The sequence below is a fragment of the Arachis hypogaea genome, chromosome 11 (genome assembly GCF_003086295.3).
Source record: "Arachis hypogaea cultivar Tifrunner chromosome 11, arahy.Tifrunner.gnm2.J5K5, whole genome shotgun sequence".
In the NCBI taxonomy this organism is placed as follows: domain Eukaryota; kingdom Viridiplantae; phylum Streptophyta; class Magnoliopsida; order Fabales; family Fabaceae; genus Arachis; species Arachis hypogaea.
The window spans coordinates 14,210,020-14,282,108 of NC_092046.1; the positions used below are offsets into that span (position 1 = coordinate 14,210,020).

Consider the following 72,089-nt stretch of genomic DNA (forward strand, 5'->3'; position numbering starts at 1 on the left):
TGCCTGTTGTGTATTCTGGCTAGCCTACAACATTTATAATGAAGACACATAAGTCCTTTAACATTTATAATAAAGACACATAAATCCTTTAACTTTTATAACGAAAACACATAAATCCTTTAAATTTTGTATTGAAGACACATAAATCCTTCATCATTCTTAAAAAGGACAACTAAATTCTCACGTGCTTTGTTACCTCATGCTCTGGAGCAGATTGGGATAATAGAATTTCTACTAGTGCTTGACTACTTGAGTTCTGGTGCTTTAGTTTCCTGGTTTTAGGCTTCCAGTTAGGATTAGATGGTGCTCCCTTGCACGTCTTGTAGGGAAAGTTCCTTATAAATAATTCCCCATCAAAAGTGGTTGTTTATTTATAAAACATGCTCCCAAGACACCTCCATCAACGCCACCAGATTTTGAGTTTCAAAATATTTCCAGTCAAACACATTAATTTATATTAGCATTATGAATGATTTTGTGTATATGTTTCAAGAACTTAAAGAGTGGCTGATGTTAATAAACTAATGATTTTGCAAGATACTCCTTTTGGGATTAAATCAAATGCGTAAATAAACTAATGTTAATACACAAATGCTAACTAAGATTGACTAATGCTGACTAACTTTGGATAATACTAACTAATGCTAACTAATGTTAACTAATCTTAACTAATGTTAACTAATGCAAACTAATTTTAACTGATGTGATAAAACTTAAAGATTGCAATTTAGTAAAAAAAAGTTAGAAACAGAACAACCCTCAATTTCTGCATAATTTTATAAACCAAAAGCCTCATAATAGAAACATAATGAAATAGATTTCAAAACATAAGCATAAACAAATATATTACTAACCTTTTGTTGATCTGACATAAAGTTCCATCCGTGCACACTTGCATTCCTAAGATTTTCTTGTAAGAGAGTTAAAAACCATTTCCGTGACTCCTTTGTTTCTGATCCGACAACAGCATAAGCAATGGTATAGAAATGATTATTGGAATCTTGGGCAATCGCTGAAAGTAACTGTCCACCAAAGTACCCTTTAAGAAAGCATCCATCCAAATATATTAGAGGTCTACACCCACTTTTGAAGCCTTTTTTGCATGCATCCAGGCATATATATATATATATATATATATATCTTATCAAACATTGGTGGGGATTGTGGAATTGGTATCACTTCTAAGAGTGCAATAGATCCAGGGTTGCTGCGTAAGAGTTCGAATAGATAATCCCTCAGCTTTCCAAATTGCTCATTCTCGCTTCTGACAATTCTGTCTCTTACCTCCTTTAGTGCCCTGTAAACCATCTTATCATGAGGATGTATCCCAAACTCATCTTTCAGAAAATCACTAGCCTCCTTCCTAGTCATCTGAAGATGGATAGCTAGCCTTTTTTCAATTTTGTTGCTCAGCCAGTGTTGGTCAGCAGCATTACTCTCCATGTCCCTTGCACATGTATGCTCAGATTTAAAAGTTTTAACCTGGAAGCACCTAAGAGAATTATTGTAGGATACATGTACAACCCATGGACATTCTTCTCCTTAGCCCACCTGAACCCTTTCTTTATCATTTTTAATCCATTGAAGCTGCCTACCCTCAGATATGAACAAGTCCTTCACTACTTCTTTAAAATTATCAAGAGTTGCAAACTTGATGCCTACTTCAAAGTGGCCTTCTCCAAATCCATACTCATCATTGAACTCGAGCCAGTGTTGCTTCTCAGCTTCTTCATCAGAGGAAACAGGGGTATGCAAATCCTCTGAATGGTATTCATAGTCATACTCTGAATCAGTGCAGCTTGAGTGTTGGTCAGGCCCATTACTAAGCCCACCAGTTTTCAAAGAAGGCCCAGCTCGTTGGTCTACACTGGGCCCAACACCTGGTTGTACATTGGGTCTTTTTCCACCAATATTCGATCTATTCTTCCTTTGTGCATCCTGCCTCTTTAGTGGATCCTTCTTCTTCTTCTCTTTCATTTTCCTCTTTGGTACAGCCACTTTTTTTCCTTGTAAGTCATACTTCTCTTCTTTTTGGTACGTTTCTCCTCTCCACTGCTATTCTCATCATCACTATCATCATTATACCCCGGAGGTGGAGGCTTGTAAGGTTCATCTTACGTGCTCTCATAGCCGTCATCAGAGGAGGATGTCATCAGATTATCACCGATGTCATCTACATCTATGCACTCAACATTCCCAGTTCCTGCATTCCCGCCTCCTGCTTCTTCTACATACTCAGGTTCATTGACAACATGATCAAAGTAAACATGGAACTCATCTTTTTCTTCATTCCTAATCAAATTGTCACACAATTCACGAATTCCATTATCCCCTGTTAAACGATGAAACCCAGATTCTATATCACTGGCTGTACTATCAAACTAGTATATTGCCTTGTAGCCAGGATATCCTAAACCCTCATATAACTTCACCAAATCACCAAAGTTGATAAACTCTATGTCCATCTCTGGAAATTTTTCTACTTTTTCATTCACATAAACAAGTCCCCCATCACCATTCCTCACAAACTTTCCTCCATGGTGAAAAACAGGAATTACATATCTATCAGTCATCTGTAATTTTCAAACAAAAACAAAATTAACCCACAATACATAGAACCCTCGGAAACTTTCAAATGAAGACACAATAACTTTTTTCAAATAGATTGAAACAGAAAGCAACCATAGCAGAATGCATTTGCATGCATCACACCATACACTAAATGGAACCCTAATGCGAATGTGATCATGAACGTTGTGGACTTGCTTACCTTGATTGATGATTGAACTTCTTCAGCATACGAACTAAGTCTCTCCTACTCCACCTTCTTCGATGACGCTTCAGTTTTGTTTCAGAGGGAAGGGGTTAGGGCAGTGTATGGTAATTTCTGTGTTGCCAAAGGGTTTTTATTAAGAATGGGCTACCTTCTGAAAACGACGCCGTTTTTATCAGTAAGGACCTATTTGTCCTTCGAACTTTTTTCCCCTTCCAGCGTGGCACCGTAACGGACACCTGGACACTGTTTCAGCCACGTCAGCCAGTTCTGTTTGATGTGTGAGAGGCAAATAGACGGAAGGACTAAATTGTCCTCCGTTTGTTAAAGTCAGGGACTTTTTTGTATTTAAATTTTGTCAGGAATGTATTTATCAAAAACTTAAAAAATCAGGGATCTATTTGTCTTTTTTCCTTTATTTTATCTATTCGAAACTAACCGATGTAATGGTCATTTATTTCATGAATTTGAGACCATTTTCTATATTTGTTTAGTGAACAAGTTGTATATGTAACTAACGAGACATGAAAAATAGTACAACTAATAAGCACCCATGTCACAAGAGGCCAAGAGGGTGAAAAGCTTGTTGAGTGCTTGGTCGAACTTCCTACCATTTGTGATATGTGAAAATAACATGTTCAACCCTGACTACAAAAAGCAATGAGAGATGTTTCTTGAGAAGTTTGTTGACTGTGGTATTAGAGCAAATAGACACAATGAGTCAAGAGTGAAAATAAAGATTATGAAGAACCAATACTTTGCTATTGTTGAAATGAGAGGTGCCAGTAGTGATTTTGGTTGAGATGATAAGAACAAAATAGTTGTGACTGCGAAACAAGATTTCAATGATAGAAGCATGTAACTTTGAAATTTTTACTAGGCAAAATTACTTATGAATTTGTTATTGCAATTTTTTTTTATCATTTCATGCCTAATTTATGTTTATTGGTTGTTAATAAATGAAAGGGCAATTTACTTAAATAAATAGAATAGAGAAAATGTTTACCCAAATGTGCAAAACTGGTTCTTGTTACCTGCATGTGCAAAAAGCCATTTCTATGTAATCCGTGGCAACCCACTACGGTTTCAAAACGTGCATAAACCGTGGCAGGTCCCAACGGATTATGGCCAAAAGATATAGAGTATAAACCGTGGTAGGTCACCATGGTTTACTAAGGAGAGATGGCGTGCATAAACCGTGGAGAGTCACCACGGTTTATGAAGAAACTTGTTTGCACATAAAACCTTGTGGGTCACCACGGTTTATGTGTGGTAAATAATGGCCAGAAAACCTTGTTAATTTTATATCCAAGAGACACAACTTATTTTTTATTTTTTTATTATTCTTGTTAATTTTTTATAATTATATTTTTTATTATTATATTTTTCATCTCAAATTTTTTTAATAAAAAAATGAGAATAAATTAGATTTTCATAATTTGTTCTAGTTTATCACCAAGCAGAATTACAAGAACACAAAATTTTGTATCTCTGTCCAGTGTCTTGTCCTATCCTATTTTCAGTATCTTATCCTATTTTGTTGTTGAAAACAAAGGCAGCCTAATAAATACACACTACATAGTACATTTTATAAAGAAAAAAAATCATCTATTTCTATTGAATATTTATAATAAAATTTTTTCATTCTCTTTATGTATTATTGACTAATATATACTATAAAATTTTTACATGTATTATCAATTATTTTTTCATTATGTTTACCCCTATTTTTCATTTTACACTATATTTAAATATTTATTATACTATAAAAAATATTAATGAACATAATAAAATAATTACTTATTAATATTTTTTAGAGTACTCATTAATATTCTTATAAGATAATAAATATTTTTTATTTTAAATTTAACAAATACTAATGTATCAATATACACTTATATGTGAATTTATTAAATCTATATAAAAGATTTAATCAATAAGCATGTTAATGAATATTAATATACCAATATTAACAAGTAATTATTTTATTGTACTCATTAATATGTTATAGTGTAATGAATCTTTATTTTATAAATGAAAAAATAAAGATGAATATAATGAGAGAGGTCACCTTAAGCTTAAACAAACTTTTGAGTAGTTTTTATAAGTTGGTCTAAAATTTTGAAAACTTCATAAAAATTCAAAATAAAAAATAAAAACACAGATTCCAAACATTAATGTTAGTGTAATTTATTTTTAAAAATATTTTTTATTTTATAATAGAAAAAAATCAAAAAATTTCATGGTGTTTATTATTGGAGTCTAATTTTTTTCTAATTTATTTTACATAACAAATTTTAAATATTTTAAATTTATTAAATTTCATCATTTTAAATTAAATATTAATTTTTTATTTTTTAGTAAATAGACATCAATTTTTTAAGCATTATAAAAATCATTTTCTTAGTATTATTTGATTTTTTTTTCTATTGTACTCTTTCTATTATAAAAAGCTGTTGTTGATAAGACATAATTTAAGATTCTGCTCATAAATTTATTGTGCTAATAAATTCATTTTCTATTGGACATAAAATTAACAAGGTTTTCTGGCCATTATTTACCACACATAAACCGTGGTGACCCACAAGGTTTTATGTGCAAACAAATTTTTTCATAAACCGTGGTGACTCTCCACGGTTTATGCACGCCATCTCTCCTTAGTAAACCGTGGTGACCTACCACGGTTTACACTCTATATCTTTTGGCCATAATTCGCTAGGACCTGCCACGGTTTATGCACGTTTTGAAACCGTGGTGGATTGTCACGGATTACATAGAAATGGCTTTTTGCACATGCAGGTAATAAGAACCAGTTTTGCACATTTAGGTAAACGTTTTCTCTATTCTATTTATTTAAGTAAATTACCCTAAATGAAAGGCCTTTACAACATGATGTTTATGTTCTTTTGTTTCATAAAAATAGATGAGTGAAAAAATAAGTAACAACTGTCATTCATATATATATATATATATATTGGAAAACACCATTAAATAGATATCCCGAATAGCATATTCATTTTACTACTACACATTCATTTTGTATATGCTTTATTTTTTCTTTTATCTGTTTTGTGTATGTTTTTTTTTTTTTAAATAACAAAAATTAAATTCTAAATTTTATAGCCATACAAATTTTGATACTGTATCATAGAAATGTTTTTCTCAAAAACTTAAATAAATATAAAAAAATACATAAATAATTATATCTAACATATTGATTAATACTATTGAGAATAAAAATTAAAAATATGTATAAAAAGTTTACTGAAATGATGAACATGTGTCATGTTTTAAAACATCATAAAGGATTAAAGGCACTACAAAATTCTTATTCATTTGTGGAGGTTTTGTAGTGGGATTTGCATTCTCTAAAGTTTGAATTTTACTTTAGAGAATATAGTGTGATCTCTTACTATTTATTTTATAGGCGGGACCAAAAATAAATGAGAGAAAAACTATTCAAAGGTATAAGATCACACTTTATTCTCTAAAATACAAATTTAAAATTTAGAGAATCCGAATTCTTTGTAGTGGAGATTTTTTAAAATCTCCCCAACATCCTTTATTTGTAACGATTTATAAAATTTCCCAACATATTCTTGAAAAATGAAGACCCATTGTATCTGTATATAAGTTTCTTTTTGGTAGAGAGTGTTTGCACAAAATTAAAATTTCTGATAGAAAACTAATTTAGGAGGGAAGCCAACTCTAATTAACTAGTTAAAAAATAGGTTTATTACAAAAATACAAAAAATAAACTCTTCATTGTCTTAATTTCTCAAATTTTAAATTAAAAATTAAAAAAAGTTAACTTAATTAGCTTGTTATGTAGTTGGTCTCTTATTATTTTTTTTTAAAAACATAGATTCACTACAGAAGTCCCAACAAAAATACTGAAAGGTTATAAAATAAAAAAAGAAAGCAAAGGAGAGTGTGAGCTCGTTGAAAACGTAAAGATCCCAATGCCCGTGGGTCGTTACAACAGCCACTAATTATGTTATGCTAGATTGCAATATTGAATATTGCTGAATGGGAATGCCCTCCGGCCTCCACTAATTACCGTGAGAGAGAACCTCCATTTGTTATGATTTTATTTGTTAGGAACTCTCTCTTTATGTGTTAGTTCATATCTTTTAAATTAGTTTATTTAATCCCCGTATAGTTCAAGTTTATGATTAAATCATGAGTATTAGTTTTGAATTTTGTGTTGAAAGATGAGAATTTGTTATTTTAAAATTTAGTAGGTTTGAATGTTAGTTAACTCAATTGATCAATGTAATAAAAATATGAGTGTAATTTATTCAATTTTAATACAAAATAGTTAAGTATAAATTCGCTGTTACCTCTCTCACTTTATGACTCCATATATAATTTTTTTATGTAAATATGTTAAGCTATGTATTAATAAAAAATTCTTTAGGTCTATGAAATGGCCAGCCTATTTTATACATGATTAATGTCTTGTTTAGATATTTTCTTTAAATGGTAGACAATTAGTAGTGTAATAATATAATTTTAATATTAATTCAGATTATTTTTTAAAAAAATAATATTGGCAAGTTTTTGGAGCTTTAAAACCAATAGAATAGTTTTAATGAATTTTTTTTGTGAAAATTTTAAATTATCACAAACATTAATCAAGAATTATCACAAAATATTAGCATATATAGAACCTCCACAAAAAAGATAAAAAATTATCACTAAGTAGAATTGTGAGAATTGTAAAAAAAAACTCGTAACATCTCAAATTTTGGAAGTTATTGAAATCGTCACAATTTTTTTTAGAGAAGGGGTTTAAAATTGTCACAAATAAGATAAAAAGCTGCCACAAATTAGTAAAAATCTTTGAACTTGAAAAATTTTTTTGAGTGGCTAAAAGTTTTTTTTAACACAATATATATACTGACAATACCATTAAGGATTTGTTTGGGTAAAATTTTTAAAAAATATCATTTTTAAGTAATTTTTTTAAAAGATATTTTTAAAAAATAAAAGTAATTTTATATTTATATATAAGTATAATAATGAAAAAAATACTTTTTATTGTTTATTTATGAGGTTAAAAATATTTTTTAAGTAAAAAAATCTTTAAAAAAATATAAATTATAGTTTTTGAAAAAATATATTTTTTATTTTTTTAGTACTTTTGTTTTAACAATTTAAATTTTGTCAAATACACTACAAAATAAAAAATATTTTTAAAAATTTTTTTATAACAGTTTAATGATACTCAAATAAGCACTAAATTAAAATTTAGTTAAAAGGTTTTTTTCATTTAAAAAGTAATAAAATTTAATTTTTAATTCTTTAATAAAATTTGTTTATTATTTCTTTAAAAATATTTTTAAACATAATATTTATTAGTCAAATTTATTAAATTATAGAATATTTTAATATTATTTTATATTATTTTAAAAAAATTATATTAATAAATTGGTACAGCAAATATTTTAATTTTTTATTTTTAAAAATAATGTGAAAACTAAGAAAAATGAAGGAGAATATAAAACTATACAGTGTTGTTGAGAATGAAATTTGAACACTTTTAAAGGAAAATTCTAACTTCAATAGGTTAACTAAATTAATTACAAAGACACTTATATTATTACATATTTAGTATTTATTTAGTCACTACAAAATATTAACTATCCATTTGTATACACTTTGAAAGTTATCGCCTATCATTATCTACTAAACTGGTACCCATAAGAAAGGAGGCTAAGTGTCTAAAATAAATGAATATACTTGAATTATTGTTCCAAATTGATTGCGTTACTTCTCAAAATTAAGATCTGGACAAAGAGGATCCTTATTATGTAGTAGATAATATACTTACTCTTATTTTCTTCATGTACAAGTATAACCTTAAAAAAAGGTTGATTTTAAAGCGGTATTATGTTTATATATAACAACGTAACGTACTTAATTATTGAATTTTTCCGTTAATTTTATCCCTTTTCTTAGGCAAAGCAAATGCAAAGTAAGATTCCAACTTGCTAACAAAGGAAATATGTCAGTAGAACACGTAAAAATACACGATATACAGATTCCTTATTTGTTTGTTTGTTTATTATTATTATTATTATTATTATTATTATTATTATTATTATTATTATTAAAATAAAATTTTTTTACTCTTCTAATACATTGCAAACTTAAATAGTTTAGGATCTTATTAATTTTTATTTTCATCTCTTATTTTTATTTTTAATATTTTTTATTTGTTTTCAAAATTTTAATAATAAAGATAGAAATTAATTAAAACAAAAATAAAGACTCCATAAACTCTTGTATTTTCTATCTAAAAAACGTAGGATAAATAACTTATTTTACAACTAAATTCAACAGAATTTTTTCTTATTTTTTTATACGTTTTTTTTCTTCAACAGATTTTTATTGTACCAATAAATTAGTAGATTGATTTATTTAAACTTGTTTATCAAAATAATTTGTTCATATAGCATCACTGTTCTTAAAAAATATCCTTAGAATATACTTATTAGTAAATAAATATGTTTTTTAAGAGAAGTCATGCATATACGATATATTTGTAAAGAATACACGCTGAAGGTACGATTTTAGATATCATACGTCTTATATTGTTCTAGTAAAAAATATAATTGTTCCTTTTAAAAAAATTATAGGTTTTGCTACAAAAAAAAAAAAAAAAAACTAAGGACTTAATTTTTTAAAAATAAAAATAGAACACTGAACAATGGTAATTTTATTCCACTTACTTAAATTAATACAAAATAATGTTATTTATTATTTTCTTAACTCATATGTATAACTATAACTGGGAAATTATTTTGGAGCAAAAAAGTAGTAGTATTAACATAATATTGAATCAGTATTATGCATTGCAAATTGATCCTCACAAGAGTTCCAACAGGCCCAAATCACACATTGTGATGCCTCAGTATTAAATTTCTATGGTAAAGGCATCACCCCTATCTGTTTTGAATCAGCAAATTAGTTATTTTTTAAAATAGCACCGTTAGGGAGACAATAAAATATATATATATATATATATATATATATATATATATATATATATATATATATATATATATAATGGACCGTTTATTAGATCCGATTAATATTAATAAAGAGAATTAACCCATTAATAACCCTAATTCTATTATAGCTGTTTAAATTAATACATCACCCAATTTTTCATATTTTCACTTTTTTCCCAAATCACCCAACCCTTATTTTTTGCCGTCCCCCCCCCCCCAACACCCAAACCCTCCCAATCTTTGCACACACCCGTTACGGCGCAGAAGCCTGAGAACCTCTCAAGTTGCAACCGAGGAAGGTCACCCCTGAACGCAATACTCCTCATCGTTGGCATCAAGGACGGCGGCCTCTCTCTGCTGAACATCCGGCCGTCTCTGCAACCGAGCCGCCGGGCGCGACGCCGCCGACTAGGAACGCAACCAAGGAGCCCTCACCAATGAACCGAGCAGCAACAGAGTTCTCCTCGCGCGAGCGCTTTCCTCTCCATAGCAGCGGTGCAGCCGACCCGGGAAAACTGCCGTCTGATGGTCAACAGTTCACCGGAAACACAATGAACATCATCTCTGAAAGAATCCTAACCATCCAATGTAAGTGGGTTTAGTTGTTCATGTTTCAATTGGTAATCGCTCTTGCATGTTTGAATGTAGATAGATTTTGTTGATTAAATCCTTGATTACCCATGGTGAATAAGCCGTGGTTGCTTATTTTACTTGCAGCTTTACATAAAGTAAATTTCTTTCAGACTCTAAAAGGGAAGTCGGATTAACTCATTCCACCAACTTCCATACTTGCCTTATGGTTGTTTAATTGTTAGGTTGCAAAACTATGATTTTTCACTGCCTTGTCTCTGTTTACTTGCTCTTGTCTAGCTAGTTTCATCTCTCAATTTTTTATTGAAAATAACAAATGATTTATTATACTAACTACTATCAAATAGGTTATTAAATTACTTATTAAATTGGGATACTTTGTTTTGATAGACCGTGCATGATATGTGGTTGTGTTTGGTGTGTTTGTAATTGATGGCTATGCTCTTCCTCATGGGTTGTTAATAATTTCATTTGTAGAACTTGGATGGTCGCTTTGATAGGAGATTGGATGGTTGGATTTCGTATTTGCTGCTATGTCTTCATGAGTTAGTTTTTTCTATCTCATTTATAGATGGTTACAAAAGGGAAATTGTGAAGTTTGATCTTCATGAGTGATCGTCTTTGAATTTTTTATGTCACTATATATATTATGAGATCATTTTTTATTGTTAAATGCTCCTGGAATTGATTTTGAGAGCATCTTGAATTGTTGGTGGAATTGAGGGTAGAATGAGAGTCGAGTGTTAGAAACGAGGGGATTTTATTTTATTTCTTTTCCCTTAATTAATTAGTACTTGCATATATCGTTGTTGCATTGGTATTAGATGTATGCTTTTTTTTTTTTGTATTTGCTACTAACTCGATGTACACATGATGAGATCAATTACATGTCGGATGGTTAGTTTTCCAGGCAATTGGATGGTCATTTTTCATAACGGAATTGCTATTTTGATTTGATTGTAGTGACAGCACCTTTTTAAAAGGTAATGCTAAAAGAGTCTCTATTTTCTACGTAAACTAGTGTATATATGGTGCTGAAAAGCAGGTTATTTTAATTCATTGTTGTTTGGTGATAATATGTTGTTGTGCTGTGTGATTCTTATTTATCTTGTTCATTGTTGTATTTATAATTGGTTGATTTGGTCTCTAAATCCAATTAAATTCTTGCTTAAGATTTCCTTTCTCTACATGGGGCTGCTATTTTTTTATTAGCAGCTGGAATGAATATAATTTTTATGTCTCATGTTGTTTTAATTTTTCTTACTTAATTATAAATTGAAAAGAATATTCACTTGAATTGCAGAGAACCTATTGAGTGAGTATTTATTCACGGCGATCCAATCATACATTCTCCTACAGTCCAAGCTATAAATCAGATGGGTAAAAAGAAAGTGAGATCACTATTCACGGCTCCGAGCACGAGGACGTTAAAATAGAGCACGAGGACGTTGAAATAACGTACAGAAGGATTGCCAAAAGGGAGAAAGTTCAAAGGAAGAAAAACTTAGCATACTTAAGATAACGTATTTGGTAAGATTTGAATATTTACCTTATTTACTAGTTAGAGTCTTTGAAATTTATTTATGACACATTGGGATGATATTTTTGTGGTGGATCCCTTTTTTTTAGAACTTATGTGAATCTGTTGGTGTAAAAGAATTCAGGCATAACACTGACGAGTGAGTCGAAAATGATTATCTATTTTTCTTATGAAAGTAACCATCTAGATACATGGTGAACCGAACATCTAGTATACTATTTCTTAGTACATGGATATCTTTTTTGTATTTCAAGCTGACATTACTTGAATCTGATAAGTGTTGACTTCATTATCACTGTTCTTGAACCAATATATTATAATTTGTTTTGAGTACCTGCTACAGTTTACAAGGGTTGAATACCCAAAAACAACCATCCACGTATACAGTTACAGTAAACATCTGATTTCATACATAAATGAACATCCAACACACCGAATGAAATTAATCAAGCTCCTTATACAACAAAGCATCGGAACTTATCTAGATTAAATTGGTTCATTGAAATTAATCAAGTCTAGTTTCTTGCAATAATTACGAATACACCGGATACCTATATCTTTAGAGAATAAAGCCACCCGTTGCTAACAACAAAAGCATCACACTTGGCATTTGCGTCTTTAAAAAATATCATCTTTATCTACAATTGCTGACAAATGAATAACTATTGAAATCCTATATCCATGAAGAAAAATATTAAAGGTACTCGAAACCATTTCCAACAGATTCTAACTGCTGCCGAATGAGCTTAACAAAGACATGCAGCTACCAGCTTGTTGGCGCTCATGCCGGCAAACCGGAGCACCAAATTCCATATTTTGAGAGGCCTCCAGAGGAACCACCTGCTAAACAACACAAAAAGATGACAACAATTAACTACTTGCATAGTAATATACTAAATAATCATGCAAGGTCGGATTAATTTAATCATGTACCGGAGCGACATTTAATTTATTCTCTATCTAGTTTATTCATCATATAAATATAGTTAATCTAAATATGCAGGATAAATATTTAGTCAACCATGAATTCATATCTCCTGAATATTTAACAATTATTTTACAAAGAGTCTAAATAACCACATCTCCATTAGCTATATTTTATATTATATACTTCACTAATACGGTTCCAGTGGAGCTTTGGAATCATTATCACACACAAATTCTGCACATATCAAATGTACATGACATTGAATTATCACATGCGAATTCTTCATCCATATAATCATAAAAAAAAATTAATAAAACCATAGAAGTGGTTGCATGTGGAGTGCTTCTGTTGCATCTACTGAAGTATTTAACATAAAAAAGAGCCCCCTACTTTCACTAAGTGGAATGAAAAAAATTATAAACAAATAACCATCCGCTATGCATGCCTTCACATAAATTGCTTACCTTGTTGGATTCCTCACCCTCTTTTACGCAATGGTTGGGATCATTGTTATGTGAATTTGATGAATTTTCGTTACTGACGGCCAATAGAACACCACATACCGGTTGAATGAAATTTAACTCCATTTATGCTCTTCCGAGGCGTGATGGACGTCTCAAGCCTGACTCCACTTGTAATCCCTCTAACTTGCGAATGCCGATGTCGCAAGGAAGACGCAAGCCGGCTGCGACGGAATGCCTAAAGATAACAAAATTTAAGATAAATGCTGGCCAAATATAGGAATTAAATAAAAAATTTCACTCAGGCATTTCATCGAGCATATGGTGTGCACAATATGTAAACAGGGATTTTCCACTTAATTTAAGCAGCAATCAATCCAGAAAAATCAGCCATCAAACATTTTGGAATCCAAAAAGTATCAATCCATTAATATAAGCCTAATCTAAACACTAAAAGCAGAATTAAAAATTAGTTAACATAAATAAACGAAAGAACACGGAAAGGAGGAAGCATGGAACCTGCGTTGGTGAAAGGGGAAGAATGAAAAGAGAGGAGTAGCAGAGGCGGTGTTGCAGCGGCACAGAGCTCAGCCGCTGCTAGGTTGCACTGGGGTTTCTCGCAGGTGGACTTGATGCGGTGCCGTCAAAATGCGCCGGACGACCAGAATGCGCTGCTGGGAGTTCACCGGTGCGGACTTCCGGTGACAAGACACGAGCCAGGGAGAAGATGCGTTATCACCGTCGGTAGGAGAGGCTGCGTTTTTGGTCTGTCCTTGCCCTTCGAAAGAGATGTTCGTGGTTTTGGGTTTCATATAACTGAATCCTAATTTTTCAAAAAATTCAAATTATCAAATCTTTATAATTAATACTTGTACCCATAATTTAATTTTAATTTCAATTAAATCCTATTATATGCATTGTACAATAAAACTATTGTCTCCTCGTACTTTTCCTTTTCAAAATATTGCATCCAGGTTCAGTTGTCAGCTAAAATTGGTTTGTGATTTAAGAATTAATCTTTGTTTTTATTCATTAATTACTTAAAATATAAAGGATATTATACATATGAACCTTTCTATGATCAATAAAATAGATTTTCGTCCAGAGTATAAAAAATACTTACATACATATTATACATATAAAATAATAATAATATTTAAAAACATTTTATCAAAATAAAAATAAAAAGTTATTTCTTATTTTTTTTCTTCTACCTTAATTTTCTTGGTAACTAGTGATATATTTGCGTCTATTTAATTCAGAGTAAATAGCCAAATTGGTCCCCGAAAGATAGCCCATTCTTTAAACGAGTCCCTGTAAGAAAAAGATAATAAAATTTGTCCTCGAAAAATTTAAAATTGGTAACGTTAGTCCTTCCGTCAGTTGGATGATGACGTGTCACGTTAAGTGCCACGTGGCATATGATGACGTGGAGGGCTAATGCCACGTGTTACAATATGATTGGTTGACATGTCAGATCGGTGACACGTGACATGCCACGTGTCAGGTCAGTGACACGTGGCATGCCACGTGGCACTTGACATGTAAAAAAGTTATTTATAATCAAAATAGTCCTTGAAAGTTCAGACGTAAGTCATTTTCATCCCTAAAATTTTAAAAATTAATCAAATTAGTCCTTATATAATTTTTTTATTTTTTCTTGATAATATTAAATTTAAAATATCTTTTGATACTACTAATTTTAATAGAAATGTAATTGACAATAAAAAAAATTAGTAATTATATCTTTTCTTCTTAAAAATTTGTTCAATAAAATTATCTCTTTCCTCTAATTCTTGTCAAAATCTCTAAAACATTTTTCTTACATTATTACATTTCAATAAAACATATATTCCAACAAAATGTAATAATGTAAGAAAAATGTTTTATAATAGAAAAGAATAGAGAGATTTTGACAAGAATTAAAGGAGAGATATAATTTTATTGAACAAATTTTTAAGAAGAAAAGATACAATTACTAATTTTTTGATTGTCAATTACATTTCTATTAAAATTAGTAGTATCAAAAAATATTTTAAATTTAATATTATCAAGAAAAAATTAAAAAAATTATATAAGGACTAATTTGATTAATTTTTAAAATTTTAGGGATGAAAATGACTTACGTCTGAACTTTCAAGGACTATTTTGATTATAAATAACTTTTTTACATGTCAAGTGCTACGTGTCACCGATCTGACATGTCAACCAATCATATTGTGACACGTGGCATTAGCCCTCTACGTCATCATCCAACTGACGGAAGGACTAACGTTACCAATTTTAAATTTTTCGGGGACAAATTTTATTATCTTTTTCTTACGGAGACTCGTTTGAAGAATGAGTTATCTTTCGGGGACCAATTTGGCTATTTACTCATTTAATTCATGCTCTTGATAGAGTATGTTCTATATTTAGTATTTATTTTATCTATTTAAAATTATAATCGATGTAATGGTCATTTATTTCATGAAGTTGAGATTTTTTTTATATTTGTTTTTTTAAGATATATAATTGTATTGCTTTATAAAAAAAAATACACTGTTTATTATAAGAATAAAGACAAAAAAAAGAGGATCTCCCATTTTGATAAACACTAAATACTAATAAAAAAGAATACAATATTTTGTAACTTGAATTATGATGAGTTTGAAAAACTCCAAATTAAATTGACGATGATCAAACATTATTAATATAATTAATTACAAAAATTATTAATTTAAATTTTAATTCATATTTGCTAATTAATAATTTTTGTTGTTTGCAGATTTGGTTTTGGGCTGAAAGAAAAATTAATAAGCCCAATGTGAAGTTAAAATTCAGCTTTGGTACAAAAATATTTTTTAATCATTATAGCTGAATCAATGTTTGGTTAGATAGGCCAGATTTTGTTGAACAAGTCCAAATTAATATTTGCTACTAGACCAACAAGGTTTGGTCTGAATTGAAAAGAAAGGGGGAAGAAGCCTTACATGTTTAGTTCGGTTACCCATTCACTTGGGTTATGGAATTCAAATTTTGATTTACTTGGATTTAATGCAAGCATTGGAAACATGAAAGAAAAAGTGAAATTGATTTGATTGGCATCATTACTATCACCGCCACCTAGCCAAAGGGAAGTGGAAAATTTAATTCATTTCATTCTCTCTCTTAGTTTTATTGAAAGCATTTCAATTTTCTCTCTCTTCTCTCTCAAAGTTTCGGTCACATCCATCAGGAAAATGGAAGCTAAGGCAAGTTATCAGAAGAAAAAAGAAGAAGCTAGAAGCAAGCATGGAGCCATAGTGATGATGGCATCAAGAAAAAGAAAATCAAAAGTATGGTGTGGCTAAGATCTTTGCCACTTATAGTAAGAAGTGGTGAAAAGGGCTCAAGCTCTCCATACCCGAAAATGGAAGAAGATCCACTTCGGTCAGAGGAAGAAGATCCCTTGGAAACATGGCTCGTCTCTACTTTTGCTCAACCACTACAGGAGGTAGCTACTGTAGCTACGTGGAGGATGAGGCAGAAGATAAGAGCAGGAGGAGCTGTCAAGCATCAAGGACTCATCCAGGGCTAGGAATCCTTCTTGGAGAGCAAGTTAAGATGGAAGGCCCGGATTGATGAAGCTTGGTGAGAAGGGAAGACCCAGAGGTAATTTCATGTTGGTTTAAGCATTCAGTTTCCTCTCCTCTCTCTCTGGCCGAACCGGTTTTTGCATGAAGAAGAAGAAGTTGGCTCGGTTCAACAGTTTCAACCTTGGAGGCTTTCCCTTCTATAAATAAGGGAGAACAGCCAGGGCTTGAGGCAAGGAGTTAAGAGTGCAAAGTACAGAGTTCTCATAGCTACCCAAGCTAACAGAAGTTCTTCTTCTTCAATGTATTTCATGTTATATTTTTCTATTTAGTTTTGTCTGTCTTGAGTCTCATGGAAAAAGGCAAACAGTGAGGTTTGTAAGAAAAAGCCATACAGCGAAAAAAGGCAGAGTATACAAAATTAAAAGAAAAAGTCATAGATGTCCTAGAGGTCCTTTGTACATCTGTGTTGTGTTTCATAATTCTGTGGGAATCCCCTTGCAAGTTGGGTTAGCACTTAGCAGTTGAAAGTTTGGTAGGTGACCAAGTCAAGTTCAGGATTGGGGATAGATTCTGGACTTGTCCCAGATAGGAAGGGTAGTTCCTAGGGAGAATTGGTGTATGTAATCATGAAGATTATAGTGAAATTCCATCATTGTTATGATGGAGACTCGATGTAGGCTGCACTGCACTTAGCAGCTAAACCAGGATACTTCTGGGTGTGATTTTCTCTCTCTACTCTACTCAAATTCTGATTTTTTTCGAAGGAGACAAAATTGAAAAATATCTCCTCATTGGTTATGAGACAAAAAGAAAAAGTCTCTTGACCAGTGACGAGACAAAAAGCAGAAATATCTCCTTAAGCGCTTTAAAAGGGCAGCAAGTTTTACTCAGCAAAAAGGGGCTAAGTTTCAACCCCCCTTCTCTTAGCCACTGATAACCATCAATTGGTATCAGAGCTTGGTCTCAAAGATATCAAGCTTTTCAGCTTGGAAAAAAGATCCAGATGGTAGAGAACAGTGGCTCAAACCTGATGTCCTACAATCTGACAGAAGGACAGTCGAGCAACAGACCTCCTCTTTTCAATGGGAAGAACTACACCTATTGGAAGGAAAGAATGAAGATTTTTGTGCAAGCAGTAGATTACAGACTCTGGAAGATTATCCTGGAAGGTCCTCAATTTTCAACCACCACAAGTGCTGAAGGAGTAGTCTCTTTTAAACCCGAAGCCAGTTGGACCGAAGAAGATAGAAAGAAGGTGGAGCTCAATGCCAAGGCTATCAACTTGCTCAACTGTGCAATCAGCTTCGAGGAATACCGACGGGTATCATGATGCACAACGGCAAAGAAAATCTGGGACAAACTTCAAGTCACTCATGAAGGAACCACCATAGTAAAAAAGACCAGGATAGATATGTTGAACAGAGAATATGAAATATTCTCAATGAAGGAAGAATAATCAATAGATGAAATATTTGAAAGATTCAACACCATCATTGTTGGCTTGGATGCTATGGGGATTAAGTATCCTGAATCTGTGCTTGTGAGGAGAGTCTTGATATGTCTCACAAAAGAGTGGGAAACAAAGGCATTGATAATATCTGAGAGTAGTAGTCTTGATTCTATGACATATGATGACTTGAGAGGAAATTTACTTGCTTTTGAAAACACTTATTTGAAAAAAGATTATAAAAGAAAAGGAATAGCTCTCACATCTGTTTCTAACCCTCTGGATGATGAATCCAGTGACAACTCCTCTGAAAATAAATTTGTTTTGTTTGCCAAAAAATTCAGGAAAATGGTGAAACTCAAGGAAAGAAGCAAGGGAAGCAGCTCAAGGAAACAAAAGAAAGATTTCAGCAAAGTGATCTGTTACAACTGCAAAGAGTATGGACATTTCAAATCAGATTGCCCTAAGTTGAAGAAGGAGGAGAAGCCGAAGAAGGAAAAAAGCAAAGGACTGAGGCTTCTTGGGAGGACTTGGAAAACGACTCAGAAGATGATGAAGAATCAGAAACCAAGTCTCAACCATGCCTCATGGCAGATCACGTTGAACAGGTAGTATTCCATAACTTTGACACTGAAGATCTTCATCTCATGATAGACTACCTTTCTAAAAAGATTAGATGCTTCCTAACTGAAAACCAAGATCTTGAATCACAAATTACTATTCTTAAAGCTGAAAATGGTTTTCTCAAAGATAAGTTAAGGGAGGCTAAAACTGCTGTTGAGCTTGTTGAAGAAAACAAGCAGTTAAAAGCCCAACTTAAGAGTTGTGAATTCCACCATTCTGTAACTGCCAATCTAAAATACTTTGAAGAAAATGACTGGCTGCATAAAGAGATAAGAAGGCTTAAGAAAGACTTAGCCAAGTTTACTCAAAGTTCTAAAAATTTAAATAAACTATTGGCTAGTCAAAAACCTCTTTATGATAAAACTGGATTGGGATTTTATAAAACTGAAAATTTTGTTGAGAAACCTTCTTTTGCTAACATGGCCTCATCTTCAAATGATACAAGATTTCAAAACCCAACAAGCTTTAGAAAAATAGCAACTCCAAGGTTCTGTAGATTGTGCAATAGGAATGGTCATTTTCCCATTCAATGCTTTTTTATTGAGAGATTGATTGGAAACAAAGTTTGTAAAGTTGTTTGTGATTACAATGGCTTGGGACAAAGGAGATGGTTTAACGTTAAAGGATCCAAAAAGATTTGGATACCTAAGGTCACTTGAGCTTATTTTGTAGGTGTGCCTAGCATCCAAGCGAAAGGACAATATGTGGTACATGGATAGTGGATGCTCTAGGCATATGACCAGAAAGGAAACCTTCTTCATTAAGCTTAATGAATATGATGGAGGGTTTGTCACTTTCGGTGATAATGGAAAAGGAAAGTTAGTGGCAATAGGCAAAGTTGGTAAAAGCTTTTCTTTTTTATAAATGATGTTTTTCTTGTTGATGGTTTAAAACACAATTTGCTAAGTGTAAGCCAATTATGTGATCTTGGATATGAAGTCATCTTTAGGAAATTGGTTTGTTTAGTTATGTATGAAAAAACTGAGAATATTTTGTTTGAAGCTAAAAGATGTAACAATGTGTATGGATTGACTCTTGAGGATTTAAAAGATCAAAAAGTAAAATGCTTGACCTCTATTGAATCTGAAAAATGGCTATGGCATAAGAAATTGGGTCATGCAAGTATGTACCAAATTTCTAAGCTTGTTAAGAAAAACTTAGTGAGAGGAATTCCAAATATTAAATTTGATAAGGATATTACTTGTGATGCTTGTCAATTAGGCAAATAAGTAAAATCCTCTTTTAAACCAAAAGATGAAATTTCTACCAAGAGGCCATTGGAAATGTTACACATTGATCTTTTTGGTCCAACTAGAACACAAAATTTAGGAGGTAAACATTATGGATTGGTAGTGGTGGATGATTACTCTAGATTCGGTTGGGTACTTTTTCTTGCTCATAAGAATGATGCTTTCCATGCTTTCTCAACCCTTTGCAAAAGAATTCAAAATGAAAAAGATTTGAAAATTGCCCACTTAAGAAGTGATCATGGAAAGGAATTTGAAAATAAAGTTTTTGAAAAATTCTGTGATGATTTTGGAATTGCCTATAATTTTTCATGCCCTAGAACACCTCAACAAAATGGGGTAGTTGAAAGAAGGAATAGAAGCCTTCAAGAAATGGCTAGGGCTATGTTATGTGAAAATGAGGTTCCAAAATTTCTATGGGATGAAGCTGTGAATACAGCTTGTTATATTTTGAATAGGACTATCATTAGAAAAGGGTTAAAGAAAACTCCTTATGAGTTATGGAAAGGAACCCCTCCTAATCTTAAGTATTTCCACATTTTTTGTTGCAAATATTTTGTGCTTAATAATAAAGAAAATCTTGGTAAATTTGATCCAAAAGCCTATGAGGGAATGTTTGTTGGATACTCCACCACTAGCAAAGCATATAGAATTTACCTCAAAGATCATAGGACCATAGAGGAATCCATACACGTTTCTTTTTGTGATACTAATTCAATTTTCAGTGCTCTTTTAGATGATGATTCAGGTAGTGAAGTAGAAACAAGCCATCAACCAAGTCAAGAAAGTCCCAATGCTGTCCCAAGTGAAGAACCTGTCCGTCTAGTTTTGTCTCATCAGGATGGAGGAGACATTTCAGTTTTGTCTCCTGAGCCAATCAGAGATTCCAGAACAGACCAGTCAGCTGAAGCTCATCAAAGCTCAACCTTACTCCGAAAACCAAGAGAGTGGAAGTCCATAAAGGGTTATCCTCATAATTTTATCATTGGTGATCCCTCTCAAGGTGTTACAACAAGATCCTCAACCAAAAAACAATCCGAACAAAGCAACTTTGCTTTCTTGTCTCAAATGGAGCCTAACAATGTGAAGCAAGCTCTTGAAGACCCCTCTTGGGTCAAGGCCATGCAAGAAGAGCTAGCTCAATTTGACAAGAATGAGGTTTGGACACTAGTACCTCATCCGAATGGTAAGAAGGTAGCGGGTACTAAGTGGGTTTTCAAAAATAAATTGGGTGAGGATGAAAAAGTTGTTCGTAACAAGGCTAGATTAGTGGCCCAAGGTTACGATCAAGAAGAGGGTATTGATTTTGATGAGTCTTTTGCTCCGGTAGCAAGAATGGAAGCAATTAGGTTGCTTCTTGCCTATGCTGCCCATAAAGATTTTAAAATGTTTCAAATGGATGTCAAATGTGCTTTCCTTAATGGCTTTATAGATAGAGAAGTATTTGTGGTACAACCCCCCGGTTTTGAAAATAAAGAATTTTCAAATCATGTTTTCAAACTTTCAAAGGCCATTTATGGCCTTAGGCAAGCTCCAAGAGCTTGGTATAAAAGGCTTAGTGCCTTCTTATTGGAAAATCACTTTCAAAGGGGTACCACCAATACTACTTTGCTTATTAAGGAATCTAATGATGATATTCTTCTTGTTCAAGTTTATGTGGATGATATAATATTTGGATCGGCCAATGAATCCTTGTGTAAAGAGTTTGGAAAACTCATGACTAGTGAGTTTGAAATGAGTTTAATGGGAAAACTAACATTCTTTCTTGGTCTCCAAATTAAACAAACTCCTAGTGGCACCTTTGTTCACCAAGGAAAATATGCTAAAGAATTAATCAAGAAATTTGTCCTAGAAAATTCCAAACCTATGGGTACACCGATGCATCCAAACACTAAGCTTGATAAAGATGATGATAGCAAAGATGTGGATGAAACACGGTATAGAGGAATGATAGGTTCATTCATGTATCTTACCTCCTCTAGACCAGATATTGTTCAAAGTGTGGGTGTATGTTCAACGTTTCAATCTCACCCAAAAGAATTCCACCTTTCAGCCGTCAAAAGAATCATTAGATATATTAAGGGAACATGTGATTATGGCTTATGGTATCCCAAATCTGATGACTTTTGTGCAGTAGGTTTCTATGATGCAGATTATGCTGGAGATCGGGTGGATAGAAGGAGCACATCCGGAATGTGTTGTTTCCTTGGAAGCTCACTCAATATGTGGTCAAGCAAGAAACAAGCCACAGTAGCTCTATCCACAGCCGAAGCCGAATATACATCTGCCTCTACATGTTGTTCACAACTAATTTGGTTGAAAACTCAATTAGAAGATTACAAATTAAAGATCAATAGTATGCCTTTGTTTTGTGATAATATGAGTGCTATTAACATCTCTAAAAATCCTGTTCTGCACTCAAGAACTAAGCACATTAAAATTAAATATCATTTTATTAGAGAACATGTGCAAAAGGGTACTATTGATATTCAATTTGTAAAATCTGAAGAACAACTTGCTGATATTTTCACTAAACCTTTGTGTGAGGATAGATTTTGTTCATTAAGGAACAGCTTGGGTATGATAGATTTAAATTCTGTTGATAATTTGTGATTTTTGATGAATCTGTTGGTTTTATCTCGTAGGAAACCAGGAGACAAAATTGAGGACGTGATGAATTGGCATTGATACAGGGGGAGACTGATTCGGATATTAATGATCATGGGCCCCACCTAATCCTCTTTGACCTCAGTCATAACCCTGGCCCGTTTTGAGTTCCTCAATTGTTAATCATATCTTTGTTGGGAAGTTATCATATCAAATCTTGTAGGAAGGAGTAGTTGTCAAATCATAATCTTTTCTCTCACCTATTCCCTTGATTCTAGGAGCTAACCTCTCTTTTTAATTTTAAACTTTCTTCCTTGTTGATAACCGCGTCATTTAATGGTCATTAACCACATAACCCTCTCTCTCCACTCAGTATTTAATGCTCTCATAACCTCCTACATCTCTCCAACCTATTCGGCCACCCCATCATCTTCCCTCTCCTCTCTTCATCTTCATAACATGGAAAAGAAAGTTGCACCCAAGAGAAGTAGCCGAACTCCTTTACCAAAAAATCCTCCATTCACTTCTACTCCTCAAACACACACTCATATTCACATACACTCAACATCTTCTTCATCCCCTTCACCTTCCTCCAAGCAAACCGAGACCATGAGAAGAAAGGTCATTTCTCAGAAAGCTTCATCCAGAAAGAAGATTGGGAAGGATAAAGAACCGGTTGTGGAAGAAGAAGAAGAGGAGTCTCAGTCTTCTTTACCTCACTCATCTCCAAAGAAATCAACTCCTCATGCTTCTGGGCGCAGTTCACAGCGTGCAAAGAGTTACGTGCTTCGTAACACCAGGGAACCACCGAATTTGGAATCACTTGATTTCAAAAATAAGTACAACAAAGGTCACTCACACTTTGATCTAGCCAAATTTAACTCATACGCTTCATATGAATTTCATAATGAAGTCCTGAAGAAGCGTCACTTGTGTGCATCCAACATAGTGCACTTGGAATCTCTTAGTGCTAAAGGCATCAACTTTGTCTCTCTCTTTGAAAATCTGAAATGGACTTCTCTGTTCAATATTCAGAAACCTGTGTATCCAGCCTTAGTTTGTGAGTTTTATGCAAACATGAGGTTTATTGATGGTGCAATACATTCCTATGTCAAGCGGGTTCATATGTCCCTGAACAGAGAAACAATCAGTGCTGCTTTGGGATATGTTGATGAAGGAGCCGCTGCTTATATGACGGGAAAATGGGATTTGCAGGTTCGAATCTCACTCCAGATTGCTTTGAATCAAACTTGCATAAATTTCTCTGCTTTAGATGGCACGATTCTGACCCACAAAGCTCTTGGTCCTGAAAGAGCACTTCTGCACAGAATCATCAATCACATTCTAATGCCTCAGAGTGGTTCATACCATAGAGTAACTATCTGTGATACTTTGGTACTTTTTGCTATTATTACTTCTTCTCCTATCTCTTTTGCATATCTTATGGTGAGACACATGTGGGAGTGTGTTAGAAGTGACAAAAAGGCTAATCTTCTTTATGGAATCTTTCTTACATGCATCTTTGGATATTTTAATATTGATCTCACTAATGAGGATGTAGAAAATAAAGTTTCCACAATCAAGGGAGGAAGAGTCTCGAGCTCTATGAAAGGCACCAAAGGAAAATGTTTCATGCTATTTGAATTGTCTGAAAGTGATCTTGAGAGCCACCCACATGAGCCAACAAAGATTGAGGATTCAATCAAGGATGTACTCACTGAGTTCTCAAATACGTCCAATCTAATGGTGCAATCTTATAAAACAGCTCGCAAGCAAGCATATGAAAATGAGAAAGCTTGGATTAAGTGCCAAGAAAGAGTTAACCTGCTGCTGCAGAATTTTGAAAAGGAAAAGGGTGCAGACGAAGATGATGAATATGGCTCTGAATTTAACCTATCTGATGATTGATCTAAGTTGACATTTTTTAACTCTGTTTCTGTTATGATATTTTGGTATTTTGTATGCTCTTGGATACTCTGGACCATTGTTATTTTGTTAAACTCTTGGATATTCTGGTTCTGATTCTGTTTGTTTGCATACCATTATCATGTGTTTTTTGCAGGTTCCCCATTGATGACAAAAGGGGGAAGAAAAGTTAAAAAAAAAATTGAAAAAAATAGGGGCTGAAATCGTTTTGATTCATGATCACTCCTGTGTATAAGTTGTATGTTCCAATGGTCATGCCTTATGACTTATGATCTGTTGTGTTGAAATATTTGCTGTATTATCATTATTGGAACTTAGTTATGTTTTGATAATTCCTTTGTGCTTTGATATGTTGAATGAATGTTGGATAATTTTTTACTCTGATATAATTCTGCTTGATTGATAATATTTTTCTTGCTATAAACTGATATTTTTTTATCTGATATGATTGCTGGAAAATGTTGTCTATTTAATCAAATGATTTGGCAGTAAAATTTTTGGGAATTATCTAATGTGTTTTTGGTTACTATGTACTCTGTACTCAAGCTTTTTGTTTGTTATTGAGCAGAAAATCATTTATATAATAACATATTAGTTTTGTCTATCACTTTACTTTACTTCTGCTCATAAATCAAGCTGTTCAACATTTTAAAATTCCATATGTTGAATACATGGTGGTTATTAGCTTGATTTTAAATGTTACAAGTATTGCTTCCTTTGGTAAAATAGCATATATTTAGGGGAAGTTATGTAACAGTTGAAAAGGGGGAGGAATTCTAATTTTCAAAGGGAGTACTTTTAATCCTTACTCTTTCCATTTCAATTTTTAATAATATTTGGCATCAACGGGGAGATTGATGAGTTTGGAAAACTTGAAATTAAATTGATGATGATCAAACATTATTAATATAATTAATTACAAAAATTATTAATTTGAATTTTAATTCATATTTGCTAATTAATAATTTTTGTTGCTTGCAGATTTGGTTTTGGGCTGAAAGAAAAATTAATAAGCCCAATGTGAAGTTAAAATTTAGCTTTGGTACAAAAATATTTTTTAATCATTATAGCTGAATCAATGCTTAGTTAGATGGGCCAGATTTTGTTAAACAAGCCCAAATTAATATTTGCTACTAGACCAACAAGGTTTGGTCCGAATTGAAAAGAAAGGGGGAAGAAGCCTTGCATGTTTAGTTCGGTTACCCATTCACTTTGGTTATGCAATTCAAATTTTGATTTACTTGGATTTAATGCAAGCATTGGAAATATGAAAGAAAAAGAGAAATTGATTTGATTGACATCATGCATTAATATCACTGCCACCTAGCCAAAGGGAAGTGAAAAACTTAATTCATTTCATTCTCTCTCTTAGTTTCATTGAAAGCATTTCAATTTTCTCCCTTTTCTCTCTCAAAGTTTCGGTCACATCCATAAGAAAAATGGAAGCTAAGGCAAGTTATCAGAAGAAAAAAAGAAGCTAGAAGGAAGCATAGAGCCATAGTGATGATGGTATCAAGAAAAAGAAAATCAAAAGTATGGTGTAGCTGATATCTTTGCCACTTATGGTAAGAAGTGGTGAAGAGGACTCAAGCTCTCCATACTCAAAAATGAAAGAAGATCCACTTCGGTCAGAGGAAGAAGATCCCTTAGAAGCATGGCTCGTCTCTACTTTTGTTCAACTACTACAGGAGGTAGCTACTATAGCTACGTGGAGGATGAGGCAGAAGATAAGAGCAGGAGGAGCTTTCAAGCATCAAGGACTCATCAAGGGTTAGGAATCCTTTTTGGAGAGCAAGTCAAGTTGGAAGGTCCGGATTGATGAAGCTTGGTGAGAAGGGAAGACCCAGAGGTAATTGCATGTTGGTTTAAGCATTCAGTTTCCTCTCCTCTCTCTGGCCGAAACAGTTTTTGCATGAAGAAGAAGAAGTTGGCTCGGTTCAACAGTTTCAACTTTGGAGGCTTCCCCTTCTATAAATAAGGGAGAACAGCCAGGGCTTGAGACAAGGAGTTAAGAGTGCAAAGCACAGAGTTCTCATAGCTACCCAAGCTAACAGAAGTTCTTCTCCTTCAATGTATTTCATGTTGTATTTTTCTGTTTAGTTTTGTCTGTCTTGAGTCTCATAGAAAAAGACAAACAGTGAGGTTTGTAAGAAAAAGCCATAGAGCGGAAAAAGGCAAAGTATACAAAATTAAAAGAAAAAGCCATAGATGTCCTAGAGGTCCTTTGTACATCTGTGTTGTGTTTCATGATTCTGTGGGAATCCCCTTGCAAGTTGGGTTAGCACTTAGCAGTTGAAAGTTTGGTAGGTGACCAAGTCAAGTTCAAGATTGGGGATAGATTCTAGACTTGTCCTAGATAGGAAGGGTAGTTCCTAGGGAGAATTGGTGTATGTAATCATGAAGATTATAGTGAAATTCCATCATTGTTGTGATGGAGATTGGATGTAGGCTGCACTGCACTTAGCAGTTGAATCAGGATACTTCTGGGTGTGATTTTCTCTCTCTACTCTACTCAAATTCTGATTTTGTTCGAAGGAGACAAAATTAAAAAATATCTCCTCATTAGTTACGAGACAAAAAGAAAAAGTCTCTTGACCAGTGACGAGACAAAAAGCAGAAATATCTCATGAAGCGCTTTAAAAAGGCAGCAAATTTTACTCAGCAAAAAAGGACTAAGATTAAACCCCCTTCCCTTAGTCACTGATAACCATCAAATTATTTGTTATTCTTATTTTTTTACTATTATTGTTACTGCCAACTTCTCACCTTTAAAGACCTTTAAATTTCTCATCTTCCTTTTTTATACTTGTTTAATAATCAAGTTGCACAGGGTTTGTATTTTATATTTTAACTTATTCGAATAATTTGTATGTAACTAAAAAGAAATGAAAAACAGGACACAACAGTAAAAGCAAACTAATAAGCACCCATATTACAAGAGGGTGAAAAGCTTGTTGAGTGCTTGGTTGAACTTCCTAGTTCCTACTATTTGTGGAGGTGTGAAAATACATGTTCAACCCTGGCTACATAAAACAATTACTCAATTAGAGAAGATGTTTCTTGAGAAGCTTGTTGACTGTGGTATTAGAACAAATCGACACAATGAGTCAAGAGTGAAAATAAATATTTTGAAGAACCAATACTTTGCTATTCTATGTTGAAATGAGAGGTGCCAGTGGCTTTAATTGGTTGAGATGATAAGAACAATATAGTTGTGATTGTAAAAGAAGTTTTCAATGATAGAAGCATGTAACTTTGAAATTTTTACTAGCAAAATTACTTATGAATTTTTTTTTTTATCATTTCATGCCTAATTTATGTTTTTTGGTTGGTAACAAATGCTAAAGGCCTTTACAACATCATGTTTATGTTCTTTTGTTTCATAAAAATAGACGAGTAAAAAAAAAAGTAATAAGTAATAACTGTCATTCATAATTTCGTATATATATTAGAAAACACCATTAAATAGATATTCCGCCAAATAACATTCATTTACTACTCCTACATATTCATTTTTGTATATGCTTTATTTTTTCTTTTTATTTATCTTTTGTAAGTTTTTTTTTCTTTTTGGAATAACAAAAATTATTGAATTTTAAATTTTATAATCATACAAATTCTGATACTATATTATAGAATTTTTTTTTGTCAAAAACTTAAATAGATAAAAAAAAACAATACATAAACAATTATATCTAATACTCATTGGTTATTAATACTATTGAGAATAAAAATTGAGAATGTATCTAAGTTGACGTAGACAAATAATGACCATGTGTCATGTTTCAAAACCTCACAGAGGAGCTGCGGCCAAACTTGAGAAATTTTTTTGAGTGGCTAAAATGTTTTTTAACGTAAAATATATAATAATAATAATAATAATAATAATAATAATAATAATAATAATAATAATAATAATAATAATAATAATACAACTAAGAATTTATTTGAGTGAGTTTTTAAAAAAAGATTTTAGTGATATTTTAAAAAAAATTTTAAAAAATAAAAGTAATTTATGTTTATATATTTTATGTAAAAATATATTTTTATCTAACAATTATGTTTGGTACGATAATGTAAAAATACTATTTGTTTATTTATGATGATAAAAACATATTTTAAAAAAAACTTTAAAAAATATAAATTGTAACTTTTGAAAAAAATATGTTTTTTATTAATTTTTCTAGTATTTTTATTAACTTTTAAAAAAAATTAACAATTTGATGACATCCAAACAAGTACTAAATTAAAATTTGGTAAAAAAAAAACTTTTTCATTAAAAAAAACTTAATTTTCAATTCTTTAATAAAATTTGTTTATTCCTTAAAAATCTTTATAAACATAATATTTATTAGTTAAATTCATTAAATTATAAAATATTTTAATATTATTTTAAAAAAATTATATTAATAAATTGATATGATAAATATTTAAAAAAATATTTCTTCATTTTTCAAAATTAGAGTGAAAACTAGAAAAAAAATGTAAAACTATATGACATTGTTGAGAATGAAATTTGAACCTACATACCTTTAAAGAAAAATTCTAACTCTAATAGATTAACTAAATTAATTACAAAGACACTTATATTGTTACGTGTTAATTATTAATTTTTACACACTTTGGAAGTTATGGGCTCTCATTGTTTACTTAACTGTTATTGATAAGGAGTGACGCCGTGGAATGAATGAATATGCTTGAATTGTTGTTCGAAATTGATTGTTTAACTTCTCAAGATCAAGATCTGGGTAAAGAGGATCCTTATTATTAGTAGATTATTTTCTGGCCGTATAAGTATAGCCTTAAACAATGTTGATTTTAAAGATGTATTATATTTATACATAACAATGTGAGCTTAATTGTTGAATTTGGTTCGTTATTTTGTTTAGTTCAAATAATGCCAAAATGTCTAATATTGTTATTTTTTAATTTTGTTAAAAATTTAATTTGTCCTATAATTATTCAACATTATGTTAGCAATTAGAGATAGACTAATAATGTGTTCCACTAAAGAGAAAGTATGAAAATGGGTTGTCATTTAATTTTCGTTAGTAGCGGCTTGTCCATTTAGAAAAAGGACAAGGTTATAACGGGCATTTACTCTCTAAATTAACCACTTTTCACTTGACGGTGGGGTAGAGCTTCACTAACATTGTAGATTTGTAGCATAACCTTGAAAATCTAAAGCAAGCTTGCTCAAAAAAATGTGTTATGCAACGACCTTATCCATTTTATTTACAGGTAGGTCTGTGGTTTCATCATGTTCTAATTATCTCTTTTCGATTGTCATCACATTCTTTAAGCTACCAATAAGACATATTGTTAAAGCAAATTAATTTTTCCCTCTTCGTTTTTGCTCAGCTTTTCTTTTGAGGATACGTTGGATTGCTTCGGTTTCGATTCCGAGTTCCAATTGCTACGCTTTCGATAATTCTAGTCATATTGTTGATTTTGTATCCTTCACTCCTAATGCACTGAAAAGCTTTTCCATTTCGATTAGATTTGCATTTTATTGGATATTGATAATGGTACATTGGTCATTTCAGGATTTTGATTTGGCTGTAATAATTAGTTATCTTGTTTTTGTGTTTGTGGATTGTTAATTTGAATGTCAATTTTGTCTATAAATTTAATTTAAATATGGTGCTAATGTCTAAGGAGATATAGATATTATAATATGGAGTACCAATTCTTGATGTTTTATCCATCTTTGGAGAATCAACGAGCGTTAACTTGTTATCTTATTATTGATCCAATTCATGATTTGTTGTTATTACTTAACCAATTTGATAGAGTAGCTGGATTGGATACCTGTTTGAGTATGATGTGCAGGTATGTAAACCACTAGAATTTTTTAGTTTTAATATCTTTTAGTTCTACACTGAGTTTGTCTACAATAGTATCGTTTGATCTATATAGCCGACTCCATCCAATGGGATAAGGCTTATTGTTATTTGTTGTATCATCGGTATTTGTTGGTGTTATCAAATATCAATAATATGATGAATGCTTTTGTTTCTTTGTTAAATTTTCTTTCTAGCCTAAGAATTCTAAATTACTCACTTTGCATTAGTGCAGCAAGATACTGACTTAGCGGTTCGATTCTGCAAAGACGTCGAAAGCAGATCACAAACGGTAGTCTCTATATTTATATGCTTTCAGTTTGAAGTACTTATCTCGTGTTCTCAAAGTTTTCTATTTTTTACTCTTACATACATCCTTAGTTCCTTTTCTTTCACTCATAAAAATGGATTTTGGAAGATTCTTATCCTCTTTTATGTCTTCCTCCTTTGAAGTTATCTAGTTTGTTTTAATTTATTTAAAAAAAAAAAAACATTAGTAGAAAAAAATATTCAAGATCCATCTCTTTAATTTTTTTAATAATAGGTTCAGGCATGCACATTATTGTTACCTTGATATGTTTCACATATAAGTTAATATATGTAAGACTCTTCAATTCTCAAACACTTATTTGGTAAAGCCTTCAATAGTCATGGATCCTTGCTTAATTTTGAATCCCAATATGGTTATAAACTGAGATAAGTATATATAATTGTGGCGAATAATCCTAATTTAGTACTTGAAATTCTTGTTTTATAATTTTTATTGTTAGCTGACGCCCAAGGCTATTTAGGGATATGTTGATTTTGGTCGATTTGACAACTACTTTGTTGCTGGTATAGGCCAATTTGATTTTGTTCAAGTAAGTTGTTACTACTTATTTTGTTTTTCGGGAAGAATAGGGCATACTCCTTAGATTTCTAGTTATTTATAGAAGGAAATTATTGAATTTTTACTCCCTACTTTGCTTTTTGTTCTCCTCTTTTCTTGTTCTAAATAATACAGTAAATAATATATGATTACACTGGTTAGATCCACTTAAACTAAATAATACAGTAAACTTTTGCTTTTTGTTCTCCTCTTTTCTTGTTCTTAATACCTTCTTTCTGCTTTCTTGAATCACTTTATTAATGTGTAGGAGTTCTATAGCGGTGACTTGATGGGTTGTGAGCAAAGTTATGATAAAATGGGACGAACCGCGCAGGTTGGATTTACTCTTGAACTCCTTTTTCTCTTTTGGTAAACTACATCAAAGACTCAATATAATGGAAATAGTTAAAGTGGTTTTCTCATGGAGAAAGGGGTTGTGAATATTTTTTATTGTGTGCATACGTACAAGTCTGCTTCTGTGTTTATTCATGGAACATGTATCTATATCATTGATATGCTACAGGCATTTTCTCTTATTCTCAATTGTTTGGAACAAACGAGTTCTGGATTCTAGGATAAATTGTTCTTTCTTATGTGGTCTATGTTTCTTCCTTATGTCACGTTTTTCAGGTCAACATCATCTGTGGGAGTTGTCCGAATGGACAATGCAAAGGTATGATTGTGAATCTTTGAGAACATTTCATTTGATTATTTGTACAATGCACAATCTTTGTGGATCATAAATGTGTTTTCAAAAGAACACGGTTTTTGAAAAACAAATGCTAAAGGCTTTTAATGATTCTATTTTTATTGTTGATCTTAGTTGTTATAAGATCTTCCCATCATTTGTTGAATAATATTCACTAATATCACAAAGGGATTTACATGCTTTGCATGATTTATCGTTATAGGATGTGGATGTTATTTTTGTTTATTTGTAACTTTATGTTATCTAGTTTGTGATGTTTTCTTTTATTATTATTGTTTTTTTTCTAAAGTTCAGAGTGAAATTCGAATTTGAGACCTTTAGATGATGATTGAGAGATTATGACATTTGAGTTATAGTTCGTTGGCATTATTATTGTTATTTTTATTGTTATTACTGGCAGATGCTTATTAGCTTTTTTTACTGGCAGGTCGTCCTGGGTGCATATGTAGTGTCACTTATGAATCAAAATGCAGGTTTTGATGATTTAACTCATTTCCAGCTGTCATTTTATTTTAAAATACCACTCCTGTGTTTCTTTCATTTTTTCATTTTATTTCTAAGGATAAACTACCAAAAATATACCTAAGAGATACTTACAAAATGTTGCAACGGAGCCACTTTGAGAGTATAACTCATATATTTGGATTTTGTCAAACTAATACTATCTTTGGATTGCTTTTTTATTGTTTTCATCTTTTGTGATTATTTTTATCAACACGTAATTCTTTTCGTGTGCAACTTTTTATATTTTTCGCACTCCTATACATATTCCAATTTGGCATTAATTTCTACACCATAGATTAGTATATGTATCATGATGAGGTTTAGAAGCTTGTTGAGTAAAGCACTAATTTGGCCATGATCTTTACTTATAGGAGATAACTAATGATTTTTATTACTAGTCTTGGTTTCCATTATTAGTGTTGTTTTCTGATGTTTGCAGTTGAAGTATGACCTTTAAATATGACAATCTTGATAATTGCCAGAGTTTCAGTTGAACTTGCTCTACCATGTGAAAAACCGGGCCCACAAGTATTTCAAGGCTTCACAGTTGGTTTTCATCCACGATCATGGGAAATTGTGAGTATATCTACATTATTAATCACAAATCTTGTAATCATATTAAGAGTTTGGATCCTCCAAATTGCATTGGAGCTTTACTCTGGTTGTGTGTGTATGTGTGGGCACGCGCGTGTTAGTGCGTTTGAATATGTGTTTAAATCCTTTGACTTCTAAGTTGACGAACGTGATTTGATGCTTAGAAGCTTGTGTATTTAAATTTGATCTTAAATTATAAGTTTTCGATTTGGTTGTAGTAGAAAGCAACTTTTGGATTATTTTGTTGTCAAATTAATTGAAGACCAAGTTGATGAAAAATTAAACCTCTCTTGAGATAACAAAAATAGTTGGTTTAGCATGGGTTACTTAGCTTATTATATCACTTATTGAATTTTTCTTTTTTGAAAATTTTAGGTTTATAATGGTATGACACAATTTGGATTTGAGAAATCCAACCGTGATTTTAGGTCAGGATTACGGATGCTGCCATTCAGTGTGATTTCATAGCCAAAGATTTTCTTTAATTGTTATATTAATGTTATGCTATGGTTTCCTTTCATAGCTTTCATGCAAAGCAATCCCAGGTAGTTCTTTTTATGACTGCAATAGCTTCACACTCATCCTTGGTTCAAAAGCCAAGTCTAAAGGTACTTCTATTAGTGTTACTAGTATTACCACAAGAACTATTATTATTGATTCGATCCGACTCATTATCCGAGATCCATTCTGAACCGGATGGATCATTGTCTTTGCTCATGGTGCTGGCTTCTGCATTACCATTATTTGATTGTTGCTAATTAGGTTCGTCCAGAGAAAGGCCTGGAAGTTAAATTTTCTGGATCTGCCAACCATGGGAAGCCTCCTACAACTCTGTCACCTACAATGTTGATTGTGGATTGGAGATGTATGCTAACAAATTTTTTAGGATCAAATTATGTTTTGTGGAGTATATGTTTTTAAAGGTTAAATTATTCTTTATAATTTTTCTAAATTTGTAATTAAGTTTTTATACTTTTAAAATTTTCAATTATATTCTTATAACAGTTTTAAATTTGTAATTAAATCATTTTTAACAGTAAACGTTATAAAAATATTTTTATTTATCTCACATTACTAGCGAATATATCTCAATATATTCTGTTAAGTTAAACGTTTTTAGAACAGTAAAGATGTGATTATAAATCTAAAATTCGTATAGAGACTCAATTAAAAATTTTTAAAGTATAAGGACTCAATTATAAATTTAATGTAACTATAGAGACTAACAAAATAATTTAATCTTTTTTAAACTTTCACTTATTTGCACCTTTTTTTTTTCAGGTGAAGTAGCCCGTGATACTCCATATGAAGTTAATATAACAATCCCAATTAAGGGTTATGAGCCTATTGAATTTGTGCTTACAAAATTCTGTGGTGAGTCATGATAACTTTTCTTAGATGTTATAAAATTTTTTGTAATGCAACTAGGTATTCTTTAAATATTATGATAACTTTTCTTCGATGTTATAAAATTTTTTATAGTGCAACTAGGTATCTTTTAAATATTATCTTTTATTTAGCTTTCAGAGAAAAGAGAAAATAAAAAACAAGTAACTCTCCTGATTTTTTTGAACAACTAGAACATAAAAGTGGGTATTTAAATTAATTAAATAATAATAAATTTTTAAAAAGGTTGACTAAAAGTTAAAAGTTAAAGGACAACTAGCATTTCTCAATCCTTTGTTATTCCTCTTGTTCTTTAAATTCATTCAATTATCAAGAAGCTCTCTTATCTTTGGATCTTACACTTTCCAATGGTATCATATTATATTTTTTCTTTAATTTTTGTTTGTTCATTGTCGTAGATTATACACAGGAAGAAAGTGAAGATGCCAGAAAAGGATGGGCAATATTTGGGGTGCTATCTTGCATGTATAATAATTGTCTTGTAATGTATATACATGTTAGTATTTTGTTATTATTTTCTATACTTGCATTCAATATATGGAAACTTGTTATTGTGCAGATTCTTTGTCTCTTCAACACTTTTTTGTTGTGGAGGGTTTATTTACAAGACAAAAGTGGAACGCCAGGTCAGGATTTTTCTTTCAGTTACAAGTTCTATCTCTTCTTAAGATACACAAAACTTAAAACTTATGTTGTATGTATTAACTTTTTGTAGCGTGGAATTGATGCATTGCCTGGCATGACAATCCTATCTGCATGCTTAGAGACAGTGAGTTCAAATCCTCTACTAATGTTTATTGATTTGTTAGAACTTTGACATGAAATTAATTAAAAATAGATAATGCTAATCTTGCACATTATTATGGTAGTGGTTAGGTCAATGATGATCATCACCAAATTAGTATTTTTTAGGTCTGAGTTCCTATTGTACATGACACCCTAGACATTTATAAAATAGAGCAATACCTTAAATCAGTTTCTAAGAAATTTTTAGTGAGACATTTTAGTCTTTAACAACTTTTAACCAGTAAATAATTCTTCAAATTTTTATTTTGTTAGACAAATCAATTCCCATATAAGATTGTTTGTTTTTATGAAGGAATTGACATGAAAATTTTAAAAAATTTTAAGGATTGTTCTATCTTTTATTAAATAACGATAGGGACTAATTTGTCAAATTTTGATATAAAAATTTGACGTGAAAATTGATATGCCTAATAAAATAAAAAGTTAGAGACTAATTTAGTCATTAAAATTTGTCCAAAATTAAAATATCCAACTAAATTTTTTAAAAACCGATTTGGGGTGTTACCATATAAAATATGGATTAGGTTAACTTTGATTTTCACCAAATTTGGTATCATTGCTTCAAAAGAAACGAAGTTTATACTGGATCTTGGGCACTTCAAAAGAAATTAATAGCAGTTTCCAAGTTTCTAGAAGGTGTTTCACTTATTCTATTTTCAGATCCATCTAACATATCTTGAATGTTTGATGGAAATAGATTAGCGGAGCAGGACAAAGATACATGCAGGCAGAAGAACAAAATAGTGCCTTTGGTGGCGAACCCTCCTGGGGCCCGCCTCCTAGTTCTTCTCAAGATGCATGGAAACCAATAGAAAGAAGATATGGGGCCATTTGAATATTGGATTGGTGTTATTCAATTTTTTTTTTTTTTTTTGTTGTATTTGAAAGTCCCCTCATTGATTTATCTAGCTTTTGGGATATTTTCCTACTAAAAGTTTCACTTGGACTAAGCTAGATTTTATGGAAAATTGAAGGTATCTCATTTCTAGTGGGCAAATAGAAAAAGAAAAAGAAAAAGAAAAAGAAAAAGAAAAACAAATAAATCAAAGAAGGTTGGGAAGCAAAAAGGAAGAACGAAAGAGAGTTATAGCATGAGTGTAGCTGCGATATTGCCATTAACGTATTCTCAGTGTGTTTATTTTATGGTAGAGTTCAAATTGCATCATTTATTCATGTAATTAGTTTGGTTTGTAGGATAAGACTTATCATTGTTACTAATAATTGATTGAGGCCTGCTACACATACAAGTCTTTTTGTCTTACGAGTCTTATAAGTTGGCACAAATCTAACAAAACACACGCATTACACTCCCACATTTAAGAGTAAATAAACGTACGTTATTCAACCACTTCTTGTTTCCAAAGCGCACTACTCACTATGCATTATAAACGACTCTTCTTCTTCCTCCTCCATGAAAACGAGTTTCTTGCCAAATTTAAAGATAATGGAACTTTAGAAATACACCCAAACGATTACAGAAATACACCTAAATGGTTACAGGAATTCACCCAAACGATTATAGAAATACACCCAAAGAATTACAAAAATACACCCAAAGGATTACAAAACTATACCTAAAGGATTTAAGAAGTACACCTTATGCATAATTCAGAACTCTTTCTCTTTCTCTTCCTTATCTTCTGTTGCTTCTTCTTCTTCAAAAACGATTTCAGAGCTTGATGTCAAAAAACAATGGAAATCGAGAATAACGAAAAAATAAAATAGAGAGAAAAGCATGTAAATGAAGAAGGAGAAAGAGAATGCAAGAAACAAAAGAAAAGAAGAAGAAGAGGAAGAGGAAGAAGAACGTGCAGAAAGAAGAAGAAGAAGTTGCAGTGAAAATGTGCAGTACGGTTCGAAACGCGTTAATATAAATGACTTATAAATACTTGTATAAGAAAATGGTTGTACGTGAAGAATTATTCTAATTGATTTACTGCACAAGCTAGTTATAATTCACACTGAATATGTTATGAAAAAAGACTTGCATGTCATTGATTCAGAATGTCCTGTTTTTTTTTTTTTTTTGGTGTGAAGGTGCTTGAAAATTTGAGTAACTACACTTGCAACTCCTTTGGATGTATATAATGAACAAATATTTTAAAATAAGTCAATCAAATTTGTAATAAATGATAAAACTTTATACCATCTTTTTATTGGTACCATGATAGTAGCTGAATCCCTATAATTTATGGAGCTCCCTTGGTTGAGGCACAATTCACCTTATTTGTGTTCTTGCGATGACTAAATCTAGGGTCTTAGCTCCCGTTTCAAGTAGGATTGCAACCATTGAGATACCTCTTCTTTTCCGTTGTGGATAGCAAATAGCATTTGCTAAACATGTTGACCAATTCAATAGTTGAACGCCTTTCTAATGATCAAATCATGTATAAGGTTTCACTTGAAGTCCCCTTACAAATGAAAAAATAGTTAATAATGAATTTAATGTGAGTGTTTATTTAATAATTCAAATTGAAATACGTTAATATGTATCTTCTACTTATCAAACTAGCAATCTCTAACATCATAGGAAATCTTTTGTATCTACGCTAAGCTGTGTCATACATCAGCTTGATGACCTCCATCATTGCTTGGTGTAGGGACAACATTATTATTAATAAGTAGAAAACTAAATATATATATAAAAATAACAAAGACAAAATTATTAAACACATTTAGATTACAATAACAAGAAATTTTGTAATTTTTTCAAATATAATAATATTTATCCATTGAGACTACAAATGCATGCAATGAATATAAAAGTGGAGGATCTGTGACTGGAAGTAGTGGGGTTGTATCGGTCTATGGAGTATGGAGGAGTGGACGAGGTAGAAGAGTCTACTCTGGTGGAGGTATAGGCATGACCTGGCGAAAATTGGCGGATTAAGAATTTGATGTAAGAGAAACGTTGTAAGTACAGTTCTTAACCAACAAAAATCCGCTTATCAATTTAGAAGGGTTGTCGCAAAATTAGAATTAAAATATTGGGAGTATGAATCTCAGGTCGTCTCCCAACGAGTTGCAGAAAGATGTGCTATTTTATCAATCAGATGTTTTCAAAAATGGTTTTGAGTTTGGTAAACAGGAAATTAAATCAGAGAATTTATGTAATTTAAATAAAAATCTTGACCGGGAGTAGATTAGTCGGAAGTCCTATTCTTGTTGGAATTCTCCCAAGATCAATTGATGATTGAAGGTTGTTCTGCTTAGTTATCCTTTACTAGGTAGAGGAAAGTCAAGCAAGTTGGAAAATAATTTCTATTCACAAGTCCTAATCCTCTCCCTTGGGAAGGACTAATGTCAGTGACTAGAGGGCGATCCAACAATAAACCCAATTACAATTTTTCTCTTGAGCGTTCCAACTCAAGGTTCTCCTTTTAATCATCTCCCAATCAAGTTATGGAACTACTCGCTCATTATGAATGTAAACTTCACAAAATAAGAAAGAGAAATAAAGAGAGACATGATAAATAATAATAAAAAAGATCAATTAAAAATAAAAATAGTTCTTATATTAATAAATTCTAAAAATAATCCAATAGTAATTATGAATAAATTAAGGACATGGAAGAGTAAGTGACAAATAAAGAAAACAAACTAGAATGATGAAGTCTTGGCGGAGGTAATAACTCTTCTCAATATCCCAATCCAAAAAGCAATAAAAACGAAATTCTAAGAACTATGAATGTGTAGAGAGAAAACCTAGAGGAGGAGTAAAGTTAGATCTAAAACTAAAAATTGTGCGGAATGAATCTCTCTGGTCTCTGCATGTTCTGGCTCTAATCTGCTTTTCTGGGCCGAAAATTGGGTCAAAACAGGGCCCAAAATCGCCCCCAGCGATTTCTGCAAATTCTGCAAATCGCGCACGTCACGCGATCGCGTCATCCAGCGTTTCGCCTTACCACGCATGCGCGTCGTCCACGCATTCGCGTCACTTGTGCAGTTTCCAATCCATGCGTTCGCATCAGGCACGCGAGCGCGTCACTGCAATTTCTCCATTTCGCGCGGTCGCGTGAGCCATGCGTCCGCGTCGCTTCTCGCTGGTCATCTCCTTAATTTCTTGTGTTCCTTCCATTTTTTGCAAGCTTCCTTTCCAATCTCCAAATCATTCATGCCCTGTAAAGCCTGAAACACTTAACACACGGATCACGGCATCGAATGGAATAAAGGAGAATTAAAATACATAATTAAAAGTCTCTAGGAAGCAAGTTTTCAACCATGGAGTAATTTTGGGAAGGAATTGTAAATACATGCTAATCATATGAATAAGTGGGTAAAGAATTAATAAAACCACACAATTAAACACAATATAAACCATAAAATAGTGGTTTATTAACTTCCCCACACTTAAACATTAGCATGTCCTCATGCTTAGTTGAAGGAGATAAAATAAATGAGTAGGAACATATAAAGCTCATGCAATGCAACGCAACCTATACATATGAATGCAACTATATGATTCTTGTTCACTTGGTTAAAAGTAAATAAGCTCTTCAAGACAATCACAAATCAAATTCCACTAACTCAATTTTTATACAGTAAGAACAGATAAAAATGTAAGAAGGTAGCTCATGAAAGCAGGGAACATAGAATTTAAGCATTGAACCCTCACTGGTGATGTATGTGCACTCTAATCTCTCTAGTGTATGGGGTAATCACTCTATCCTTCTCTAATAATACTTTCTAATTTTTGTTCTTCACCTAACCAATCAACAACATTTAATGTACCAATGCAAACATCATGAGGTCTTTTCAAGGTTGTAATGGAACCAAGGTAAGGGTAAAGGTACATATATGGCTAAGTAAGCTTATAAATTGAATCTTTAATTAACCCAAGCTTTCCCTAACACACATATATGTATTCTATATAACTTAAATTTCATACCTAGCTACCCAAAATTTTTCTTTCGCATTCCATACTCATGTATCAACTTTTATTTTAATTTTATCATATATGCATTGATCTTTGAATTTTAACTTGCCATTGGGGTAATTTTGTCCCCTTATTTATTTATTGAATGTTTTTTTTTAAACATAAAAATAAACATAGCTTATCAATGCACATAGATTTTTAATTTTCTTTTATAGTTTCACATGAGTAGGTACCAAATTCCCATTATATTATCATGACACATTCCCTTGTTATCTTTTGTTCCCACAATTTTCTCATACTTAATTAGTACACAGTTCTATCTTAAGCTAACCAAAGATTCAATTGGGATATATAATTATTTTTTCGCTTAAGGTTAGTAATGTGGTAAAATATAGAACAAATGGGATTTAAATGCTCAAAGTGGCTAACAAAGGTAACTTAAGGGGTAGGCTTAATTTGAATAAGTGAGCTAAATAAATAATGGCCTCAATCATATGCAAGCATATAAATATATTAAACATTGGACATATAGGATGAAACAAAATATAGATTACAATCATAGAGAAGTAAACACACAAGAATAAAATAATTATGGTCAAATAATGTAACCATGTATTCAGGCTCAAAGTCTTACGGGTTGTGTATTCTTAGCTTTTTAAACTATGTTCCAAATACATCTCCAAGCAAATTTAACATAAAAGTTTTGATTAAAATTAGTGAAATTTTGTTCTAAAAATAGGGTCTTAGAAGAAACTTATTATCTTTTCAATCAAGTAGAACATGCATGCAACTAACCTATTACTATGCAATTTATCCTATTCTACAAAAGAAAAACTAACTAAATATCCTATTTTATTGGTGTTAAGGAAGAAAAATTACCTCCAGAAGTCAGGTACTGACTGACCTCCCATACTTAAGGCTTTGCACAGTCCTCGGTGCCATCTGTCAAGAACAAAGGTGGACTGGTAGCAGCATCTCCACAGTCGGGACCGTCATGGCTCCCTGTGCTGGTGAGTGAAGTGGAGTCCGGGGTGTCTGGATCTTTGTATTTTTCCATAAGTAGCTCCTTAAGGTATGTGAATCGGCGCTTGTTACGGCGCTCTCTTAGCTTTGCTTTCTGTTCCTGCCGATCCAACCTTTCAAGTATCTGATGGAGCAATTGGTTTGTTGTAGGTGCTTGTGATGTTGAAGGAGAAATGTCTTCGGCCGGTTCAGTAGGTTGGCTTGTAGTGGCTACTGTAGGTCTGATATATTTCCCGTTAGGGACGTATTGATCATCCCGTGGAAGCATGGCTTTGGTGTCCCCAGCTCTGTAGGAGACTCCGGCTGCTGAGACGAGATCTGAAATCAGGGCGGGAAAAGGTAAGTTGCCCGCAATATGTACATGTCCCATGGCATTCCGGATGTGTCTTGGTAAGTTTAGAGGCTGGTCTGTAAGGATGCACCATAGTAAAACAGCCATGTCTGCAGTGAAGGAGGACTCGTGAGTGCTCGGAAAGACGTAATGGCACATAATCTGTGCCCATACGCGAGCCTCCAAGGTAAGTGCAGAAGCCGATATTCTCTTAGGGCGGGAACGATGGTATCCAAAAATCCATCTGCTGCCAGGTTGTGCAATAACTCAGAGAACAATGTCCCAGTCAAATTTGTACGTCTGGCGCTTGAGTGCGGCCTCTTGAAATGCGTCCAGTCCTTCTGGAGCAGGGAAAAGATCTAGAGCTCGTTGAATGGCCTCTTCTGTAATGGGGATTTGCTTCTAACGGACATAGACAGATTACAAGGTTGGCATGTGGAAATTAGAGTAGAACTCGACTACCCAGGAAAGATTAACCTGTCGTGGCTGTCTCTGTAGGAATCTCCATTGTCTTCGTTCAATTTGCGGCTCAACAAAGGTAGCAATATTGGGCGGGAGGATAAGAAGATATTCGTTGTTGTAACTCCTTTCTGCCAGGATGGGGAACATCTGCTCACAGTAGCGATTGGGAAATCGCGCAGTGTCCTTTACTGGGAAGGCTTTCTCTTTGTCATCGACCTTTATAATCCTCTTAATCTTTTTGTTCCTCTCCTTGCTGGTGGTTTGGGCGTAGCTTTCTCTTTTCCTTTCTTGGTGGCCATCCTGAAAGAGTAAAGAGAAGGGAACTTTGTAAAATTGAGGGTCAGAGCAAGAAAGAGAACAGGATATGTGGTAATCAATGCACATTAGAAACAAAGGATGTTGGCACATGGTCATGACTACATGTGAAAATCATCAATGAAATTATAGCAAGTGCATATGAAGACAGTCAAATGCAAGGTGTTTATTGGCATGCCGGCAAAGGCATGAGTAGCATAGATCAAGCATTCAATGTCCAAGTTAGATTACCAAGTCTGCCAAACTAACAATCTGTTTGTATTGACAATTATATTTAACTAATAAAATATAAAAAAAAGGGTTTTGTGAAAAGCAAGCATTTAGAGTAGTAGATTAAAAGAAATCTAAAATTAGTGCACAATGCCATACGAGCGTTTTCACAAACACATAGCATGCATGGTAGATAAGCTATTGAATACACTAATTTGAACATGCAAGCAACCCTTTAGAAAGTAATATATAATTGTCAAACAATTCCTTGAATAATCCACAAGCAAAATATAGAAGATAATGACCCAAATAAATTTCCAACACCAATTAGAAGAAAAAGAAAGAAAAAGAAAACATGGATAATGAAAGTAAAAAGAAAAAGTAAACAAGAAGAAAACATAAAAATAAGAAGAAAAATAGAAAAGTAAGAAGGGATGAAGAGAAGAAAAACCTTGATAATGGTGGTGAGAGAGAGAAAGTAGAAAGTGAGAAAGAAGGAAGAAGGAAGAAGGAAGGAAGGGGAGAGGGAAGAAGAAGGGAAAAGAAAAAAAAGTAGGATTTGGGAGAGAAAAATATAAGATATTTTGGCAGATTTGGATGAGTTGTGCGGCGCGAGCGACGCGGACGCGTGGGGTACGCGTTCGCGCGAGTGGCGCGAGGGCAGCCTTGCGCTTGCACAACTCTCTGTTCGAAACTCCTTTTGCCAAATTTTTGGGTGACGCGATCGCGTGGGTCATGCGATCGCGTGAGTGGCCATACTTTGAAAAGGACGCGAACGCGTGGGTGACGCGTTCGCGTGTTGGGGCTTGTGCTGCTAGCATGGTTCCAGCCCCACTCCAGCCTAACTTGCTGCCAAACACCCTTTTTTTTACGTCAATTTTCAGGGCACGCGTTCGCGTGGGTGACGCGGACGCGTGGGAGGCATTTTTCCCACATGACGCGGCAGGGACGCGGTCGCGTGGGTCAATTTATGCCAAAGGTACGCCTCTAGCCACGCTTTCGCGTGACTCTCTGTTCAACCTTATTTTCTTCCCAACGCACATATGACGCGAACGCGTCGGTGGCGCTATCGCATCGCGTGCGTTTTTTTATTTTTATTTTTATTTTTTTATTTTTTTATTATTATTTTTTTTATGATATGCAATATGTAAATACAGATGCAAACTATAAGCACTGGTACTGAGAAGAGTTATTGATAAAGAAAACTAAGAGATAAGAAGAAAGGAACGATCATACCATGGTGGGTTGTCTCCCACCCAGCACTTTGCTTTAACGTCCTTAAGTTGGACGCTCCACTAGCTCAGTCTTCTGCTGTTGGTGGATCCTCCAAGAGGAAGATCTCTAACTCCTTGTTTTTCGTCACCTTCTCACCATGATATAGTTTTAAGCGATGTCCATTAACTTTGATGAATTCAGATCTTGAAGGATGACTTAGGTGAAAAACTCTGTACGGTTCAGCCTTCTCTACTCTATATGGACCTTCCCATCTTGATCTCAAATTGCCTGGCATGAGCCTCAGTCTAGATTTGTAAAGGAGGACTAAGTTCTCAGGTTGGAATTCTCTCCTCTTGATGTGCTTATCATGCACAGCCTTCATCTTTTCCTTGTACAGCCTCGAGTTCTCATAAGCTTCTAGGTGAAGGCTTTCCAATTCTTGCAGTTGCAACTTCCTTTTAGCTCCGGCTTTTTCAAATCCCATGTTGCACTCCTGTACTTCCCAAAAGGCTTTGTGCTCTACTTCAACTGGGAGGTGACAGGCTTTTCCATAAACTAAGCGGAAGTGACTCATCCCAATGGGTGTCTTGTATGCTGTTCTGTATGCACAGAGTGCATCTTGTAGCCTGGTGCTCCAGTCTCTTCTATGAGGTTTGACTATCTTCTGCAATATATGCTTTATCTCTCTGTTTGACACCTTGGCTTGCCCATTAGTCTGAGGGTGGTAGGCTGTTACTACTTTATGAATTATCTCATGCTTCTTCAGTAATCCTGTTAGTCTCCTGTTACAAAAATGGGTGCCTTGATCGCTCACGATTGCTCGTGGTGATCCAAAGCGACAAATAATATGGTTTCTAACAAAGAAAACTACAGTGTTAGCATCATCAGTGCGGGTAGGAATTGCTTCCACCCATTTAGAAACGTAATCTACTGCTAACAATATATAAAAATAACCATTAGAATTTGGAAATGGACCCGTGAAGTCAATGCCCCAAACATAAAAAATTTCACAGAAAAGCATAATCTGTTGAGGCATCTCATCCCTCTTGGATATATTACCAAACCTTTGGCATGGGAACAAGATTTACAAAATTCAGCAGCATCTCTAAAAAGAGTAGGCCACCAGAATCCACAGTCTAAATTTTTTCTAGCTGTTCTTTGAGGGCCAAAATGTCCTCCACTCTCAGATGAGTGGCAAGCCTCTAAAATGGACTGGAATTCTGATTGAAGCACACACCGTCTAATAACCTAGTCAGCGCCACATCTCCATAAATATGGGTCATCCCATATATAGTATTTGGACTCGCTTTTCAGCTTGTCTCTTTGATGCTTAGTAAAGTTTGGAGGAAAATTGCGGCTGACTAGATAATTAGCTACAGGCGCATACCAAGGGATTACTTTAGATACTGCTTGCAGGTTATCAAATGGGAAATTATCATCTATAGGAGTGGAGTCATCCCTAATGTGCTCAAGGTGACTCAAGTGGTCTGCCACTAGATTCTGGTTACCACTCCTATGCTTAGTATCTAAATCAAATTCTTGTAGTAGCAGTATCCAACGTATAAACCTTGGTTTGGATTCCTTTTTAGCTAATAAATACTTTAGAGCTGCGTGGTCTGAGTACACTACTACTTTGGTACCAAGTAAATAGGCTCGGAATTTATCCAGAGCAAAAACAATAGCAAGAAGCTCTTTCTCAGTAGTAGTGTAATTAGACTGAGCGGCGTCTAAAGTCTTAGACGCATAAGCAATTACAAAAGGATCTTTACCTTCACGCTGAGCCAGCGCCGCTCCTACTGCATGGTTGGAGGCGTCGCACATGATTTCAAATGGCTGGCTCCAGTCTGGTCCTCTCACAATTGGGGCTTGAGTCAAGGCGGTCTTCAGCTTATCAAACGCTTGTTTGCAATCCTCACTGAACTCGAACTCAATATCTTTCTGTAGTAGTCTGGATAAGGGTAGTGCTACCTTACTGAAGTCCTTAATGAATCTCCGGTAAAAACCTGCATGGCCAAGGAACGAACGGACTTCCCTCACAGAGGAGGGGTAAGGTAAACTAGAAATAATATCCACCTTTGCTGGATCTACAGAAATGCCTGTATTAGACACAACATGTCCTAGTACAATCCCTTGTTTTACCATAAAGTGACATTTTTCAAAATTCAATACAAGGTTTGTACTGACACATCTATCTAATACTCTAGATAAACTATCTAAGCAAAGGCTAAAGGAATCACCATAAACGTTAAAATCATCCATAAAAACCTCCATACAGTCCTCAATAAGGTCAGAGAAAAGACTCATCATGCACCTTTGGAAAGTAGCTGGTGCATTGCACAAGCCAAAGGGCATTCTCTTATAAGCATAAGTCACAAAAGGACATGTAAAAGTGGTCTTTTCCTGATCTTCAGGAGCTATATGAATCTGGAAATAGCCTGTGTAACCATCTAAAAAGTAATAATGTGATTTACCTGACAGGCGATCCAGCATCTGATCAATGAATGGAAGGGGGTAGTGATCCTTACGAGTGGCCTGGTTGAGGCGCCTGTAATCAATGCAGACACTCCAGGCGTTCTGTACTCTGGTTGCTATGAGTTCTCCATGCTCATTCTTCACTGTAGTGACTCCAGACTTCTTGGGCACCACTTGTATTGGGCTTACCCATTCACTGTCTGAGATGGGGTAGATGATATCTACCTCGAGTAGTCTTGTCACTTCCTTTTTGACAACCTCTAAGATAGTGGGATTCAGTCTTCTCTGGGGTTGATGAACAGGCCTTGCTCCCTCTTCTAAAAATATTCTGTGCTCACAAACTTGAGGGTTGATGCCTTCTATATCTTCCAAGCTCTATCCAATTGCTTTCTTGTGCCTCCTTAGCACACTGAGCAGCTGTTCTTCTTGTTGGGAAGTGAGTTCCCTTGCAATGATGACTGGAAAATTCTGCTCATCCTCAAGGTAAGCATACTTGAGGTATGGAGGGAGGGGTTTTAATTCTAATTTCTGCTCATGGCCAGGCTCTGGATTGTCTGGAGCTGGTGATAATGGTGAAGTGTTCTCATTGTCCTCAGAAAGTGTCCCCACACTTGGACCTTGTCCTATGTACTTCTCTTCTAATTCCTCCTGGTGAACTTCAGCCACGGTTTCATCTATGATGTTACACTGGAAGATAGAATGATCTTCCAGAGGGTGCTTCATAGCTCCATTCAGATTGAAGCTTACTGCTCGGCCGTCTATTTCAAAAGAGTATGTTCCTGAAAAGGCATCCAATTTAAACTTTGAAGTCTTCAGGAATGGTCTTCCGAGCAGGATTGATGATGGCTTTTTTGAGTCATTTTAGGGCATCTCCATGATATAAAAGTCAATGGGAAATGTGAGCCCATTAATACCCACTAATACATCTTCAGCAATTCCAACCACTGTAATAATGCTTTTATCTGCTAACACAAAACGAGCTGCCGACCTTTTTAAGGGAGGGAGCCTCAAGGTATCATATATAGACAAAGGCATTATACTAACACATGCTCCTAAATCACACATGCAGTCAGAAAATATCACACCACCAATAGTACAATTAACCATATATGGACCTGGATCACTACACTTTTCAGGTATACCTCCCATTAAAGCAGATATAGAACGACCTAAAGGAATAGTTTCTAATTCATTGATTTTGTCTTTATGTATACATAAATTTTTTAGAAACTTTGCGTATTTAGGTACCTGCTGAATAACATCAAAAAGGGGAACAGTTACCTCAACCTTTTTGAATATTTCTACCATTTTGGGATCAGGTTCCATCTGCTTCCTGGGCTTCCTTACAATTTGTGGAAATGGAATAGGAATGGCGTTTTCTGTAGTGTCTGCGTCCTTTGGTGCTTCTTCCTGTGATTGAGCTTCTTCTTCTTCTTCAGCCATGTCCTGTATGTTCTCTTCCTCTTCAACATCTTCTACCTCCACCACCTCTTCAGCTGAGGCGTGTTCTGATGAGTTTGGCTCCTCCTGATTCTTCTCTTGCAGTGTGGTTCTGGACCTTAGGGTGATGGCATTGATGCCACCCCTTGGATTGGGCAATGGTTGAGAGGGAATTCTACTGGAGCTCAAAGACTGGTTATTGGAGTTATTTAGTGATCCAATCTGTGAGACAAGAGCTTGCAAGGTAGAGTTCAGACCATTTAGAGTAGAAGTAAGGTTGTTTTCCATGGCCTACTGTCTCCGATCAATAGATTGTAGTAACTCATCATTAGAGGATGAAGAGGGATAAGTGATCTGAGAGGTCTGCTGTTGGTTGTGCTGTGGTCCTTGGAATTGCCTTAGGTGAGGTGCTCTGTAAGGCTGGTTCTGGTTCTGCTGCCTGTTGTTGTTATTATTCCACCTCTGATTTCCCTGATTGTCTCTGCCTCTTCTGTTATTGTTGTCCCTCCAGCCATGGTTAGTATTATCTTTCCAGCTCTGGTTGGAGTTGTCTTGCCAACTCTGGTTATAGCCGCCACCTTGATTGTATCCTTGATTGGGGGGTCATAAAAGTTATGAGTGGCTGCCACAGTATTGTCTTCCTGCTAGAGCTGCGGACATTCATTAGTATAGTGACTATAATCAGCACAGATCCCGCATACTCTTTGTGGAACCAACTGTTGGCTTTGCTGTGGTGGAGAAGGTTGAGCTTGCTGAGCTTGTTGTTGATTCAACTGCATCTGTCTCAGTAAGTTGGTCATCTCACATATAAGTCAGAGCAGTAGTCTCTTTGCTAGAAGATACCTCTGCAACAGCTTTTGACCAGCTTTGTTTTTGCCTGTGATTCTGAGTAGATTCAGCTAAGTCGCTGATCAGTTGCCATGCCTCATCAGTGGTCTTGTACTTTTTCATAGACCCATTGCTAGCACTTTCCAATGTGGTCTTATCTTGAGGCCTCATGCCCTGGGTGACGTAGCCGAGCAACACTATCTTGTCAATCATATGGTGGGGGCATACTTCCAGAAGATTGTTGAAGCGCTCCCAGTATTCGTAGAGAGTCTCAGATTCGTCCTGAACAATCATGGAAATGTCTTTCCATAGTTTGTCAGTGACTTCAGCTGGAAAGAATTTTTCCAAAAATTCTCTTCTAAGCATATCCCAGTCAGAAACAGTTGCTGCGGATTGAGTGTAGTACCACTCTCTCGCCTTTCCCTCAAGAGAGAATGGGAAGGCTTTTAACAAAATGGAAGTTTCATCTGCACCATCACGCCTGGCAGTAGAACAGGCTGCTTGGAAATCCCTAAGGTGCTTGATAGGCTCTTGAGCATGTAATCCATGAAACTTAGGCATCAAATTGAGCAGTGCAGTCTTTATTTCAAAATCTGTAGCCATCGCTGGGTGATGCGCTTGAAACGGTTGCAGTGTGAAATCAGGGGCTCCAGCCTCCTGGATAGTAACTCTCTTAGGTGCTGCCATGTCACCTGCACGTAAATCAACTGAATCAGTAGAACGGGGGCTTGTTTCTTCCTTACGTGACGTTTCAGATTCGCCCTCGGGGAGGACTAACCGATGCTGAGCTTGTCTTATTCATGAAATAGTTCTTTCAATCTCAGGATCAAATACTGGCAAGCTTGGATCAGGAAGTGAACGCATCATTTAACAAAAGAAACATGCAGCTCATAGTAGTAAAATAAAATAAAATGCAAATAAATAAATTCTAATTAATAACTTTAGCAGTCTATTGCAACTCCCCGGCAACGGCGCCAAAAATTGACGTGGCGAAAATTGGCAGATTAAGATTTTGATGTAAGAGAAATGTTGCAAGTACAGTTCTTAACTAACAAAAATCCGCTTATCAATTTAGAAGGGTTGTCACAAACTTAGAATTAAAATACGGGGAGTATGAATCCCAGGTCGTCTCCCAACGAGTTGCAGAAAGATGTGCTATTTTATCAATCAGATGTTTTCAAAAATGGTTTTGAGTTTGGTAAACAGGAAATTAAATCAGAGAATTTATGTAATTTAAATAAAAACCTTGACCGGGAGTAGATTAGTCGGAAGTACTATCCTTGTTGGAATTCTCCCAAGATCAATTGATAATTGAAGGTTGTTCTGCTTAGTTATCCTTTACTAGGTAGAGGAAAGTCAAACAAGTTGGAAAACAATTTCTATTCACAAGTCCTAATCCTCTCCCTTGGGAAGGACTAATGTCAGTGACTAGAGGGCGATCCAACAATAAACCCAATTACAATTTTTCTCTTGAGCGTTCCAACTCAAGGTTCTCCTTTTAATCATCTCCCAATCAAGTTATGGAACTACTCGCTCATTATGAATGTAAACTTCACAAAATAAGAAAGAGAAATAAAGAGAGACATGATAAATAATAATCAAAAAGATCAATTAAAAATAAAAATAGTTCTTATATTAATAAATTCTAAAAATAATTCAATAGTAATTATGAATAAATTAAGGACATGGAAGAGTAAGTGACAAGTAAAGAAAACAAACTAGAATGATGAAGTCTTGGCGGAGGTAATAACTCTTCTCAATATCCCAATCCAAAAAGCAATAAAAACGAAATTCTAAGAACTATGAATGTGTAGAGAGAAAACCTAGAGGAGGAGTAAAGTTAGATCTAAAACTAAAAATTGTGCGGAATGAATCTCTCTGGTCTCTGCATGTTCCCTGGCTTTAATATGCTTTTCTGGGCTGAAAACTAGGTCAAAACAGGGCCCAAAATCGCCCCCAGCAATTTCTGCAAATTCTGCAGATCGCGCACGTCACGCGATCGCGTCATCCAGCGTTTCGCCTTGCCACGCGTGCGCGTCGTCCACGCATTCGCGTCACTTGTGCAGTTTCCAATCCATGCGTTCGCGTCAGGCACGCGAGCGCGTCACTGCAATTTCTCCATTTCGCGCGGTCGCGTGAGCCATGCGTCCGCGTCGCTTCTCGCTGGTCATCTCCTTAATTTCTTGTGTTCCTTCCATTTTTTGCAAAATTCCTTTCCAATCTCCAAATCATTCATGTCCTATAAAGCCTGAAACAATTAACACATGGATCACGGCATCGAATGGAATAAAGGAGAATTAAAATACATAATTAAAAGTCTCTAGGAAGCAAGTTTTCAACCATGGAGTAATTTTGGGAAGGAATTGTAAATAAATGCTAATCATATGAATAAGTGGGTAAAGAATTGATAAAACCACACAATTAAATACAATATAAACCATAAAATAGTGGTTTATCAAGGCAGCAGATTCACACCCACGTAGAGTGGATTAGGAATCATCAAAAATGGCTTCTATTGAAACAAAAATTAAGCAACATTTTAGTAAACTAAGTTTTAAACACGGCAACTAAAGCATAAGATAACATAATGTAAACTAAGTTTTAAACATGATGAAAACTCAAATGCGTGAAGTTGATAGTTGAGAGTCCTTAAATGATTTGACAGGTTTATCAGTTTTTAAGAGGATGATGTCCGGGTTAGTTACCAGATATGTCGGGTTGGCTATATAACCAACAAATGAGATCAGTCATAGAGCAGGCATACATCATATGCATTTGTTTGTCTTGATTGAGTTTGCATTTCTTGGATTTGCCTATTTGATTTACTTTGTCTAATTGCTATATGTTCTACCTATTGTATCTGCATTCTATCTGTGTTTTCTTTGTCAACTGAGAGGCCCTTTGTCTGGAGTAAGAGTGACGAGAACAATTCTAACGGTGTTTCAGAGGGTTAGAGGAAGCAGAATTTGAAGGGTTAAGTTAGAATTAGAGTTATAACTTGAGATCCTTAGATTATATACTCAAGAGAGGGTTTAGCTTATTCTTTAAGTTTAATTTGAGTATCGAAATTCTAGAATTGCCTCTGCTTTTTCCGGGACCTTATATGTTAATTATGTAGGCACCGTTTCCATGCTGAGAACCTCCGATTTTTATTCCATACATATTGTTGCTTTTCAGATGCAGGTCAGGAGGTACCTCGCTGAGCATTCTGAAGACTTTTGAGAGCGAAGAACTATCTTGAGACTTAATGTTTGTATTTGGTTTATGTTTATATATGTGTATATATTATATTTTGTCTTTTTTAGAGGTTGACTTGGAAAAATAGAATTTATATTTATTTATTGGTTTATTTTTGGGGTTGTATATATATATATATATATATATATATATATATATATATATATATATATATATATATATATATATATATATATCCGAAATTTAGACAAAAATGGAATTGTTACCCCCGGATCTTGGGTAGAGACGGGCAATATTTTAGTGGAGAAATTAACGCCTCAAATGGTACAAGAATCCTCGTATGCCCCGGAAGATAGATTATTACGAGCTATACTTGGAATTCAGGTATCCTCCTTAAAGGAAACTCGTCTAAAACTACCTATAGGCGGTAGAGGTCGAGTTGTTGATGTAAGATGGATTAAAAAAAAGAGGTTTCAATTATAATCCAGAAACTATTAGAATATATATATATATATATATATATATATATATATATATATATATATATATATTGCAAAAATGTGAAATCAAAGTAGGTGATAAAGTGGCCGAGAGACATGGAAATAAGGGTATCATTTCCAAAATTTTGCCTAGACAGGATATGCCTTATTTGCAAAATGGAAGACCCGTTGATATGGTCTTCAACCCATTAGGAGTTCCGTCAAGAATGAATGTAGGACAGATATTTGAATGCTCACTCAGATTAGCGGGAGATATGCTAGATAGACATTATCGAATAGCACCCTTTGATAAGAGATATGAGCAAGAGGCTTCGAGAAAACTAGTATTTTCTGAATTATATGAAGCCAGTAAACAAATGTCAAATTCGTGGATATTTGAACCCGAGCATCTGGGCAAAAGCAGAATATTTGATGGAAGAACAGGAAATCCTTTCGAACAGCCTGTTATAATAGGAAAGCCTTATATCTTGAAATTAATTCATCAAGTTGATGATAAAATACACAGATGTTCTTGTGGGCATTATGCACTTGCTACGCCCCTTAGAGGAAGGGCTAAACAAGGAGGACAGCGCGTAGGTGAGATGGAGGTTTGGGCTCTCGAGGGATTTGGTGTTTGCTCATATTTTGCAAGAGATGCTTACTTATAAATCTGATCATATTAAAGCTCGTCAAATAGTTCTCGCGACTACGATCATTGGACGAACAATACCAAAACCCGCAAACGCTCCAGAATCCTTTCGATTACTCGTTCGAGAACTACAATCTTTAGCTATGGAATTGAATCATTTCTTTGTATCTAAGAAGAACTTCAGGATTCATAGGAAGGAAGCTTAATTGGATGGAATCATTATTTTTACTCTATGATTGATCAATACAAATATCAACAACTCCGAATTGGATCGGTCTCTCCTCAACAAATAATTGGTTGGGAAAAAAAAATCTTACCTAATGGAGAGATAGTTGGGGAGGTAACAAAGCCCTATACTTTTCATTACAAAACTAATAAGCCTGAAAAATATGGATTATTTTGCGAAAAAAATTTTGGACCTGTAAAAAGTGGAATTTGTGCTTGTGGAAATTATCGAGTGATTGGAGAGAAAAAAAAAGACAACCAAAAATTTTGCAAATAATGTGGGGTAGAATTTGTTGATTCTCGGATACGTAGATATCAAATGGGCTAAACCCTAAACCCTAAACCCTAAACCCTAAACCCTAAACCTAGAAGCATTGACAAACTTTGCTGCTGAAAAGAGGTGATCAACGCACAAACTAGGTAAAAAAAACAAGAAAGAAAAATTAGTGGTTCGTGTTCTTACTAAAAGTGATGAACACATTATTAAATTTTTAGGTGATCCTAGATATGTACATTAATCTTTTTAATATTAGTTTTGATCAACGGTTGGAGCTTGATTCTTTCTCAATTTTCGTCGATAATTTGCCGGAGGATATATCAAAAAAAGAACTTTTCAATACATTCAAATGGACAGGTAGAATCATCGACATATATCTGTCGCGTAAGAATAAAAATGGCCAAATATATCTGTCTGCGTTTATACGATACACTACAAAGGGAGGAGCCTTGAAGGCTGTCGCAGGGATGAATGGCATGGTGTTGAGAAGGAGAAGATTGTTCGTCAGTGTAGCCAAATATAGAAGAGGAGCTGGGATGCAAAATACGAAAGGTAAAGCAGTCGAGGTGGTAGCCAGACATAATGCCGAAGGAAGCCAGCCAGAGACAAAGAGCGGGGGAGTAGCTGAAGAGAAAGTAGCTAGACAACAGCTAGATGCACCAGTCAAAGATCAACAGCGTAATGAATGGAACAAGAGGTTAGACGTACAGATAGCAAGTGAGAATGTTGTCTGGTTACAAAGAAGCATTGTTGGGGGGTACAAAATCGACAATTGATTTTCGGTCACTGAAGCAAAAGATCCATAGGGACTATCCAGGTGTAACACAAGTAAGGGAGTTGGGGCCATATAAAGTAATAATTACGTTCGACACGGTAGTTAGTGTTGAAGAAGCTTACACCTTCAAAATGAACGACTTATTAAAATTGTTTCATATGGTCCGGAGATGGGATGAGGCTGAGAAAGGTGAGTCTAGAAGAGTGTGGTTGGAGTGTTATAGAGTTCCTTTACATGCATGGTCAAAGAATACCTTCTACAGAATAGGGGAGCTATGGGGTGAAGTGGTGGAATGCGACAAGCTAACGGAAGCGGGTAACTCATTCAGTATGGGTAAAGTCCTAATTGATACGTGTATGTTCGATATGATCAATGAATGGATCCATGTTACAATAGGGGCAAGTGGATTCGACGTCATGGTAAGAGAAGTAGGCGGAGAGGTGTATAGGGAGGAATGTTTTCGACACAGCACGGAGGAGACAGGAGACTGGCACATGATAAACATAGAACACACACAGTAAATAGGTTCCGACGGCATATCAAATCCTAAAGTTGAACCGGGGGTTGTAGTTTGGGATCCGGCGCCGGTGCTGATGACGGTGAATCATAGGAACAAAGAACAAGATGAGGACAGGATGGTAATTTCAAGCCTAGATTTGAATGAATGGAACTTCAGAATTTCAAATTCGCTGAATGGAAAAGGCAGTTACGCGAAATTAATGGACAGAGAAGATTCTCAGGGATCCTATGAAATAAATAAAATTGCTGATTCGGAGGAAACGACCTCTTATATTTATGGAAAAGGATTTGGTTGCAATATTCATATTGGGACAAGGTATGGAATTGGGCTGGAACCGATAAGGCCCAACAAGCTGAAGATGCAGTGCACATGTTTGGACACGGACTGGGTTTGCCGTACTAGGCCTCCTGCCAGACTCCCTAAGTGGTTCGATTCTGACCCGGTCTCTTCAACGACCCGACAGGAACTGGAGATCCTGAACCAGGGTCTGTTGAACGCGTCGCCTCCAAGGGGGCAAGGAGTTGATGGGGTGAGACACGATGGGGAGCAGCCTGCGCGCCTCAAATCGCTGGAGAGGGGGACGCCCGCCAAGACAAACTGGCAAGGAAGGAAGCACGCGACAACGCCTGCGGAGTTCGGTTGCTGGAACAATGCAGGGAGTGGTTCGCGAAGCAGCGTCGATCATGGGTATGGACGCAGAGAGGGTGGACCAGAGGCTGTGGCTGGTGGGCTTGCCGAGGATTGGACCACCGTAGTGGCTGGCGGGGTTGAAGATCTGTTGGATTCCGAAGCTGAAGACCATATGAATAAGAAGGAGCGAGGAGATTTGACGAAGGATTCGACTTTCGGCACTCAACAGGAACATGTAAACAGGTCCCATTTTATTGCAGATGATTTGAAGAGGCCGCGAACTGCAGAAGCTTCGGGCCGGGCTACTGTTGACTATATGACCAGGAACTGCAATGTGCGAGTGGAGGGCAGAATGCAACTTCGAGACAAGGCGGGGTTGGAGGAGGGGGAGATCTCACCAATTGGATTGGCTCAGAGTGGCAAAGAACAAGAGACGGAAAGGGAAAAGGGCGCAGAATATAGGTCAGAGAAGGGGGATCAAGTGGATGATGGCAAGGAAATAGACCACGAGGAATAGAGGCCGAGTTGGGAAGAGGAGATGGCCGAGAACAAAGAGGTTTGGAAACTAGCTGTGGAGTCAGGAGCTCAGTACAGTGATGAGGAGAATATCATGGCTATATTGCAAGAGCAGAATGAAGCTATCGCTATGAAATGTCGGCAAGTTAAGCTAAAAGAAAAAGCTCGAAGAAGTCGGCCAAAAAACCGTAAACAGGTGTATAATAATTTGGTTACATGATTTTTAGTGCTTGGAATATACGGGGGTTGGGAGGTGCTGCATAAGTTAGTATGCTGAAGTCTTTCAAAAATAAGTTTAGGTTGCATATGCTGGGTCTCATAGAAACAAAAAAGGAATTAATAACTAAATTTGATGTTGTGCGAATCTGGGAAAGTGACAGAACATGTTGGGAGTCTGTAAGTTCTATTGGGATGTCTGGGGGGTTGCTGCTCATGTGGGATGAAGGGGCCTTTAAACTGTATAATTGCTATAAAGGTGATAGATGGATGTGCATTGAAGGAGTTGTGGTAAAAGAGAACTTTCACTGTGCTATTTGCTTAGTGTATGGACCGCATGATAGAGCTGAGAAGACCGCCGTGTGGGAAGAATTGAGCTATATTGCAGGATTATGTCAGATTTTGCAGGAAGAGACTTTAGATGAGGAGCTGCTGAGATTCAGGTTCACCAAGGAGGTTTGGAAAGGCCTAGTTCCGCCTCGTGTGGAGCTGTTTGCGTGGTTTGCTTTGGTAGGCCGGGTCAACACAAAGGACAGACTAAGTAGACTGGGAATCCTACAACAGAATGATGTGATGTGCGTGCTGTGCAAGAAAGATGTTGAAAATATACAACATTTATTTATTACATGTGAGTACTCTTGGCAGGTGTGGTGTGCGTGGATCTCGGCGTTTGGTCAGGCATGGATTGTCCCTGGTACGTTGAAAGAGCACTTTGAAAGTTGGAGATCCATGCCAATGAGAAAAGAAAGGCGCAAGAATTGGCTAGTTGGGTTCTTCTCAGTTATTTGGACTATCTGGTTACGCAGGAACGATGCCATATTTTAGAGTAAGACAACAGAGATTGGCGACTGTGTGGAGCAATCATTCTCATGTGCTAAAGAATGGTGTTGCAAATAATTCATGTTGTTGATGGCTACGCCGGAGATGACATAGGAGTTGCTATGTTTTTATCGCTCATGTAATTGCCTACTATGCTCCACTTTAGTGTTGAGCTCTTACTTTCAAAAAAAAAGTATTAATGTTGATTATTATGATAAGGATGAGAAATGAGTTGGATGCCTATTAATACTTGAGCAGTTCAGTTTCTCAATGAAAGAAGGTTTAATTTTTTATTAATAAAATTTAAAAAATTAAAGCTTAATGCGTATATAAATAGAGGCTTAATTCTCTAACAATAAACACAACAATATGAATATAAAACACTTCTTTCTCTTTCTCTCTTCATATACTTAAGCTACAACATATACAATATTAATATATGAATTATCTTTATTATAGTGGGATAATAATATAGTGAACACTAATACTAGAGTCTTCTATTTATACTTCGTTATTTTTATTTTATTACCCCTTTCTTATTTATTTATTTTATAATATGTTATCAGCACGTAACTCTGATCAAAATTTAGGAAGACTCAGGCAATAAATTTTTATTATGTCAAAGCTCTCTCATCTTAAATTTAATGTTCTTGATATATCTGGAAACAACTACTTATCATGGATATTAGATGCCAAAATTTATCTTGATTCAATGGATCTTGAAGATACCATTAAGGTTGAAAATAATGCATTCCAAAAGAATAAAGCCAAAGTCATGATCTTCCTTCGTCGTTATGTTGACGAAAGATTAAAAAATGAATATCTCACACTAAAAGATCCTGTAGATCTGTGGAAGAACTTTGAAGAAAGATATAATCATCAAAAGATAGTGATACTTCCTCAAATCCGATATGAGTTGACACACTTGCGTCTACTAGATTTTAAATCTATAAATAAATATAATTCAGCAATATTCCGAATTATCTCACGAATGAAATTATGTGGGGAAAAGATAACTGATAATAACATGTTAGAGAAAATTTTCTCGATCTTCCATGCCTCGAATGTGCTCCTGCAACAGCAGTATCAAGAAAAAGAATTTAAAAAATATTTTGAGCTAATTTCTTACCTTCTTGTTGCTGAACGTAACAATGAATTGTTTTTAAAAAATTATTAAGCGTGCCCAGCTGGCACTGCCCCATTTCCTGAAGCAAATGCGGCAAATCATAACTCTAGAAGAGGTAAATGGCAAGGTTTTGGTAACAAAAAAATTATGGAAGGAAGAAAAATTATGTTCACAAGAAAGAATCTCACCAGAAGTGGGATAAAGAAAGAAATAATGGGCAAAATAAATCAATAGAGGATAAATATATCCGTTGTAGTGAAAAGGGTCATTGGTCGCGTACCTGTCATATTCCGATACATTTAGTTGATCTTTATCAAGCATTGATGAACTGGATTTCCTGTCGGTGAAGAATTTTCACAAATATAATCGCGTTGTAAGTATAGCTTCTAAACCAACAGAAAATCCCTTTCGTACAAACGTTTTGGTTGTCACAAGTAACAAATCCCTAATTAAATTGATAACCGAAGTATTCAAACCTCGAGTCGTCTTCTCAAGGAATTGCAGGGAAGTATGTTCTTATTATTGGTTATGAGTCTTGTAAATTGGGGGTTTTGAAAGTAAGGAACAAGTAATTTAAATGACAAGAAAAATTAATAATTAATAAAACTCTTGGCAAGATATGAGAATTCGGAAGTCTTATCCTAGTTATCCTTATCGATGACGATGAGAATTGAGTTTTAATCCCACTTAGTTAACCCTTACTAAAACAAAGGAAAGTCACGTGGACTAATTAGTTTGATCTTCAAGTCCTAGTCAATCCCTAAGAAAGGACTAGAGTTAGTGGAATTCAAGTCAATTAGCAAAGATAACAATTATCAATCACGGTGAGTTTGATAACTCAAGAATCTCCAGTTAATCAATTAAAGCCAAGAATATAAAAAGCTAAATAAGAATCATAAATTTGAAATACCTCAATTGCATTAATAAAAGAAAATCAATCTAAACATAAAGAGTTCATAAGCCAAATTGATAACATAAGTCATATACGAATAAAAGCATTAGAATAAATAAAAATATAAAGAAATATTGAACCTGATAAAGAGTTGAAATCCTAAATCCTTTAAGAGGAATCCTAATCCTAAAACCTAAGAGAGAGGAGAGAACCTCTCTCTCTAAAAACTACATCTAAATTATGAAAAGTGAATTCTCGAAGACCTCCATATGAATGGATGCATTCCCCCACTTTATAACCTCTAATCTGTATTTTCTGGGCCGAAAACTGGGTCAGAAACAGCCCAGAAATCACCCCCAGCGTATTCTGGTACGTACAGGTTGCGGGAAAGTGACGCGGAAGCGTCGTCCACGCGTTTGCGTGGATTGCGTTTCTGCCAGGTCACGCGTTCGTGTCGCCTGGCGTCGGAGCAGCTATGGAAAATTATATATCTTTGCGAAGTCCCGAACGTTAGCTTTCCAACACAACTGAAACCATCTCATTTGGACCTCTGTAGCTCAAGTTATAAACGTTTGAGTGCGAAGAGGTCAGGCTGGACAGCTTAGCAATTTCTCCAACTTCTTGTATTCCTTCCATTTTTGCATGCTTCCTTTCCATCCTCTAAGTCATTCCTACCCTGTAATCTCTGAAAACACTTAACACACATATCATGGCATCGAATGGTAATAAGAGAGGATTAATATTAGCAAATATAAGATCAAAGGAGCATGTTTTCAATCATAGCACAAAATCAGGAAGAAAAACGTAAACTCATGCAAATCATATGAATAAGTGTATGAAAGATTGATAAAATCCACTTAATTAAGCACAAGATAAACCATAAAATAGTGGTTTATCAACCTCCCCACACTTAAACATTAGCATGTCCTCATGCTAAGCTCAAGAGAAGCTATAAAGAAGTGAAGAGGAATGATAGAGAGTATGCAATGCAACCTATCTATGTGAATGCAACTACATGCAAAATGTTTCTACCTACTTGGTTAAAAGCAAACAAGTTCTCCAAGACAAGTACAAACCAAATTCCACCAATTCAAATTATACAGTGAAAACAAGTAAACTTGTAAGAAGATAGCTCATGAAAGCAGGGAACATAGAATCAAGCACTGAACCCTTATTGGTAGTGTATATCACTCTAACTCTCAAGTGTCTAGGGTCAATCACTCTACTCTTTCCTAGTCATGCTTTCTAAACCTTGTTCTTCATCTAACCAATCAACAAATATTTAGCATACCAATGCAAATATCATGAGGTCTTTTCAGGGTTGTAATGAGACTGAGGTAAAGGTAAGGGTATATATAAGGCTAAGTGAGCTAGTAAAGTGAATCCTTGAGTAGTCCAAGATCTAACCTAACATATACATACTTTATATAATTTAAAATGCTTTGCCTAGCTACCCAAATTTTTCCACTTTTGTATTGCATGTTCATGTATCAAACTTATTTTTTTGAATTTTGTCCCATGTGCATTGATCCTTTTTATTTTGCATTTGGGGTAATTCATATATATATATATATATATATATATATATATATATATATATATATATATATATATATATATATATTTGTCTTTTTTTGTATCCCCTTATTTAATTACTTAAAATTTTTTTCAATGCACATGATAATTTAATTATTTTGATTTCACATGAGCATGCTTCCCAAATTTTTAAATAACTTATTCAATTTAATTTCCCTTTTTTTTTTCTATCATCCCATGTTCCCATAAAATTCTTCATACTTAAATTATACACAATATCTATCTTAAGCTAACCAATGATTCAACTTGGGATTTTTAATTTACTTTTCTGCTTAAGGCTAGTAATGTGGCTATAAAACAGAAGGGGATTAAAAAGCTCAAAGTGGCTAACAAGGGTGACATAAAAGGGTAGGCTTATTTGGGATAATTGAGTGAAAACAAGTAATGGCCTCAATCATATGCAAGCATGTAAATACACTAAATAATGGACATATAGAGTGGAACAAAGTCTAGATTGCAGTTATAGAGAAGGAAACACACAAGAATAAAAATTTATGGTTAAATAATGTAACCATATAAATAAGCTCAAAACCTCACAGGTTGTGTGTTCTAGCTTTAAACCATGTTCCAATTACAACTTCAAACAAATTTAACACAAAAGTTTTGATTTAAATTAGTGAAATACTATAAAAATTTCTTGAAAAAGAAAATATTACTTCAACCAAGTAGTAACTAAATGCATAAAATCAAACAAACATGCAATTAAATATGCAAATGCAACAATGAACAAACAAAGAAAATAGAGTATTGGTGTTGAAAAGAAGGTAACTAACCCCTGGAAGTCGGTATCGACCTCCCCACACTTAAAGATTGCACCGTCCTCGGTGCATGCTAAGATGTGCAAGTGGACGGGGGTTGTGGTTCCTCAGCTAGGGCTCTTTTTTTGTTCCTTTCCTTGCCGGTGGTTTGGTGGTAGCTTTCTCTTTACCCTTCTTGGTGGCCATCTTGGAAAGGGAAAAAGAAAGTAACTTATAAAGCTAAGGGTTAGAGCAAGGAAGAGAGCGGGAAAGGTGGTAATCAATGCACAATAAAGAAGAATGACGTTAACACATGGTCATGACTACATGTGAAAAGTTCATCAATGGAAATATAGCAAGTGCATGTAATGACAATTAAATGCAAGATGTTTATTGGCATGCTGGCAAAGGCATGAGTAGCATAGATCAAGCATTCAATGTCCAAGTTAGATTACCAAGTCTTTCAAACTAACAACATGTTTGTAATAATAATTATATTTAATTAATAAAATATAAAAAGGGTTTTGTGAAAAGCAAGCATTTAGAGTAGTAGAATAAAAGATATCGAAAAACAGTGCACAATGCCATACGGACGTTTTCACAAATACATAGCATGCATGGTAAATAAGCTATTGAAAGTATTAAATTGAACATGCAAGCAACCCTTTAAAAAGTAATATATAATTGTCAAACAATTCCTTTAATAATCCATAAGCAAAATATAGAAAATAATGACCCAAATAAATATCTAACACCAATGAAAATAATGCAATGAATGAAAGTATGCAAATAAATTAAATGAAATAGAATGGAAGTGAAGAGGGATGAGAAGTTAAAGAGATGAGGAAGAAGAAAGTAAGAAAAGGAAGAAGAAAGAAGAAAACATAGAAGAAATTAGGATTAGAAAAGAAAAGATAAGATAATTGGCGCTGATCTGGATAAGTTGTGCGGCGCAGCCCACGCACTCGCACGGATAGCGCTTCTATGAAGTGACGCGGACGCGTGGGTCACGCGTTCGCGTGGAGTGATTTGTGCCATTAGCGTGAGGGCAGCCTCGCGGTCGCGCAACTCTCTGTTTTAAATGCATTTGCCAAGAATCTGGGTGACGCGGTAGCGTGGTTGACGCGATCGCGTGAATGACCATACTTTGAAAAACGATGCAGACGCGTGGGGCACGCGTTCGCGTGGTGGGGCTTGTGTTTTTAGCGCGGTTCCAGCCCCACTCCATCACAACTTGCTGCCATACACCCTTTTTACGTCGATTTTTAGGGTACGCGTTCGCGTGGGTGACGCGGACGCGTGGAAGGCATTTTTCCCACATGACGCGGATGCGTGGATCAATCTGTGCTAAAGGCACGCCTCTAGCCACGCTGTCGCGTGACTCTCTGTAAAATCTGTTTTCTTCCTTGAGGCACATATGACGCGGACGTGTCGTCAACGTTGTCGCGTCGCGTGCGAAATTTTTTTTTCTTTAATAATGCAGTATGCAGAATGCAATGCTAATATGAGTGTTATGCATGATTCCAGGTCCAATCAAAACTCAAAAACAAACAAAACAGACTAGAATTAAAAGTGAAAAAGGAACAATCATACCATGGTGGGTTGTCTCCCACCTAGCACTTTTAGTTAAAGTCCTTAAGTTGGACATTGGCGAGCTCCTTCTCATGGTGGCTTATGCTTGAACTCATCTTGAAATTTCTACCAATGCTTGGACTTCTAATAAGCTCTATCAATACCAAGTAAATTCCTCAAGCTTTGATGGAGTTCTTCACAAGCTTTGAGCTCCCAAAATTGATCCTCATATATTCCTGGATCCCAAATCTTGTTTCTACACCCGTCTTCAAGTTGATTATCATGATTTCATCCGGGTGGTTCAGCCTTAGAATTCTCACTGAAGCATCCAAACAACTTCCCAGACCCATTTAATTGAGCTCTACACCAACCTTTGCGTTTAAACTTAAAGCTTCCAACCATAATGAACCTTGCAGGACAATTCTTACCACTGACCATCTTTCTCTTACTCTTAATGCCACAAAGAGCTCTAAGCTGACCATCTGTTTCAAGCAAAACATATTCAAGTGAGATAATTAAGCTTAGAGATGAGAGATTTACCCACTTGAATGAAGGGATGGATGGTGATGGCTTTGGGGGAGAGGTCTCCAGCAACCTTGGCAAGGTGATTTCCAGCTCCATTCCCTTGTGCTCTTTGACAACTTCCACCTCTTTGCAAACTTCTTCAATTTCAACCTCTTCCTCTTGGTAGCTTTCTTCCAATTCAATCTCTTCTTCATTACTTACCAAAGGCATGGGAGGTTGTGCTTCTTCTTCTTTAATTTCCATCTCTTGATCAACCTCTTCAAAGTCTTTAGCCATGATATGCCTTGGAGGTTGTACGCCCTCTTTGGCATCAAATTCAAATGTCTTGGAAGGAGGTTCTATGACTGGACTTTCCCATGGAGGTTCTGTATCTCCTAAGTCTTCAACCACTTCCTCCTCTTTAACTATTATGTCTTTCTCCACTTGTTCCAATACAAAGCCATGTTCCTCATTGTCCACCGAAGTTTCTAGTGTCTCCTTCATGCTACGCTCTTCTTTTGATTCTCCATATGTAGCCATGGGAGTACTTTGAGTGTTCAGATGTTGGGAAGCTAATTTATTCACTAACTCGGTTAAGGTAGTTGCGAGTTCCAGTACATCTCTTTGCATCTTTTCTTGTCCTTGAAGAAGACCACGAAGGATGTCATCCATTGGAGATTGGGGTGGATGTGAGGGTTCATTGGTTGGGAGATTAGGCTCATAATACGGAGGTAGTTCTTCTTAGTAAGGATATGGAGATGGTGAATATTGAGGTGGTGGTTCTGGGTGTGGTTCATATGGTGGTTGGTGTGGTAGATAAAGATTAGGGTTATATGGAGGTGAATGGTGGAAAGGGGCTTGTGAGTATGGTGGTCCAAAGTCATGTTGAGGAGAGGGTTTATAGGCATATGGTGGTAGTTGTTGATAATCAAAAGAGCGCTCATCATAGCCATTGCCTTGATATGCATCACAGAATGGTTGTTGATAGTCCATTGGAGGTGGTTGTTGTCATGAGGGTTGATCAAATCCTTGTGACTCCTTCCATCTTTGATTGTTCCATCCTTGATGCATGTTTTCATTGTAATCTCTTTTTCCTGCAACATAATTGTAACCAGACTCAAAGCCAAAGGGGTGAGAGTTCATAGTAGTGAGAGAAAATAAAAACAAAAACTAACAAAAAGAAAATATTTTGAAAAAGATATGATTTTTGAAAAAAAAAAGATAAGATAAGATTTTGAAAAAGATATGATTTTTGAAAAAAAATTTGAATTTTGAAATTTAAAACTAAGATAAGATAAGATAAAAAAATTTAAAATAAAAATTTGAATAATATTATTTTTTTAAAAAAATAAAAACAAATAAACAAGCAAAAAGCAAATATTTACGATAACCAATAATAAGGCACACGTTTGCAATTCTCCGGCAACGGCGCCATTTTGACGAACTGGATTTCCTGTCGGTGAAGAATTTTCACAAATATAATCGTGTTGTAAGTATAGCTTCTAAACCAACAGAAAATCCCTTTCGTACAAACGTTTTGGTTGTCACAAGTAACAAACCCCTAATTAAATTGATAACAGAAGTATTCAAACCTCGGGTCGTCTTCTCAAGGAATTGCAGGGAAGTACGTTCTTATTATTAGTTATGAGTCTTGTAAATTGGAGGTTTTGAAAGTAAGGAACAGGTAATTTAAATGACAAGAAAAATTAATAATTAATAAAACTCTTGGCAAGATATGAGAATTCGGAAGTCCTATACTAGTTATCCTTATCGATGACGATGAGAATTGAGTTTTAATCCCACTTAGTTAACCCTTACTAAAACAAAGGAAAGTCAAGTGGACTAATTAGTTTGATCCTCAAGTCCTAGTCAATCCCTAAGAAAGGACTAGAGTTAGTGGAATTCAAGTCAATTAGCAAAGATAACAATTATCAATCACGGTGAGTTTGATAACTCAAGAATCTCCAGTTAATCAATTAAAGCCAAGAATATAAAAAGCTAAATATGAATCATAAATCTGAAATACCTCAATTGCATTAATAAAAGAAAATCAATCTAAACATAAAGAGTTCATAAGCCAAATTGGTAACATAAGTCATATACGAATAAAAGCATTAGAATAAATAAAAATATAAAGAAATATTGAACCTGATAAAGAGTTGAAATCCTAAATCCTTTAAGAGGAATCCTAATCCTAAAACCTAAGAGAGAGGAGAGAACCTCTCTCTCTAAAAATTACATCTAAATTATGAAAAGTGAATTCTCGAAGACCTCCCTATGAATGGATGCATTCCCCCACTTTATAACATCTAATCTGTGTTTTCTGGGCCAAAAACTAGGTCAGAAACAGCCCAGAAATCACCCCCAGCGTATTCTGGTACGTACAGGTCGCGGGAAAGTGACGCGGAAGCGTCGTCCACGCGTTTGCGTGGATTACGTTTCTGCCAGGTCACGCGTCCGTGTAATCCATGCGTTTGTGTTGCCTGGCGTCGGGGTAGCTATGGAAAATTATATATCTTTGCGAAGCCCTGGACGTTAGCTTTCCAACGCAACTGAAACCATCTCAGTTGGACCTCTGTAGCTCAAATTATGACCGTTTGAGTGCGAAGAGGTCAGGCTGGACAGCTTAGCAATTTCTCCAACTTCTTGTATTCCTTCCATTTTTGCATGCTTCCTTTCCATCCTCTAAGTCATTCCTGTCCTGTAATCTCTGAAAACACTTAACACACATATCACGGCATCGAATGGTAATAAGAGAGGATTAATATTAGCAAATATAAGATCAAAGGAGCATGTTTTCAATCATAGCACAAAATCAGAAAGGAAAACGTAAACTCATGCAAATCATATGAATAAGTGTATGAAAGATTGATAAAATCCACTCAATTGAGCACAAGATAAACCATAAAATAGTGGTTTATCAAGCATCCTTGAAAAAAAGATGATAAAGAAAATGAGACAAATTTTGTTTCAAAGGATGTTGTTGAAAATTACACCACTTATTATGAAGTATCTGATTTTTTTTATGATCTTGAAGGTCATTTAATCAATGATGAAAAAGTGTAATATGTGAATTTGTTAAAGTACTTATGTAAATAAATAATGTAAAAAATTTTTTGTTTTGTTTTATTTTCTATGTATTTAAATTTTAAGTATAATGTATATAAATAATGTTATATTAGAAAAGTTGCCTTCACTTTCTTCTGGGTTATATTATACTAAAATTAATGTAATTGAATCACATGCTATTGTAAACCAGAAGTTTATTACTTAACCCAAATGAATTTATAATTTGGCCTGATTCATTAGGTCATCTTGGAATAACAATGATGCGGAGAATTATTATTCTCATGGACATTCACTAAAAAGGTAGAAGATTCTTAAACCCAGTAAATTTTGTTGTGTTGTATGTTCTCACGGAAAGTTAATTTTAAGACCATCATTAATAAAGATTGGATTTGAGTCTCTTGAATTCTTAGAAAGGATTCAATGCGATATATGTGGACCTATTCATCTATCATGTAGATCTTTTAGATATTTTATGGTCCTAATAGACGCATCTTCGAGATAGTCACATGTGTGCTTATTGTCTTCTCGTAACCTGCCATTTGCGAGATTACTTGCTCAAAGTATTCGATTAAAAGCATAGTTTTCAGAAAATCTAATCAAAGCAATTCGTCTTGATAATGCTGGTGAATTCACTTTCCAAGCCTTTGATGCTTATTGTATAACAAACAGAATAAGTGTTGAACATCCAATAGCTCATGTTCACACACAAAATGTGTTAGCAGAATCACTTATTAAACGCTTCCAATTAATTGCTAGGCCCTTACTTATAAGAACAAATCTCCCAACCTCTGCTTGGGACATGCCATTTTACATGCTGCAATACTTATTCGTTTGAGACCAATAAGTTATCATCGATTCTCTCCTCTGCAATTAGCTTTTGACCAGTAGCAAAATGTTTCCCATTTGAAGATATTTGGGTGTGCGATATATGTATTAATTGCCCCACCTTCTCGCACTACAATGGACCTCAAAGAAAATTGAAAATTTATGTGAAATATGATTTTTCCTCTATAGTGAGGTATCTTGAGATACAAACAGGAGATATATTTAAAGCTCTTTTTGCAGATTGTTATTTTGATGATTCAAAATTTTCAATATTAGAGGGAGAGAATAAACTTCTTGAAAAAGAACTTAATTAGAATGCATCATTCTTGATGCATTTAGATCCTCAATCAGGATAATGTGAATTAAAAACTCAAAAGATTATACATTTGCAAAGAATAGTAAATGAATTGCCTGATATATTTTTTAATACGAAAAGGATTACTAAATCCTATATACCAGCTGAAAATGCTCCAATTCGAATTGATGTCCTAGTCGGACAAATGGTCACCGAAAAAAATTCATATCAGAAGCGTGGTAGGCCTGTCGGTTCCAAAGACAAAAATTCTCGAAAAAGAAAAGAGGTAAATACTACTCCTGTTGAAATGGATAAAGACATAGTGAAGACACATGCTGTTGTCCAAAATTCTGATATAATTTTGACGTCTTCTGAAAATTATAAAAATGATAAGATCTCGATAAATTATGTCTTTATAGACGAAAAATAGAACCGAAATAAAACAATTGTCAATGAAATATTTACATATAATGCAACATTACACATCATGCATGAAAGTAAGGATCTTAAGCCAAGAATAGTCGAAGAATATTGACAAAGGAATGATTAGCCGAAATGGGAAGAAGCTATGGAGGTTGAGTTAGACTCACTTGCAAAACATGAAACCTTTGGACCTGTAGTCCGTACACCAGAAGATGTAAAACTTGTTGGATACAGATGAATATTTGTGAGAAAACGAAATGAGAAAAATAAAATTGTACACTACAAAGCTCGACTTGTGGCGCAAGATTTTTCACAAAGGCCCGATATAGATTATGAAGAAATATATTCCTCTATAGTAGATGCAATAACATTGTGTTATTTGGTCAGTTTATCTGCATACCATAAACTACATATGCATCTAACAGATGTAGTAACAACCTATTTATACGAATAATTAGATTGTGATATCTATATGAAAGTTTCTAAAGGACTAAAAATATCTAAATCATTCAATGAATATTTGCAAGGGTTGTACTCAGTCAAATTGCAAAGATCTTTATATGGTATAAAGCAATTTGGACAAATGTGGTATACTCGTCTTACTGAGTATCTAACTAAAAACAAATTTAAGAATGATGATATCTGCTCATGTGTTTTCATAAAGAAATTTGCATCTGGATTCATTATAATTATTGTGTACGTTGATGATTTAAATATCATTAGAACCCTGAAGAGATTTCAACAATTATAAAAGTTCTAAAAGAAAAGTTTGAGATGAAAGATCTTAGAAAGACTAAATTTTGTCTCGACCTGGAAATTGAGCATATAAAAAATTAAATCTTTATTCATCAAATAACATACACAAAAAAGATATTCAAAAGATTTTATATGGATAAGTCACATTCATTAAGTACCCCAATGATCGTAAGATCTTTGGATGTGAAAAATGATTAATTCCGTCCTAAAGAAGAAAATGAAGATATCCTTGGTCTTGAAGTACTATATCTCAGTGCCATTTGGGCACTACTGTATCTTGCTAATAATACACGACCCGATATATCATTTGTTGTGAATTTACTAGCAAGGTATAGTTCCTCTCCAACCAGAAGTATTAGAATGGAATGAAACAAATCTTTCGATATCTTAATAGAACGGTTGATATAGGATTGTTTTATCCATATGGATCCAAGTCACAACTAGTTGGCTATGCAGATGCAGGATACTTGTCTGATCCACACAAAGGGAGGTCTCAAATATGATACCTATTCACATATGGTGGTACAGCTATATCATGGAGGTCCACGAAACAGACGATTGCAGCAACATCCTCTAATCATGTTAAAATACTGGCGATACATGAAGCTAGTCGCGAGTGTTTTTGGCTCAAGAGTTTGATCTAATATAATCTGTCATCATGTGAACTGATTGATCATAAGATAGCTCCAACTGTTCTTTTTGAAGATAATATAGCATACATTGCTCAACTTAAAGGGGGATACATCAAAGGTGATAGAACAAAGCATATTTCTCCCAATTTTTTCTTCACTCATGACCTTCAAACTCAAGAAACAATTGATGTCCAATAGATTCGCTCAAGCGATAATTTGGCAGATTTATTTACAAAGTCCCTTCCGAAATCCTCCTTTAAAAGATTGGTATATCAAATTGGGATGCGCCGATTTCGAGATATAAAATAATGTCGACAAGAGGGGAAGACTGTACTCTTTTTTTTCTTGGTCAGGTTTTTTTTCCTATTGAATTTTTTTTGACAAAGTTTTTAATGGGACAGTCACATCACAAAGGATTTTGTATTTTTTTTCCTTCGCTAAAATTTTTTTCAATTAAGTTTTTATTTAGTAAGATTTTAATGAGACATAATTCTAAATGGTCATTTAAGGGGAGGTATTGTGATAAGAAATTAAGAATGAAAAATGAGTTGGATGCCCATTAATACTTGAACGGTTCAATTTTTCAATGAAAGAAAATTTAATTTTTAATGAATGAAGTTTGAAAAATCAAAACTTAGTACGTGTATAAATAGAGACTTAAGACTCTAACAATAAACACAATAATACGAATATAAAACATTTCTTTTTCTTTCTCTCTTTTTATATATTTATGCGACAACATATATAATATTAATATATGAATTATTTTTATCATAATAAAATAATAATATTAATAAATATTAATACTAAAATTTTTTATTTACACTTCGTTATCTGTGTCATGCAAATTGCGGCCCGCGATTTGTTAGCGGGCATTACAGTTTCCATAAATTCAAAAAAATACACTATGAAATCATATTAGTAGTACATTTCACTTTTTTTATTTTTTCAATATCTAAAAAATTGAGGCGCTTTTTTTCACACGTGGGTTTATTACAGTTAAAAATGTGTAATAAAAAACCGAAATAATGTCTAAAATAGATATTGAATTTTTGAACCTGAAATAAAATACTCTCTGAATTTTATAAATGATCAAATAATTTCTTCAAATTGTTTTGTTTGTTTGTGAATCTCTGTTGTTCCTAACCCAAATTTCCGTCAGTTAGCAATCGGAAATCGTAGTAACATTTTGGTGACTAATGAAAATTCACCACCCTAAACCCCTCTGACCCGTCTGCTTCAACCTCCAGCTCCGTGCTTTCTCGCCGCCGCGGCTCTGTCATTTCTCTCTCAGCGTCGCTGGCTGTCGCTCTCTGCCACCAGGCCCTCCCGCTGTCACCGTCGCGCCTTTTCGCAGGTAGGCAGACTTCCTAATATCTTCCATTGTTCTAAACAAACCTTGATTATATGTGTTAAATTTTTTAAAACCTTAAGTATATGCGGTTAAAAAATACAATACTTGCCTTAAGAAATAGTTTCCATAATTGGCAGCAGTAATATCGATTGTTGAATTTATGACTTTTATGTTTTTGGTCTGATTAAGTGTTTGTAAAATGTGAAATTGCCGAGTTTACATTCTTTTGATTGTTTAATTTATGATGTTCATCTGAATGTTATTTTGATTCTTAATTTAGGGGCACTTGATTTATTTTTTTAATTCTAATTTGGTGATATTTAAAGAGTGAAAATTTTACTTGGCTTGAATTACGGTTCAAACTTCAAAGTGGTGAATTTTGGTTACTTGTTTGTGATTATAGGGCTGCAAAAGGCATTTACACTTTCCAGTTACCCACTTTAGTTCTGTTGATGGTGTAGAGCTTCACCAACTTTGTACCCTGACCCTGAATATCTGAAGCAACACTCGCCCCAAAAAGGCAAAAATGTGTTATCCTACAGCATTGACCGTTTTATGCGCTGGTGGGTTGGCAGTTTCAGCATGTTCTAATCCTCTCTTTCTGATGTTTTCAGTTTCTTTTAGCTACTGATAGCACATATTGTTGAAACTCTAATTTTCCCCTCTTTTCTCTCTTGCTTTCCAGCATTTCTTTTGCAGATACCATCGATCACTTCAATTCCGGTTCCTAGTTCCAATTGCTATACTTTTGATAATTCTAGTCGTATTGTTGATTTCGTATCCTTCACTTCTCACAATCAAGAACATTTGTTCTTTGATTGGGCTTTGCATTTTATTTGATTTGATATTGATAATTCTAAAAGGGTCCTTACGGGGTTTGGATTTTAAAATTGGTTCTTAATAATTAATCATTTTGTTTTTGTGTTTATAAGGTGTTATTTTGAATATCAATTTTTTTCTGTAAATTGATTTGTATTTGATGCTATGCCTAAGGAGTTACAGATGTTATATTTTGGAGTACTAATTCTTGATGTCTTATCCATCTTGGGAGAACCAATGACCATTTACTTGTTATTATTCTAAGGTTTTGTTCAATTTGTGGTTTGTTGTTAACTTGTTTATACTTAACTGGTTTGATAGACTAGCTGGATCGGATACCTGTTTGAGTATGATGTAAAGGTATAGACAGTGCTAGATAGTTTTCCTTTGTTAAGTTTTGCTTCTAACGTAGGTTTCTAAACTATTCACTTTTCATTAGTGCAGGAAGGTACTGACTTAGCGGTCCGATTCTGCAAAGATGTCGAGAGTAGATCACAAACGGTAGTCCATATATAACCGTGCTTTCAGTTTGAAGTATTTATTTCAGTTAGTGCCAAAGTA

The 72,089-nt window shown here is 34.5% G+C and overlaps 2 protein-coding genes across 3 annotated transcripts in view; both read left to right on the plus strand.

The window, feature by feature from the left end:
* Positions 1 to 29,816: 29,816 nt before the first annotated feature.
* Positions 29,817 to 36,482, plus strand: LOC112720340 (uncharacterized). 2 transcript variants are annotated; one of them, XM_025771247.3, is made up of 17 exons: positions 29,817 to 29,961; positions 30,082 to 30,173; positions 30,514 to 30,552; positions 30,799 to 30,855; positions 31,355 to 31,423; positions 31,700 to 31,765; positions 32,062 to 32,104; positions 32,568 to 32,613; positions 33,127 to 33,220; positions 33,614 to 33,666; positions 33,762 to 33,846; positions 34,001 to 34,103; positions 34,520 to 34,612; positions 35,044 to 35,110; positions 35,205 to 35,271; positions 35,361 to 35,414; positions 36,150 to 36,482. In XM_025771247.3, exons 1-17 carry the CDS (start codon positions 29,925 to 29,927, stop codon positions 36,285 to 36,287), a joined length of 1,203 nt encoding a protein of 400 aa, XP_025627032.2. In that variant the 5' UTR covers positions 29,817 to 29,924; the 3' UTR covers positions 36,288 to 36,482. The 2 variants fall into 2 exon arrangements, with proteins under 2 accessions (XP_025627032.2, XP_072064135.1); XM_072208034.1 differs by lacking the exon at positions 31,355 to 31,423.
* A 33,788-nt stretch (positions 36,483 to 70,270) lies between these two features.
* The window catches only part of LOC112720339 (uncharacterized), a 6,790-nt gene continuing 4,971 nt past the window's right edge, over positions 70,271 to 72,089 (plus strand). The window contains exons 1-5 of the mRNA XM_025771244.3: positions 70,271 to 70,712; positions 71,113 to 71,272; positions 71,395 to 71,486; positions 71,850 to 71,888; positions 71,973 to 72,029. Coding sequence (XP_025627029.1) covers positions 71,236 to 71,272; positions 71,395 to 71,486; positions 71,850 to 71,888; positions 71,973 to 72,029 — 225 coding nt within the window. The 5' untranslated portion in view covers positions 70,271 to 70,712; positions 71,113 to 71,235. The remainder of the gene's footprint in view (positions 70,713 to 71,112; positions 71,273 to 71,394; positions 71,487 to 71,849; positions 71,889 to 71,972; positions 72,030 to 72,089) is intronic.

Excerpts from the sequence above, each read along its gene's own strand:
- LOC112720340 (XM_025771247.3), top strand. The coding sequence starts at position 29,925 with ATGTGTTATGCAACGACCTTATCCATTTTATTTACAG. Across the intron at positions 30,174-30,513 it reads CTAGTCATATTGTTGATTTT|AGTAGCTGGATTGGATACCT; the intron begins GTATCCTTCACT and ends CCAATTTGATAG. Across the intron at positions 33,847-34,000 it reads TTCAAAAGCCAAGTCTAAAG|GTTCGTCCAGAGAAAGGCCT; the intron begins GTACTTCTATTA and ends GTTGCTAATTAG.